The 72089-nt window shown below is 37.6% G+C and overlaps 1 protein-coding gene across 2 annotated transcripts; it reads left to right on the forward strand.

The window, feature by feature from the left end:
- The first annotated feature begins 1867 nt into the window (after positions 1 to 1867).
- fam107b.L (family with sequence similarity 107 member B L homeolog) lies at positions 1868 to 29362 on the forward strand. Of its 2 annotated transcripts, none has more exons than XM_018252716.2 (4): positions 1868 to 2054; positions 23571 to 23754; positions 26188 to 26338; positions 27595 to 29362. In XM_018252716.2, the coding sequence occupies exons 2-4, from the start codon at positions 23627 to 23629 to the stop codon at positions 27709 to 27711; spliced, it is 396 nt and encodes a 131-aa protein (XP_018108205.1). In that variant the 5' UTR covers positions 1868 to 2054; positions 23571 to 23626; the 3' UTR covers positions 27712 to 29362. The 2 variants fall into 2 exon arrangements, with proteins under 2 accessions (XP_018108205.1, XP_018108203.2); XM_018252714.2 differs by lacking the exon at positions 1868 to 2054 and adding an exon at positions 22231 to 22303.
- The last annotated feature ends 42727 nt before the right edge of the window (positions 29363 to 72089 follow it).

A 72089-nucleotide genomic window follows, 5' to 3' on the forward strand; every position in this document is an offset into this window, starting at 1 on the left:
CCGGGGTTTCAGGTAAGTCAATACAATCACTTGGGAGTGCTTAACATTTGACACCCTGAAGTGCAAACAGACTTTGCTTCTCCTTTAAAGCAGCTACCTCCTGTTGCCCACCTCCTACCAACGTGGTACATTCCATGCCGATGTATATAAAGCTGTGTGGGCAATTTCACTTTTTTAAAACCTCACACTGGATAAATTGCCACTATGCAATTACTCTTGTGGTTTATCTCAAAGAGGCACATCCAATTGGCAACCCCCATTTCTATTTACAGCCTCCACCTCTGCATGGGTGCCAAATAGTTTGTCCTGTTCCCGGCAAAGTTATTAGCAAGGTCAGTTACTTATGCCAATGAAATGGAAAGCAGGGCTTACTGGGTAATGGCTGCTCTGTAGGATTCTCTAGTAGAGGGGTTCCCAGCTTTACTAGCTATAGCATATACTGTCCCGTTTTGAGTGTTTTTTGACAGCTCAACTCGCAGTCCTTGATTGTTACTGAAATGTCCTGACTTCTGTTTGAGCTCCTGCACTGAACAGCCAGAAAGATAAAAAGATTCTTTGTCACCAGCAGCACTTTTGATACTTTTGTAACAAGTTCAGATAAGCGAATAAACAATTGTAACAATTTAACATAAGCAGGTCTCTTGGGAGAACTTAGATCCCAGTTAAAGGGCCACAGAAATGTGTTAAAATTTTCATGACCTGCCCAATTTTTTAACCTGGTAATTAGGGGGTATGCCCACGAAAATGGGCATGGTCAAAACATTTGGCGCGTTTCGGGCGGCAAATCTTTTTGTCCCTCTTTATATTTCCAAAATGTTGGGAGGAATGCTATAGCTATTCACATTTTAAGAGCATTTAGTTTGCCTGTAGACACAATTTAGCTCACTGTGTGCTCTGACAAGGATATTGCTATAGTTGCAGTATTATGTGACCTCGGATTTGCACCTATGTCAACTACAACTAAACTAATTAAACATCTAAGGCTAGTTCCACACTGGGGCTGAAATTGGCCTGCTGAAAAACTCTGACTGAAAATCAGTTCCTACGCTGTCAGTAGCCTTTTCTTCAGTTCTTCTGCATCAGAACCACAAACACACTTGGCTGATATTGGTCAAAGTCTTGTGTTCCTTCACCAAAATCAGCCGAATGTGTGTTGGAGCTGACACAATGGTACTGGATTGTGACTATTGTCAGGGATAAGTAGGGATTGATTTTCAGCTTGTGTATTTCAGTAGGCTGCTTTTATCCTCTGTATGGCACTATACTATATGGCTTATACCCAACGGGGGGTGAAACTTGGCCAGTTGAAAAACACAGGCCGGAGACGAGAGTCAGTACCGTGTGGCATCAGCCTTATAGCCTACCCTGCAACCTAATTGGGACATAACTGGTGATGTCCAATAAGCCTCCCCAGTTAAAGAACTGGTACCCAATATCTCTTTTATTTAAAAATAAATAATACAGTCTTTTTGCTTTTATCTATAACATTATTTTCTGAAGCCAGTAAAACAGTTTAATGAGGTAGTGACAAAGGTTTGTCTTTTTGTGGAAGTAGATGAGAAAGTGCTGGGCTGCAGTGCTTCCTGCTCTGACATATAAGAGCACATCCTGTTGATTTCATTGATCTCTAATTTATAACATCTGCACTGTTGCAGCAGCACAGGTCACAGACAAATTCAGCCGCCTCTATGGCCGTTGGCATAGATGGAATTGGTTGCAGACAGGAGAAAAAGGCTTGGAGCAGCAGAAAGCTACCTCACACTACAGGGTAGAGAGCAGGGGAAGCTGTCCTTGCCTAAATGAGATTTTCAGAGGCGGAGCTTGCTCGGAGAGCTGTGTGACTGTGTTTGGGGGGAAACTCCTCTGACTCTCTCCCCACCCATCAAGGCTGCTCATTTGAAGCAGGAGCTTATTGTGAAGGAAGAGAAGGCTGGGATGTGTGTGGCAAGCGGATGGTGCATGCTTCAATGTGCGAGCTGAAATCTGACATAGTAACCAGAGGGGAGTGAGCTTGTCCTGTCCCAGGGATAAGGGTGTTAGCTGCCTGGGAGGAGGTAAGTGCTCCCTTTATCTGGAGTACAGCAGCTCTATCACATTATTGTCTATGCTGGTACAATAGCAGATGGGGTATTTACAGGGGCAATGTGTTTGTAACACAGTCACCGACCCCCCTGTCTAGTGTATGACCTTTGGAGGTGACATGAAACGGACATGCTGGGAGGGATATATATGTATGAAATGGGATGTTTATGAAAAGGAAGAACGTGAAGTTCCTATCATGTCCTACTTATTCCTAAGTTATTTTCTGGCAGTATATATATATATATATATATATATATATATATATATATATATATATATATATATATATATATATATATATATATATATATATATATATATATATATATATATATATATATATATATATATTAGAACAGAGGAAAAGCCTAGCGGTGGCACTAATGGTATAGAAAGCATTTCTTCACCTGACTAGATGCTTCCTGCTTGTGAGCACACTGTGAGGCAATGAACTCTGTAAGCGGTCAGCTGCCTGTGGCCCCATTTCATTTTGTGTATGTGCCACCCTGTGATGGGTATCACAGGGATGGGCTGTGGTTGTTAAACTCTCATATTTTACTGATCAGTTGATGAGGGAGCAATTCATATTAAAGCAGCTACCTCCTGTTGCTCACCTCCAACCAACGTGGTACGGTCCATGCCTATATAAAGCTGTGGGGGCAATTTCACTTTTTCTTTTAAACCTCACACTGGATAAATTGCCACTAATTGCCATACATTGCTTTTGTGGTTTATCTCACAGAGGCATGTTCAACTGGCACCCCCCCCCCCCTCCATTTACAGCCTCCACCTCTGCATGGGTGCCAAATAGTTTGTCCTGTCCACTTCAAAGTTATCCTGTTGCAGTGAGGAAAAGCAAGGTCAGATACTTATGCCAATGAAAAGGATTTTAGGGCTTGCTGGGTAATGGCTGCACTGTAGGATTCTCTAGTAGAGGGATTCCCAGCTTGACTAGCTATAGTAATTCACATTTTAAGAGCTTTGCATGTATACACAAAGTAGCTCGCTATGTGCTCTGACAGGGATAGCACTACGGATGTAGTATTATGTGACCTCTGAATTGTTCAGCTACATGCTGCTACTTTACCTTCAGCACCCAAAGGTGAATGCACTGCTGGCCAGTCACCGTACCGTTTGAATAAATGTTGACCAAACACTGAACAGGAAGCCATTTTTTCCCCTTTCTCTTGTCTCATGTATTGCAAGAGTGCTGGAATAGCCAAAAGCATGTGCTGTAGTATAACGTTCTTATTTGGTCATATGCTTCACATAAGACACTGATCTTTTTATGTTTTTATTTTAAGTTGGAAAGTCTTATACACACTAGTTCAGGGTTCAACAAAGGCTTTATTTTTCAGAACGTCCCTAGATACCAGTTCTACATCCTTTGCTACAACAACTACCTGTTATTCATAAGAGTTCCCCGCCCAGCGTGACTCTTCAAGTGTCTCTTTGTCACTTCTGCCTCTATGTCATCTCGGTGTAGTTGGAATGCTGACATGACCATTCATATTTGTTTCCCTTCACTGAAGCTTAGCTTGTGTATTTTTCCCTAATCCAGATTTTTGAGTTCTCCAAGCATGATAATATATGCATACTGGCCATAAATACTGCTTTTAACAAGAGCATGAAAAGAGGCAAGTCACAGACAAAGACTAATATTCAGAATAGAAACACATACATGTAGAATAGTATGAATGAACTATGTTACGACACACTCCTATATGAACCCTTCACAAACGGTTGCCTTATTACCGTGACCGCAAACTTTTAATTTTCTGCACTTGATGTCCATAGCAAATCAATCCTTATGGTATTTTTTAATGTTTAATTTTTTTTTAAGCAGCCTTAAGGGATGGTGCTCCAAAGTAAGGAATACATTTAGATTGTAAACTCTTTTGAACAGTGCCCTCTTCACCTTTGTATCAGTTATTGGTAGTTTTTTATGTTCAATGTACATACTCATTTATTGTTCATTGCTGAGGAATATGTTTACTCTTTATAAGTGTGTTAATAATAAATATCTCTGGGAGAACCCAGATCTTAAGCATTAGCTGTAATATATTTTACACTAGAAAATTGGTTTATGTATAGGCTGGAAGTCTATGATAACTGGGCCAACAAGCTACCAGAATCCAATAAAAAGTTTTAGATAAACATGATGCATTATTACCTACACTTTATTTTTATTTAAATGTTACTTAAAATCACATAAATGTGCTATACATATATATCAGGGAGCAGTAATTTATTCTTAAATAACTTTATTATACTCAGCTGTCTGTAAATTTTATTGTACCCAGGGGCAGAAAAAGATTCAGGAAGGCCACTGTACAAGACATTAAGGCTATGGGCAACACAGGCTGTTGTCTGACTGCCTATTTTTGCAGGCTGAGATTAGCAGAACTAATGCCAAATGCCATAATACGCAGGCTGACAGCAGCTGGAGCTTCTAACACAACCATTCCAGAGTGAGTTAGTAACTGGTCCATATATGGGTCACACCACACCCTGCCCCTGAGCAATATCTGGCTGGAGACTGTGCAAATCTCATGCATTTGTTGATGCTTCTAGATTTTTATTGGTCTACAAAGGCCCATGCTATGATCCAGTTGCCTGACCCCATGGCCAATGATTAAATTAGCCCAGTTTGGCCAACCCTCTTGGTGGATAAATCAGGCAATATCAATTCTATTAATGAGTGATGAGCTTAATAGCACTCCTTTTTCCTGTGGCCCTCAATGAGACCATGTTGTTAGCCTTGTGCATAAGCTTCTTTTACAGCATGAAAAGCTATATATCATTTACTGTTTATCATTTCAAATTGATAACAGGGAATCATGATGTGAATGCTATATAATAACAGTGGAATATTTTGGCATGACATAAGTAATTACCCTATAAGAGATATCGTTATACCTCACCAGGGGTACTTTTTACAGCATCAGATATAAACAGTGCTTGCCTCATAGAGCCAAATGCATTACATCATACATGAAAAAAAATATTTATTAAAAAAGCAAAAATTCTTATTTTGCAGAGTAATTCTTAATTTGGTATTTAACACATTGCAATTTTTTTTTATTGTGCATAACATAGTATTATTGCCTGCTTAAAAATGGCTTATTTTTGTATTTCAAAAATAATGACTTTTTGACTAAAGTTTTATTACATACAGTGCATACCGGTGCCAGCTATTTGAAGTGTGTCTACCACTGCTGCGTGGGGTCACTGGATACTTTGTTGGTATGCAAAAGCTATTGTAAATTTGCTTATAGGCAAAATTATTTGCACAAAGCAATGTATTTTTCATATTTTTCAGTTAACTGGGATTATGGAATAAAAGGTGTAAAGTTTGCTTTAGGGCTAATTACCCATAGAAATCGGTCAGGTCATGTCCGGTTTTACTGGTCCCCTGTTTAAATATAAACATGTTATTGGTTGCCACAGATTATATCACCTGGTAGAAACCGGGCCATTTGCAAACAAGGGAATTTTATTTATTACATTCCAACTATACAACTATTCTGGTTTGCTCAGTACACACTGTTAATTCACACAAACAACCCCCTTTTTATGAGGAGACCTCTTTAAATCAGAGGAATCAAATGGGGAAATCCTTCAGTAAGAGCGGACAGTAAGCAGATGATTAGGATCTGGCTTCCCTCCATCAAAAGCCCAGTTATGTGTAGAAATGGATCAGCTGGCACAAATCCATCCTCATAGCTGCAGTCACTGTACTGCCTGGTGCTTTATAATCTAATGATATATGCAGGGATTCACTTGGATTGCAATTCATCCATAAGACTAAGGTTTTATGAAAGTCACCAAATCATATAATACGCTCTTTAATGGATTTTTTTTAAGGCACTGCTGCCCTTGAAATCAATGGGATCTGTAATTTTTCATACAATTTTTCTTATATTCATTTTTGGGAACTCTGCATAGTTCTATCCAAGGCACAATAATGTTCCAGTCACAGGATACGTGTTGCTTCCAGAATGCCAGCACTGCAGTGGAAACTCCGCATAAGCACAAAACCTTTTCTCTCCAGTTTTTCTCTTTCTGAACCTTAGACCATGGAATCAAAATAAATTGTAGTTTAAATAAATCTTTAAGGCCCTGTGAAAGTTAACATCTTGCAGTTTCGATCAATGATAATATTATAGCAACTTAATTTTAGCAGAGACTTATGCTTTGTAAACTATGTTTAGCAATTTTTATCATTAATTGTCTTCTTTTTAAAAAGGCAAATATTTTACACACTTTCCACCAGGTAGGTGTAATTTGTACTCCTGGATGAGCTACTAAACTTCAACTCCCAGCATACTTCTAATGGGGAGTTCTAGGATGTATTTTATTAAAATCTGTAGGATTATATGTTGTAGGTTGTCCATTACACTTGTTAGTTTGTGATTTTCCTAAAACTGTTCCTTCAAATGTTTACAAATTATTATTGGCATCCATTCGCATTTGTCACACCGCAAATAATAAACCTATTTTTTAACACAACGCTCATTAACCAGTCGGGGGGCAGTAGTAATTTAGATCTTTTTGCCCAAGATTTATTCTGCAAAGCTACTTGTGCCTGGCTGTGGGCCTGACCACAGGAAGTGTTGATGGATAGTGTTACAAACACAGTTCCAAACATAGTCAGAGGTAGATGAACCAACAGCATTATGTGGTAGACTGGTATGTAATATAAAAGAATTGCAGTTAATATATCCACATCAGCCAATATATAATATATATTGTCTTTCTTTGCAGTATCAATCTTAAAAACAGGGACAATGCTCCTACAATTTCCAAAAAAAAGTTCATTATTATGCACTTTTATTTATGATTAGTGCTGGGCAGATTTTGATGCTAAATATTTCCATCCAAGTGATAATTAATTCAGTGACTTGCATTTCATTTATTCAATTTAATTCACATTACCCCCCCAATTCTGGTATTCTAAAATAATTGAAAGATGTGACTGAATTGCTTTGTCGGAAAATTTCTGTCTCGTGTTCTGTATTACGAAGTCCGTTATAATGGTGTTTTTGGAACTACTTTATGTTTGTGCATTAGCAATGCACTCTGTTACCGAAAAAGTCTATTTGTTATTAAATGGTGTGATACTGATATTGCCTAGTCATTATTTTTAATTGTGTGTCTCTGAATCATTCTCTCAGTTTAGTGCTCTAAAGGTAAATCTGCCAAAAGAAATAACCCCAATAAGATTTTGTAGATTTGTGCCTCTTTCATAGTAATCTGGTGAATGTATTTGTACTGCCCCTTCATGCTTATTTAGCAAAAGATGGGAAGCTTTTTGGAACAAGTTCCTAATTTTTGTGAGTTTATCCACACCCCTTTACCCATCACTCTTTAGGTATATTTACCCCCCGCCCCCAGTTTGTCATTTGCTCTATTCCTTCACATTGCTGTCTAATTAACCACCTCAATTAATGACTAGAGAAAAGTTACTATGTTTATGATGGATGTGTTTATTTTGAGGCAATAATCATCATCTTAGCCATTACAATTGTGAGTTCTATGTTAATTAGTCTTAGGATAAATACTTGATTTATTTTTAAATTGTTAGCTTTGCCTTTGCAACAATGTCCTCGGAGAAGACTTGCATCTGTTTCTGCTTCTCAGCCGGGCTATTGGTAGTGCTTGGTTCTTAGAGGTTATAAGACATATTTAGTTTCATGTGTAGTGGCACTTATAGTAGTTTCTATTCTAAATTCTGTTAAAAAAAAAAAAAGTCTGTTCTATGAAAATTTCCCCAACACAGGATAATCAAACTTTTTGGTTCTTTTCAGAGTGAGTCTTTGCACTTTACATAGCAATGTAGTACATTCTAGGTCTTCCAGTATTCCCTGCTGCCATCCTACCTTTGTAGCATCTGATCTTTCAGTATGACTATATCCACCCACCACTGAATTAATAATCATGGTGTGCAATAAAATAGTGTCCAGATTATCATAGACAAACACTTGAATGTAAGTGGCATTTATTAAACAGTTTCCGTATGTGGAAGTATCCATAAATAACTTTTAAAATATGAACAAGCAAATGAATATAGCATTTTTTTATTCTTGTTTCTCCAATTCTCTTTTACAGCTGCCTACTAATAAAAAAACAGTAGCAAAAAATTACTTAGATATAACATAGTACATATATGAACAAACTCTTACAAATGAATGAAATCTGACTTTGCTCTGCAGCTTATCCTGTTAAGAAGATGATAACAGTTTTTCTCTGCCGGGTGAGATTTGATCTTCAGATATGTTGTATCACTATATCTTCTTCAGAAGTTACTATAAATGGGAAGTGGTATCGCAAATCACCAAATGATCTGTGTAAATGGCAGACTACTTTGTTTCAATCTGCTTGGTTATCACTACCAATACCTTCTGTATTCAACGGTTGTGAAAAAAGACCCTATCCGTTTCTATTGATGCTAAATGACTTTATCGAGTATAAAAACTCAAGTTCTATAAATGTTTTGATCCTAAAAAATGGGGTTTATTTTGCATCTAGTGTTGAAAGGAAGCCAATAACTAGTGCTCCTAACGTAATTTGAGAAATATTTGCCTGCTGATTTTCCCTTATTATTGGATAGTTCACACAGTGTGCTTTTCTGAGCTTTAAACAAAAGGAATCCTGAGTAAAGACAACAGTTTTTCTGTAATTACTGTGTTTATTTAAGGAACAAAGTTAGCCAAAGGGCAAATAACTTCAGGTCGCTATATTTATTGTAAGCTGTTTTTTTTTTTAATATAAAGGGTTTACCGCTCTGACTTCAGGAAGGTGCCATAACAGACAGTGGGTGGTGGTTTTGTGTGTTGTTGCACAAAATTGCCCAAAAGTCCCAGAAGTGTGTTTTTAAGTAGGCAAGCTTCCCATTGATATCCATAGGGATGGACAAGTGACAAGCAGCAGGGATGTTTCTGAGGCAGGAGCTGCCTCAAACGACTCCTGCAATGCCTTTCCTGCACAGGGGTCGGGGGGGGGTGGTGCATTGCTAGTGCAGAGAACAAAATTTTTAAACCAGAAAGGTACCAGGGGTGGCTTTTTTGCCACCCCTGGTAACCTAGTTGGCGCTAAAGCATAAATGTTGGTGCAGGGCACACTGGTAACTCATGTATTAATCAGACCGAAGTTAGTGGATAAAAAATTAATACTTAATTTACATAACTCGTCACTTTTATTATGTATTTGTTTAAATTCTAAGCAATGTTTCAATTGTTTTTCTTATTTTTATAGTTTTATAGTTATTTGCCTTTTTCTTCTGACTCTTTGCAGTTTTCAAATGGGCGTCGCTGACCCCTTCTTAAAAGCAAATGCTTTGTAAGGCTACAAATGTATTGTTATTGTTACTTTTTATTACTCATCTTTATATTCATGCCTTCCCCTATTCGTATTCCAGCCTCTACTACCTATACCAAAATGTCAAAGCCCATAAGATGTCATGGCATAACCAGGGCCCTACCAAAAGGCAAACACTGAAGCCTTGGTCAAAAAGTATAATCTTCATAAGACACTTTTTTTAAGCACCCTGTCTTGAATGTAACCAATAGGATAACAAACCCCAACCAGCAAGGCAGGCAATCTGAACGGCAAATTACAAAGCATTCAAGTAGCATAAACCCTATGCCGCGAGGGCGGCAGTCTATCTATGTGAGTTGGTGTCTGCGAACTTTTCATTAATAGGATGTGGTGCATATCAAAATGTGTACCCTGCAGAGTGTTCAGGGCACCATCTTTTTGTGGTTGCTCTAGAATTACCATGCAGTATTCATGTTTAGAATCGGGGGCATAAGGGAGTAGGGGGCATAAGGGAGTTATGGACCATTTTACAACAAACGATTTCTTGTACGGGGCATTGGTTATGGTCCAGGATAACTACAGATTCCTTCTGTGCTCTGTAGAATTGGGTATTGAAGAAACTGTGATCTACAGTTATCTGGAATAGATAACATTCTGGGATCCAAAATTCCTATTGAGGGACTATTACCTTCCCATTTGGGGATATTAACTTTTTATGTCCAGGTATAAAATGGAGTTGGCCAGGGAAAAGGGAAAATTGTATCATATTTAACTTGATTTTCCTTTCCTGGAGAACTCCATTTCATAGTTTCCTATCCCCTTTTCTGCAGTTTCTAGAAGCTTATCACTAGACAGCAGGGTGGGGGTGGGGGTGGGCTTTTAAAGCTTTGGGGAGGGTCCTTCTGATGGGAGCACTGGGGCGAGGCTATCCCAGTAAGTATTACATGGAGTTGTCCAGGAAAGGAAAGTATAATACAATGTAAGGAAGTATGATAAAATGGTCCCTTTTCCTTCATGTATCTTCTCTTGATCTTCCTAAACTTTCCTTTCTATGAACAGTATGGCTTTGTTGCAAGTATTGCTGTCCCTAGTTTTTTCCACTACTATCCTGTTTTTGGCAGGCCGTACCACCAGTAACTTCAAACCTGATTACCTGTCTGAGGGAGTTGCTTAGGAAAATCAGGGCCTGAGACTCCGAAAACTAATAAATAACGAAACTGCAAGCAGCAAGGATGTCTCTTTATGAATTATACATTTCTGTGTGTATGTGAAATAAATACAGTCGGAGGATCTGTGCATCCATGTGAAGGTTTGCTCACATTTAGGGGCACATTTACTAAGCTCGAGTGAAGGATTCGAATGAAAAAAACTTTGAATTTCAAAGTATCGAATAATTCGATTCGAAGGATTTTATTGTTCGATCGAACGATTTATACTTCGATCGATCGAAGGATTTAAATTTGAGAGTCGAATTCGAGGGTTTGTTAACCCTCGATATTCGACCCTTGATAAATGTGCCCCTGTATGTTGATATTCCAATACGGCTTTTTTTTTTTTTTGCTTTCCTTTTTTTGCAATTTCTATCTCTTCCTCTGTTACTTGTTGTATCAGTGTTAATTTATTATTAAGAAACAGCCCCAAGTTTGTGATCATGTGATAAATATCCTACTATATGACATGGAGCAGAAGGGAATGTCAGCTGACTGGCTGGGTTTTCCTAGTGAGAATAAACTAATGGCAGGAGGGTAGCAGACATGCTTATCTGTTTTATGGGCATGTGAGTAATTGGCTGCTTGCCTGGGACATCAGTAGAGATGCCCCTAGCCTGACCTCAACACAATTACTATGCTGTTTTCACTTGGGCAAATGATAGTGTGATGTGCTGTATCAGGTAGCAAAAGCCTTCTGTGAGACACCGGAGTGATACTTGTTACAATGCAGTATTTGTTAGGAAGTATGATTTTAGATATCTAAAGGTCAAAACACTGTTAATTTTAATAACTTGCAATATATATTTTTTATAGAGTTGCTACCCAACAGGTTTGCTTTCCACTGGAATAAATGGAGAGTACTGCAGCTGCTGGGCAAATCCATGGACTGGCCTATTTCTCTAGATTCAAAAGCACTGGGACACTGACCTTACTATCAGTGTAATGTTTGTAACTGCACACAATTGTTTACAATCTTGTGTCCCATGTGGCTCTTCTTTTCAATTCTGTATAACGGAAGAGTAAATATACATAAACGGGTGGGAAAATAGTTTCTGTGTATAGTATACCATCCAAACATCTGTGTGTGTCAGTATGTGGGAATGGTGGAAAGGAACACATCTGCTTTGACCTGTGACTTATTACTGTTGGGGAACATTATTGACAAAAAATTGTCTCATGGTTCTCATTGGAACAAACTATTTTTAGAATTAAAATGTTTTTTTTTGTGTGATGAGTGGTTATTTTCTGCCTTAAGAATTGATAATCTTTATTTTTTTAAATTCATACGTTGACTCCCATTTTCCAGATGAACAGAGATGCATAATAGTAAGTTCAGTCTCTTCCTGTAGTAGGGGTGGAGTGGGGTGACAAAGGAAGCAAATGGCTTAATTTTTAGAACTCTTATTCTAATCTTCCTAGATTATCTGTACTGAAACCACACTGGTATGTTTGTGGTATGGAAACATATCTGTTTTGTCCATGAATTTGCACATGGGTGCCACTGTTGTTCTCTGGTTGAAAAATGGTGACAATCAATACCATACCATTAAGAGTGAGATACTAGCAATTCTTTCCAAGCTCAGATATTCCTTTGAAATAAATAATAGTAATACTTCATACAGTATTAAATTGCAGTGCTTCTTTAATTTGAGAATAATCTCTTTTTATTAAGGTTAAGTTGCAGTGATATTTGACAATACTGGCCATGTGTTTAGGGAAGCATAGCTAAGATGTATTGCCATTTTCATGGTAGCATGTGCCCATCCTAGATGGGTATCGGCAATACAGGAAATGTGTAATTGTGTTGTTTCCTGACTAACCATGCCCAGTATTTGGTTGATTAATAGAAAATTACCAGTAATTTATTAAACTGGTACAGTACAAAGAAGGGGAGTTCCTTTTAGGGATGCACCGAATCCACTATTTTGGATTCGGCCGAACCCCCGAATCCTTCGCGAAAGATTTCGGCCGAATACTGAACTGTACCCTAATTTGCATATGCAAATTAGGGGTAGGAAGGGGAAAACATTTTTTACTTCCTTGTTTTGTAACAAAAAGTCATGCGATTTCCCTCCCTGTCCCTAATTTGCATATGCAAATTTGGATTCGGTTCGGCCAGGCAGAAGGATTCGGCCGAATCCAAATCCTGCTGAAAAAGGCCGAATCCCGAACCGAATCCTGGATTCGGTGCATCCCTAGTTCCTTTATCCTGCCTGGTGTTCCCTGCCTAATGTTTTTATATTCATGAACCCCTGCAATGAGCAGAAGAGTAAATTATTGCAGCCTGTTGTGCTCAAACTGTCCAGCTAGGATTTTTTTAATGATTCACATCTGAGCTGCTGCCTGTTGACTTGTGACCTTCAGACAACTTCTAGATTAATTGGAAACAGTGAAATGCTAAACCCAAAAACATCCAGTATTTAATTCCCATAGCAAATGATGGTATCCTGACAAAAACGAAGATCCAACTGTTACATTGGGCTGTCTATAGGAAAAAATCCAACATAAATGGTAACTTGCAAAACTGTGACTTTCTTCTGCACGTAGAGCTAGTTATTTGCCTTGATTTTATGTCCTTTTGAACTATAGTAATTGTAACATGTATTGTGGAAAATGCTTCATTACTGCATCTGTTTTTTTTTCTCGAATAGATTTCCAATGTAATGTTCCCTCTTGTGTATGTTCTATTAATTAGAGGATACGTTTGATCTAATAGATAACCGTGCATTTCATTGTTCTTTGAAGAAGTAATAAAAGCCACAATGCTGCAAAATATGCTGGCGCTATATAAATATATGTTAATAATGTTAATAATAATTCTACTTTAAATCAGTTCTTAATTAATAATGTATGCATTCAGGCTGCAAATTATGCATGTGAATAGATGGTTCATGTTTACTCTTTGGGTTTTCTGAACAAATATATATATATTTTTTTTCAGGTCAGTTTGAGTTTGACAGAGTTATACAACTTAGTGACATTCATCAGGTTATACATATGCAGTTTCACAACATGTTTACAGTACAGGTATCCAATAAAAGAGCTTCTGTGAACCCCTTCATCATGCCTCCAATTATCTTTATTATTTTTTATCCAATTAAACTAAATTACTGTTGCGGGGCAAACTTCAGTAGCCAGGGGTTCCAGATCTTATGGAACTTGTTCTGGCAGCCCTTCCACCTTGCTAATAGGTATTCTGTATTGGCAAGGTTAGCCATTTCCGCGACCCATTGGTCAACTCCAGGGGATGTTGTCTTTTTCCAATTTAGGGTGATCGATCTGGAATAGAGCTTTGCTTAGGAACACTGCCATGTGGGAATCTACTCCCAACCCTATCTGTACATTCAGAAGGCATAGTATAGGGTCATTTAGACTTTCACACCCTGACATTTCAACTAGTATCTCCAGGGCCTTTACCCAGTAGTCTTGCATTGCGGCGCAACTCCAGAGGGTGTGCATTAAGTCACTATTTGCCTGGTTACATCTGAGGCATTGAGGTGGTATATTTGGGTACATTTTGTTTAACCTGCTTCTCGTGTAATAGGCCCTATGTAGCAAGTATAACTGCAGCAATTGGTGTTTAGGAATAAATGAAACTTTTCTGGGGGCCTTAAGGCAGCTTCCCACTGAGTATCTGTAACAAATATTTGTTTTTACAGTTGATTTTGTGATAATGTTTCAGGTAATTGTAAAAATTGTAAAAAATGCAATTAAAAAAATCTAGTATTTTAGATTTTAGTTTTAAAATCCACTACAATCAATATTATTGAGCCGGTTCCTCTTTACCCCCTTTATCTGTCATATATAATCTGTATGTTAGATGTTTACATCCATATGTTGCCACTTTATTAATACAAATTTTTATTAATTGCAATTTATTGTTATTGACATTACTATTGACATTATTATGAATACTAATGACAATAACTGTTATACTTCTTGTTGTTGTTTATCTTTTTACTAGTATTATTGTTGTTAATGTTGTAATTGTTAATATTATTATTCATATTGTTGTTCTGTCCAAAGAAAGGCAACAATTTGTGTATCTGTTATCCAGGAAGTTCTGAATTATGGAAAGGCCGTCTCCCCTAGACTCTATTTTGTACAAATAATCCAATTTGTTAAACATGATTTCCTTTTTCTCTGTAATAATAAAACAGTACCTTGTACTTGATCCCAACTGAGTATAATTAATCTTTATTGGAGGCAAAACCAGCCAATTGGGTTTATTTATTGTTTACATGATTTTCCAGTAGACTTAAGGTATGAAGATTTAAATTATGGAAAAACCCTGATGAAGATTTGCAAGGCATTGAAATTCTATCTACAAAAAATATCAGCAGCCCACCCCCACTTGATCATTTATCTGAACCCTTGTTCTTCCACATTAGAAATGTGAAGGACTTTTACAGTCAGCTTACCCCCATTTGCATGACAGTGATCCATTGTCTCTTTTATAATATTATCACTTAGCAGCTGATATATTATGAATCAAAGAGAAGGTCCTGGTTTATTGATGTAAAAAATGAGTGAGTTATCTATCATGTGAATAATGCTGAATAATCCAATGACTATTTCTTGAGCTAAACACTGCAAACTTGTGAGGTAGGTATTAGATTAAGGGGTTAGTCATCAAAGGTCAAGTTTTAGAGGTTTGTGAGGTTTTTTTTTATACCTTGTTGAATGAACTCCCAACTTAAATGCATTCAAAACTCAAAATCAGAGAATTCGGGAGGAAAACCCCAAAAACTCATCAAAATGAATTGAGTTTTTGGCGAAAAAGAACTCGAACATTATGAAGGTTAGGGGACCTCTCCCATTGATTTGAGCTATTTCCATGTTTGGGGTATAATACATATTGAAAATATTTTTACCTGACTAAAAAATACCCTTGACAACTCAAATTGTTTGGGTAAAAATAACCCCTAAGTGTATAAAACGCCTCCCTCCTTCACCCTTTGCTGTAACTGTTTTGTCCATTATGCAGGGGAATTATCTGTGCGCTAATATTCTGTCTTGCAAGGACCAAACACAGAATAGCTTCAGTTTTACAGCTTGCCCTAATAGCTCAAGAAGAAAACACAGATTTTTTTTTCCAACATACAGCTATGAACGTGCAACTTTATTGAAAGCATAGTACAAATTTCAAGGATTTGTAACACTGTATAGTATTGTAATATAAAAACTACATGGTACAGTATTTAATCTCTACATATTTATATGTATTCATGTATTTAGGCTTGTCTTCCCTGTGTGTAAGAGATACAGAAGGAAGGAAGTCCCTGCCCCGTGTCTATTTATTACTCATGTTGATCAAGGTTGTATACTTCCCCTTTAATAAATCAGCCCCTTCATGTGAAGAAGTGGTTTAAAAAGCTAGCAATAGATCATTTCCACCTTAATGACATGGATTTGATGTTTCTGCTAATTCCTAGATAAAAGCAGCTGCATTCCCAAAAGCCTCTATAACCACGCTAGTGTTGTATATCTTTAGTCACTAGTAAGTAAAGCTCTCACTTCCAATCACTTCTGTGCAAAAAAGGAATTTAGCTTTCCTTAAAACTTTAGCATAATGCAAAGTTATCCAGAATGGGTCCAGGCAGCCGGTATGGTTCTGCCTCTTATTCTCTCCCAAATATCACCCCTGCTTTTTCTCATTGCCATTTTCTCCACTGACATTTTATACAGCAGTAGAGACAAGCCAATCCACTTCCTTTGTCCCATGAATCATACCTCCCAACTGTCCCGTTTTGAGCGGGACAGTCCCTCTTTTTACAGCTAAACCCACAGTCACGACTTTGTACTGGAAAGTCTTTTTCTCTGCACTGAACAGCTAAAAAAGAAACACTGCTTCTAACTTAATTGGCTCTTGGCAGAGAGTCCAGAATACATACTTAAGATACATTTGTAACCGTTTTGTCTCTTGGGAGAAGTTAGACTCACAGCTTAAAGGGCAATTCACCTGCATTAGTAAAACTGTAATAAAACATAAAAACTACAGAAATGTGTTCAAACTTTCATATCCTGGCAAATTTTGTAAAATGGGCATGGTAATTAGGGGGTGTGGCCGCAAAAAGGGGTGTTGCCAAAAATTTTGATGCGTTATGTGCTGCAAATGTTTTTGTCCCTCTTTCCGTTTCTAGAACGTTGGGAGGTATGTGAGTGAACTGGCCTGTGATCCACTTGACAGTGTGCACAAATTGGATTTTGCTACTAAAATGCATTTTTTAGCATATTCACTCTGAAGCCTGCCCTGTGTGTGCACTGACAGGCATACAGAAGCAGAAGGCAGTGGGTCAGCTTGTAGCCACTGGTAAATGTGTCAGCCGAAAAATAAACCCATGTTCATTAGCCCAATGGATCTAAGAGCCGCTGCTGGCCAAGCCAATATATATTCCCACCCTCTAATCTAATGCTCAGTATCAGAAAGAGAAAGTCCTGTTTTATTAGATCAGAATTCACTAAAAGTTGGAAACTTGTAGGTCCAAATGCAGCCAGGTAGGAACATCAGCTTTATGACAGGATTACAGTGGTACAGTTGGATCTTGGTTTTCTCAAGGCATTTTTAACTGCTCTGCATTCCCATTGAATTGCAGATAGATTTTAAGTTAGGTTTAGCTACACAAAAATGCTCCAAATACAGTGCTCTGCAACTGTTCTATGTATGTTTCCTATTGCTATACTACATTTTAGGTGCCACGTTATAACCTCCAACAACATATATGGTTAAAAAGTGAAAAACAGTGGAAACACTGAACCTAAAATGTCGTTGAGTATTGTTGCATCTCTGAATCAACCTTCATAACTGTGGAAATGTACCTGAATGTCGGCACACACCTAGAAATACGTCTTTGTAGGAGTACACCTGTAGTTACGTGTTCAAGCACAGCACACCTTTACTAATACATTACAATACATTAATACATTACAATACATTAATACATTACAATACATTACAATACATTAATACATACATACGATGCAGTCAAAAGCACACTTATAAATATGTTGCACATTTATCATACATATCAGAAATTAAATGTACGCAAGCAATAGAGACAATAGGCACCACCATAAGAGAGTTTTGTATTTAAAATGCTTCCTTCGATGGTTCCTTAAAATGCTTCCTTCTGCAATATACTTTTTTATTCTCCAGCTACTGGAGAGATCTGATATTGCTGTACAAGAAGCTTATCTAATCAGATGCTTCCTGCATAGGGTGCCCTCCCTGTGCTGTTAGTCAATAATGTACTTTGTGTTGTGATGCCATGTAAAAGGAAATGTTTCTATAACTTGCAGTTGGTCTACTTTTATTCTTATGAATAATTTAATGTTTCCAGCCTCTTCAATCTGGCAGTAAACCTGTATGGTTGAATCTAGCAAGGGAGTGGTATGAATGATAGACTGGAAAATAAATATGAACAACTGAAGAGAAAACACAAAAAATAACTGTTTACCCTTGTTTTTTTACTTTCCTAGTGTGTAATCGTTGGGATCACTGACTTTGTTAAAATTACTTTTTACACTTTTAGGCTGGAGAGACGCAGAACAGAAATGCTATTATTTCAGAAATTTCAAAAAGACCAATTGCAGTTGATTAATTCAGCTTAAAATGTGTAATATAGATCCTGCATTCAACAAAAAGGTGTAATATATATCACTTATTCTTAGATTTGTTTTTTTTGACAACTAAGGACATTTATAATATGTTTTTATGCTGTTAGGGCTGTAAATTACTTTGGAATTATGCATCTCAGATTGTTCATTAGACAGCCTTTTATCATAAATTAGATATAGTAATTATTTAGTGAAAATAATTTTTTGTTGGGAAAGTGTTCTGTGATTTACACTACTGAGGTGTGTTTGAGACAAAGGCCCTGCAACGTCATTCAGTCTTGTGTGTAAAATTGTCTTGGGTGTGAGCTTTTCCGTTATGGTTTCAGACAATTCTGAGGTGAGAGATATTTTGTTCATTGGCAGGAAGTTTCTTTTCAAGGTTTGTGATCAACCATTTGTAAAGTAGAATGATGTAGTAGCAGTAGCATAGAAGCTTATCAGGAAAGGAGCCATCATTTAAGATATCCTGTGTTCATAAACAATTTCTTTTCTTGGTATGTAAATACACAACAGCCTGTGTCGTGTAAGTAACCATGAATGAAGGACATTTATACCTTACAGGTTGTGTGTCATATTTGCAGTGAGCTGTGTATATGGCAGAAGATTAAAGGAGAAACAAAATATAAATCACATTAAACATTAAATCAATGTTTGGGTATTTACGTGATAACATGGTGCGTTGCTCTTGTTACAGAAACCATCACCAGCCTGGGGTACTTCTGATAGAGCACCATGCTATGATCTTCTTCCTGATCTTCTTTGGCTTGGGGCAATTGAAAAAAAGGAGCAGTGAAAAAAGACAATTGCTTTGTGGTGCATTCTTATCAGTACCCTGGGCTGGTGCAGTTTTCTGCTGGGGTATCAGTTACAAGGTTAAAATAACTGGGGGTTGTGGGGGGTGGCAGACATTCCCCAGTGATTTAATCTTTCCTTCTACTCCTTTAAAGCTCCCCATAGACGCGACGACTCTTCTTGCCGAACGACCGATTTTAGGGAAGCCCAACCAATCCTTCGAAATTATCGTGCGGTTAGTGGGATTCGAACGATCGTACATCTTATGATTTTTCGGCAGATATCTGTTGGGAAATTGATCGGCCAGGTCAAAAAATCTTTGTCGGTCCCAGTGCAATCTCTCTATGTTTGCAGGGCCAAGCAGGCAGCTCCCCTTTGTTTTCCTGGCAAATTGGTCTTTTTAGTTGATGGTAAATTCGTACGATCGTACGATCGTTCTGAGAAGATTGTGGTCCCACGATCAGGATCTGATCTTTTAAAAATCTCAACATCTATGGCCAGCTTAAAGCATAACACCCACAAAATACTGTAGATTCAACCTTATTTTGAAAGTTTAGCCTATTTAAGCTTTATTTAAAAACTTAGTGGAATGTGCAATTTTGGAAGAGAATTTTTATTGTTTTTAACCACAACCTAGTGGTTTTACCCAGAACTCCAACATATTGTGGGTGTTTGCTAAGTTTAACTTGCACATAGCAAATTCTCATTGATTACAAATTGTAGCATGCACTATTGCCCCAGGTTTTGTGTTGGGACGTCATTGCTTCTGGCACGTGTCGTTAATAACGTATTTGTGTCCAATTCACTTGCTGCTAATGAATTGTGGCTACTGATGCAGCCCATTATGGGAACTATGGAATTGCTGACCTGTCCTAATTGACTGTAATTCCTGTGTTCCCTTGCATGAATGTGTGCACTTGACCTAGTTCACTAGAGGAGAATGAGGCGTGCATTGGTGCTTGCTGCTAAATTAAAAGACCATATCTTGGCCCTAGTTCCTGTTATGACCAACTTTGCATCTATTTGTGTGCTTTGCACTTGTGAGTGTAACTTGTGGGAAATGTTCCTGATCTCATTCATAACTGGTATGAAAATGTGCTATTAGCAATTTCCTTCAGTTAGGACTATCTGTTAGGCAACATTTTGTAAAGTGTTACTTTTCTGTTTCTATGACATTTGACACTTTTTTTTGTCAGGACTGTGCCAGCTCAGTGTTTCCATCACCTTCCTTATTGCACACTCTCCTAAATATAACCTCCTTCCTTAGCCTAACTGCCACTTTTTCGATTTGTTTCTGTTTATAAACCTTACCATAATGCATAATAATACCCCACATTTGTTGGCAGCAGCTACAGGTGGGCATTCCATTTCCTGATGACTTTAATTTCTGGTCATCACCACAGCACAGTTAATACAATCTCTCCAAAACTGTAGCTTAATAAGATGGCAATGGACAGTTACTGTTCTAAAAGTAAATGGCTATTCTATACTGAAACCCGCCTCTGCAATGTGGTCAGCATCTCAACAAGAGTCAGTACAGTATCTTCAAAAATGAAGCTAAAATGCAAGGTAATTATCACTTGCTATTCTATAAATAAATAACCATTCTATATACAGACACTCCTGTTGGGTGTGAATGGTTACTACCCATTCTTTGTATGTTTTGCTGAGCATCTCTGTGAAGTACAGTATATGACTAAGCCCTATACAGATATTAAGTGGGTCGAACAGAAATCTTACCAGCCAAAGACAGCATCATATGTGTCAGGAGTTTCAAGGGCCAGAGGGTTTGTATGGGCCTTGCCATGTTAACTTGTTATCAGATCGCTTTGATTAGATCCACTGAGTGGCCAATCAGGCAGTGGGACTAGCTTTTTGGGAGTGCATTAGTAAGATGGTATGCTTTCTGGTCAGCATTAGTTTTCTGAGAAATTTATTATCAACCCATGAATTATGTACTTTGCCTAGCATGCCTTGTCTGTTCCTAATAACTTCATTTTGTCTTATTAAAAGAGCAGACTTTCCTTTTTAACTTAATTTCCATGTTCCCTTTCCTCTGTTTTCATCTGGTATTCCATTGATAGCTTGTATTGTTTTTTTTTAATTAGAAGCATCTGGTTATAGTCTCTCCATATCAATTGTTTAAAATGTGGATACAAAAACTGTTTTATTTGTATGAAAGTAAGTATTTAAGTGGTATATAATATTCTGCCATACATTATATAATTTACCTATTTCCATGCTTCTGGATAGGACACCAATAGAGTGAGTAAATTAGTGCCAACTGCCATATTATTTCTGCTAAAGTAAATACAAATACTGTGCATAACAGCAATGTAGTTAAATATGTTTCAGGTGGCCTTTGTCAAAGTAACTTTTACAACTAAATTAAGTAAATGCTGCTATAAACAGTATACCTAGAGTAATACCATGATTTAATATGGAGAGAAGCATTTATATGATGGTTCTTGCCACAGAACTGTACATAAGCCACATATAGAATTTACATGGGGAACTGGCTGGCTGTTCTGGGTTGTTCGGATACATTTAATTGCCATAAATCTTATGTATTGGTCTACACTATTCAGTTTCTGATAATATTACATACTTTTTATGGAATCTGCTCTTTGTGGTTGCTCATTTTGCCAAACTAGGGAACAGTATTAGCTTTGTAGGTTTTGTAATTATTTTGCCACAAAGGGGCGCTGTTTATTTACTAATGTTTTTTACTAATGTTGAAGTATACACTGCTCCACTTATAAACTACAATTTAAATGTAAATATAAACTACAATTAAATGTATCTGTTTCAACTTACATGTTGATTCAACTTAAGAACAAACCTACAGACCCTATATCGTACGTAACCTGTGGACTACCAGTATATAAGTACACATATATCTCCCTAAGTATCGTTACCCCTAGTTGCTGTGTCTAATTGTCTTTCCTTTTTCTTACCCTAAATGCCCCATCAATGAAGCATCTTCCAGTTCTAGATTATAATCTGCGTCGCCACTCCTGTCCATTAATTTGACTGGATGATGAGTCCTTTTTAATCACAGGCTGCACAGTTAAGAAATGTTCTTCCGTTCAACGTCACCTGAAGTCATATTTATCAGAGACTCAAAGGCCGTTCCATAAAAGGAAATATCCAATAGAAAAGTGGTTAATGAATAACCCACACTAACTATAAAATAGCACATTGCCAGTTCGTTTAGTTTCATTGCCTGTCCTATTCAGTTAAAAGGATGTCTGTTCTGTTTTGTTATACACAAGAAATGGGTATGTACTGCGGCATTTTTACAAACGTAGCATACAGTACCTTATACATTTGTGTTGTCTCCCAGTCTTATTCTTTGTGTGTGTTAGTGAAAGCCCTGGTTTATATTTGCACATTTTAGTGGACCGTATTTTCCATTTTCACTTTGACGGTTACCTGCCCCCGAATTCAACATACAGAAGCATCATTATGATGTGTGGGTCTGTGGTTTGGAAATGTTCTCACTCACCAACAGATCTTTGAAGGACTGTTTAACAATAAAGATATTCTTTAATGACAGCATCTGCATTTTTGTCCAATAACTTACTGAACTAGTGGCTTAATTTAAATAGTTAACGAGGATTAGTATTCTATTTTAATAGATATGTATACAATGGGTCTGTCCAACTGGTGTGTTTTTGGCCCGCACTCTTTCTTGCAATCTCCTGCTGTGTTTGTCTGAGACAAAGACAGTAACAAAAGTAGGAGAACAAAGTATTATTTGTCTTTGGGAAAGTGAATGTTTAAAAGAGGAAGGGAGCCATAGTTTCAATACTGTTCAACTGTGGTCACAGATGGGAGTCTTATGTGTTCTAGCAGTCCTGTCTGTTATTACTGTCCTTAATCCCGTTTTCTCTAGATCAGGATGTAATGATAACTGATGAAGTTATTAAGTAGAAATTGTGTAAATTAGAAAACATTGTGTTTTTAATTAGCAAATTATTATTTTATCCCTGTTTGTACACCAGCCTATCTATTAAAATAGTGTAGGTATAATGGACTGGAGAGATCATTTCATTTTTATTCAGTTTTCCCATGAACCAATTTTTACAAAAAGTTCTGTTTTTTCTTCTATAACCCATGTTAGCAGTTTGGATTATATTAAAGGGGAAGTACACTCCCTTGTTTAACATGCGGTCAATGAATAAGGCTTGTAATAAACCATGGCTTATCTGAATGGCTCACAAACATTTTCTGCTACTTGAAATGCCTTGGCTTTCTTAACAATGAGAGTTAAAGATATATTGCCGTGTAGTTGAAGCAATGGAGTTGAACCTTTTAAAAGGTATTTGTATAAATGGGTCCTTTTATTTTTTTTTATTTTAATTTGCTCAAATGTTCATATTAGTTAATGTTTGGACAGAGATTTTGAAATGTTATATATTATATAAGGTTTAGAAGTCCATGCTGCACAGTGGTGGCTAAAAATTGCTATTTATGCTTTGTTGTAGTTTGTGATTTCAAAACTAGTTTTTAAACAACTTGTCTTTATGTTATTCTTGTTTACAGATACTTCTGTGTTTAATTCAGACGTTGATGACCCATATCTGATTTTGAAGAACATCATGGCTGAACCTGACTACATTGATGGAGATAACTCAGAACTAATTAGACCTCACAAACTTGTCAATCCAGTGAAGACATCACGAAATCACCAAGATCTTCACCGGGAGCTACTTATGAACCAGAAAAGGTAAAATATCTGTATGTACTTAAAGGCACAACGCTTGCCCAAGTGCAGTAACCCATAGCAGTCAATAAGATGTTTACTTTTAAAAAAAAAAAAAAAAAAGGAAATTCATTTCTTGAATGATCCATTTGGACACCGTGGAAGCAGGTTAAAAAAGGGAATATGACATTGATATTTCTTTATTTTTCAGTCCTTTTAAAGGGGTTGTTCACCTTTGAGTTAACTTTTAGTATAATGTAGAGAGTGATATTCTGAGACAATTTGCAATTGGTTCATTTTTTATTATTTGTGTTTTTTGAGTTATTCCGATTTTTTTCAGCGGCTCTCTAGTTTGTCATTTCAGCAATCTGGTTGCTAGGGTCCAAATTACCCTAGCAACCACACATTGATTCGAATAAGAGACTGCAACAAGAATAGGAAAGGGCCTGAATAGAAAGATGAGTAATACAAAGTAGCAATAACAATAAATTTGTAGCCTTACAGAGCATTTGTTTTTAGATGGGGGTCAGTGACCCCCATTCGAAAGCTGGAAAGAGTCAGAAACAAAAGGCAAATAATTAAAAAACTATAAAAACTAAATAATGAAGACCAATTGAAAAGTTGCTTAGAATTGGCCATGTTCATTCTATAACATACTAAAAGTTAACTTAAAGGTGAACCACTCCTTTAAGCTGCATGCTTAGTTCTGGTTAACCTAAGATATAAGGGTTATACACAGGTTATACATATACCTAGGTCCGGAGTGCCCATGCTTTACTAATGCATCTACTAAAGGTCTACTTTTAGTGATGTTGTCCCATTATGAAATACATCTATAAAAGCATTGTTAGCATTCTGTTCCATGGAAAATATTACTTAAAGGGATCGGAAAACATGTTTTTTTCAAAACGCATCAGTTAATAGTGCTACTCCAGCAGAATTCTGCACTGAAATCCATTTCTCAAAAGAGCAAACAGATTTTTTTATATTCAATTTTGAAATCTGACATGGGGCTAGACATTTTGTCAATTTCCCAGCTGCCCTTGGTCATATGACTTGTGCCTGCACTTTAGGAGAGAAATGCTTTCTGGCAGGCTGCTGTTTTTCCTTCTCAATGCAACTGAATGTGTCTCAGTGGGACATGGGTTTTTACTATTGAGTACTGATCTAATAGATTCTTAGATCTACCAGGCAGCTGTATCTTGTGTTAGGGAGCTGCTATCGGGTTACCTTCCCATTGTTCTTTTGTTTGGCTGGGGGGGGGGAAAGGGAGGGGGTGATATCACTCTAACTTGCGGTACAGCAGTAAAGAGTGATTGAAGTTTATCAGAGCATAAGTGACATGACTTGGGGCAGCTGGGAAATTGACAAAATGTCTAGCCCCATGTCAGATTTCAAAATTGAATATGAAAAAATCTGTTTGCTCTTTTGAGAAATGGATTTCAGTGCAGAATTCTGCTGGAGCAGTACTATTAACTGAATCATTTTGAATTTTTTTTTCCCATAACAGTATCCCTTTAAATCTTATAGTTATTTATAAGGTAATTTATATTGCTATATTTAACAAAAAACTATTTCTTATGTAACCTTAAAGGGGAGGTTCACCTTTATGTTAACTTTTAGTATGATATAGAATGGCTAATTCTAAGCAGCTTTTCAATTGACTTTCATTTTTTATTTTGTATCGTTTCTAAATGATTTTCTTTCTTCTTCTGACTCGTTCCAGCTTTCAAATGGGGGTCACTGACCCCATTTTAAAAACAAATGTGCTGTAAGGCTAGAAATGTATTGTTATTGCTACTTTTTATTACTCCTCTTTCGATTCAGGTCTCTCCTACTCATATTCCAGTCTCTTATTCAAATCATTGCATGATTACTAGGGTAATTTAGACCCTAGCAACAGAAATTGCAAACTGGAGAGATGCTGAATAAAACGCGAAATAACTCAAAAAACATAAATAATAAAAAATGGAAACCAATTGCAAATTGTCTCAGAATATCACTGTCTACATCATACTAAAGGTTAATTTAAAGGTGAACAACCACTTTAATGCAATTCATATCAGAATAACAAGCATGAAATAATAGGGTGATTTAGTCAAGCTATTTTTTTGACAGTGTCTTGAGATCTACTGATCACCAGCTAAAGGTCTATTGGTAGATACTGATCTACCTTTTGGGTACCCCTGACCTAGGTTATAATATCCACAGAAGAAGCATTCTTGGCGGTTATCGGAGCTTGCCTTGACTAAGACATTCTATCTACATGGACTGTAACAAAACCACTTATTTTTCAACTATCATAGTTTTATATTTTTCTTTTATGGAGATGCTTCTGAAAGCACTATGACAGTCAAATACTGCCTTGCTTTTTTTTCTCTTTGTTCTGGTTAAACTTTATTTTTGAATAAATACATGTGAAAAGTAAGGAGTAATTACAGATTTTGTCATTCACAGAGGACTTTCCCCACAAAACAAACCAGAATTACAGAAAGTGATGGAGAAAAGGAAGAGGGACCAAATAATTAAAGAGCAAAAGGTAGAAGCAGAACAGAAAAAGACAGAGTTTGAAAAAGAGCTTCAGAAACGGCACCAGATGTTAGAGGAGGTAAGCAAGGGAAGACCACAGCCTGCTAATCATTCTCCAAATGCTGTTGGATACAAGCCATCTTACAAAAATCTGGTAGTTTATTTTAAGCTCATAACTTTATCACAAAAAGAGAACGGTGGTATATATATTGTAACCACAGAGGGAAAAAATCACCTCTCCTGGAATGATGTTTGTAAGGAATGAAAGGAATTTTTATTAGCTTAAATTGATAAGGTAACTGTGACCGTATTGTGCAGCGTAGTAAGGGAGAGCACTGCACTATAATTGTACAGCTGGGTAATAGTATTTAGCTCTGGGCTTACATTTTAGAGGTCTTTTCAAAGCAGACATTATAGCTGGATGCTGGGAATAAAACCAATCCCTGAATAATTCAGGTGCATCCATAAAGTAAGCCCAGGAGAGGTCTCTTATTCTCGGAGGACATTTTACCTTGTCTGGAGATTTGCATTGCCTCAGAACCAGTAACTGTTACAAATCTGAATGGCAACATCAAGTATATTTACAACTTTCTGGGTCTCCTTATTGGGCCAACAAACGGATGGATTTATTTCTGTAGGGTGCCAGGAATTCCATCCTCCTGTGTATGTTAACATCTTAGTAAATGTGTACAGTATATTAAGTTTTATTTATTCCAGTGTTTTTGACATGGCAGTTTTATTATTCTCTTATAAAAATGTATAGCCTAGCTTCTAAACATAAATATTAGGCTACCCGATGCTTGCCTGGGATTCACAAAGGCTGTTTTATTTTCAGAACTGTGCGATTTTATTTTGTTTATACGGAAGTGCCAAAGTGTTAACTGTTAATAAAAAAAAAATATTTGGCTGGGTAAAAAACAGCACAAAGTTTTCACTAGATGTCATAACCCATATACTGGTTTCTTGGGTGATATCTGTTTTGTAGACCTGGTGCAGAATGTGTAACTTCTATTATATTAGTCTCTAGTCTATATATGCTTATTGGAAACTCATGTTGTAATGTTTTAAAGCAAGGATATCCCAATTCTGTCCTTCAACTCTTTGTAAATGATTCCCACAATCCTCAGGCATTCCTGAATGAGTGCTTTCAGGAAATGATAGAAGGCTGCTTTTTATTTCTATACAGACTGGTGTGGTTAGGCAGATATATGTGTATCGCTACTATGTGTGCATTCTGTGATTATAATGTGAAATTATGGTGTCTCATGCCAGATTCTATTTGCTGACACAATTTATTGTTCCTATTTGCTAAAGTAATCTTATATTGCATTACAGATGGAAATGGAGAGTCAAAAGATTACAGAGGAGCAGGAAAATAAACCAGAGTTTCTCAAGGTCAAAGGCAATCTCAGGAAAATGAATCAGGAAATATCAGAAGCCAACAATTCTTAAATGTACGGCTTCCAAGGATGTCGGGGAATTGATATTAAATATATATTTTTGCTTGTATGTTATTGGGGACCTACCTTGCAGGAAAACTCCACAGAGATATTTCATCCTTGACATTTTCAGAGACTTAATGACTGCAAAACACCATGAAAGAGGATAGAAAACACTTGGATGGAACAGGATTGATACTGAGCGGTCAGCTATCAAAGTGTCCTTTCATAAATGCTGGACATCGCGGAAATCATAGGTGTTGCTTTAGCTTTATCTGAGCTATATGCAAACAATGATTTCTATATACTATTGCAGGGTCCTATAACATGATCTAGAGATCGTCACTGTGCAGTAAAATATCTTTTTTTTATTTTAGGCTACAAGAAGGTGTGGTGGCAGATAAATTTAACATTATAACTGGTTAACATCTATCAGATTTTTAGATTGCACTGGTTTTATACAGAATGTATAGGACTGTTTACAGTTCTTTTTCCCCCCTTGTTGGAATATGCCTGAACTTGCAAACCGAGCTACTGTATAGAGTGTTTATGGACTTAATACTGCATTGCCACCTTTCTTTGGCAGTTGCATAAAATGACCTTCTTAAAATGGTGTGAAGGTCTGTAATGTGTAAAATATTTGTTTAGTTTCTCTTTGGACATTCTCTAGTGGACTGACTATTGTAATGGAAGCCTTTTAATTTTTTTCCTCCAGACAGGACTGTACAGCAATGGAGGGAAACTGCTATACATTTGTCATAAATCCTAACAACTACCATTGGCTACAATTCTGCTGAAATGACTAGATTAGGCACTTTGGTGGTTACTGATCTTCAGCTTCCATGAGTCTCAGCTGAATGAAATGGCAGCTGCAGTTCAGCAAAGCACCAAGGTGATTGTTGTGTATTCAGTCTCTTTAGCCACATACCCCCCCCCCCCCCTTAGGAGTGATTGCTCTTTCTTCTTTTTTGCTATAATCAACTAAAGTCTGTTACAGTCTTAAACATAATGCCAATTTGTGTTTTCACTATAATAACAGGCTGTGCCTGGAACAGCCTTATTTGTCATAAAAAGCATTTACTTGTTTTAAACAAGCTTAAAACAGTGTGCTTATTTGTTAGCGAGAGAACTATTGGTTCAGCGTTATGGTGTGTGGTTTCACCTGATCCTAAATTTCCTTTAGTCTGAATAGCCAAAATTCAAAAAGGTGTGAGCAGGCTTAAGTTAAATAGTATTCTATTATTGGGCATATTGTTAGACAGGGTGTCCGTCTAGTCGGAACGTCTATATAAGTGGCAGATCTGTAAGCAATAATAGTTATAACATTATTGGTTAATCGGAATGATGTGGGGAAGACTCCTACACAAAAGTGCTCTCCAGTTCATGTAATTTGTCTAATGTGCCATATTTTTAGAGAGTAGATTAACATCTTGCTTGGTAGATTCCATGTTTTACCTTTATTATTAACTGCTTTATGTGGGAAATCCAAAATTCAGTACTTTGCTCTGCAATACAGCATGATAGAAACCATTCAGCAGTTCATTTTTCTATTTCCATTTTGGGATATTAAATGGTGCCCATTGCTGCAGTGTAATATTTGCAAATGATTAACGTTCACCGAACTGTTTGCTTGCAAGGCGTAATTGTTATCATAATGGGAAAAGGCAGAATACAGAAACCCAGAATTCTTACTTCAATACTGTAAGAATCTCTCCTTCAGAGGCTATGAATTGTAAAACTGCCTCTATTACTTGTCCTGGTTGCATTATCCTCCCACAATACAACTACAAGGATCTGTGACAGGAAGAATATGTTACCTTGTGTGCTGTTATAATGGATAACAGAATATCTATATTGGGGGCATATTTCAATACCCCTATCAAAAAAGTTTGAGTTTACCCATAAGAGCCTACTTTAATACATTTAAGAACTATAACTTAAAGAATCTTTCAGCTGACTGGGATACTGACAATTGTAGTTATAAAAATATGAATATGCATTACATAATAGTTATAGTTGTTGCTGTTGTGTTTATTACTCCTAGCCAGGTCTCCTGCATGTGTCTAAGTATTAACCAGATCTCAGAGGCTGACATTAGCTGGTATACTAGGTGCACTAAGCAGGAGTTAATCCCTAAGGTTGGACTGCCCTGCAGCCAACAGTTGTCTAAACAGCTAAAGAAATGGGGTACAGTATTTGGTCATATAATATGAGAATTTACTGAGGCTGTTTAGTTAGGGCTCTGAGCCCAAATATTAGTCCCTTCTGTGTATGAGTGATCAACCATAGTGTATTAAAGGAGAACTTAGTTGGCCTCTACATATTTCTTTTTCTGCTTACAAATGCAAAATCTTGAGCATGAAATAGAAATAAATACAACATGAATTTTTGATTAGCTATATATGACTCCATACCAGATTTAGTAGGACATATCCAAATGTTGGTAACATTGCAGACATAGGGCTAGTGAAAGAATCTGGTAATCTTTACTATGTACAGTAGATTCCAATATCCCATTGTCCACTTTGATAAAATAATTAATGGCTGGAGTAAGTTCCCATACTGCTGCAAAACCTTCAGATGAGGCACATATAATTCCGCTTCCATGAGAATACTGGTGATCTTGTTTGGTATTGTGAAGAATTCTGTCTCCAACGGTAACATTCCATAATAGGCCTTTGTTTATTGGAATTCTCTTCATGGAAATATTATATTATCACAAGTTGTAGAAAGATAATTACATTCAGTTTTCTTTAAAGATAAGTTTCTGAAAAGTATTTTAATACATTCAAATGCTGCAATTTATCCTGGTTCGTTAATGCCTTGCATTGTACAACTGTGACTTTGCATAAAGCATTACAAGCATGAACATACTGTAACTTTGTAAGGGACACAACATTTACAAAACATTAGAAGAATAATTTCATCCATGCGGTGTAGTCAGTAGTTAAAAAAAAAAAGCTTTTCTGTCTTGTACCAGTGAAAGGGTTAATGTTTCCTGCATCTGGAGATCAGAAAGGCACAGTACTCCTGCAGCCTTCATGGCATACCTTGTGTTCCATTCCCAGGTTCAGTGTTTGTTGGAGGACTCCTTATTGTAGTGCTAGACAGTTTCAAGAGGTCATTGGACACTTGATTTTTTTCTCTCTTTTTACTTCCCTTTAATCATGACTCTAATATTCGGTATAATTTTTCCTGAGCAATAATAAGTAATGCTATGGTATATTCCTAGTTAATGTATCTTCCTTAAATCATAGCAAAGGGTTCAGTAGGATACCAATGCCATACATTCCCATCTCCTCTACTCCAAATCCACACTGCACAGCAGAAAAAAGAGAAATCTACAGGCAAGTTTGATCTGGACTAAACCTAAACTAAACTTTAATTCCAACATTAGCAGCACAACCCTAAGTTAGAAATCTATCAATATCAATTTAGGGTCAGGGCACACAGGCAGATTCAGGGAGATTAGTCGCCTGGCGACAAATCTCTTCTTCGGGCGACTGATCTTCCCGAATTGCCTCCCCTGCCTTCCCGCCAGCTAAAATGCAAATCGACAGCAGGATGGCACTGTTTTCCGAAGTCACCTGAAAGTTTCCTTGTGAGGCAACGGGGAGATAAGTCGCCCCGAAGAAGAGATTTGTCGTCGGCTGACTAATCTCCCCGAATTTGCCTGTGTGCCCTGACCCATAAGAGATGGAGATTTTTTTTCCCTCCACATACCATTGCATGAATAATTATTTGTTTCCCAGGTACAAAAATACACTAATAAGCCAATGGATTCCTTGTTTAATGCGATTATGCTTTTGCCAACCTACAGGTATATGACTTGTTCTAGTTGTTGCAAAGAATAGTCAATAAATACAAAAAGATCATCTTCATGGTCACCTCGGCAAGCAGACACAGGTACTGTAGCATTAGGGCACATGGAACACAGGCACTTTAAGGGTAATGGCACAAACTATTACTGTTGGTGCTTTAAATGACACTTTTTTTTAGCAGCCTTAAACCGCAGGACCAAAGTGCTTGAAGCAGCCCCGCCAAAGACTTAAAAGTAAAAAGCACTTGTCACGCAGTAGTAACCTGGAGATGCATCACTACACTTCCAAGCTACAATTGCTAGACAAGTGATTTACATTTAAGTTAATAAGGCATTGATTTGGGCACTTTGGCTCAACATTTTTTGCCTTTAACATTTAAAGCAAAATACCCCAGTGTTCCATTGTCCAAAGGGGTCTACAGAGGCAAACTGATCTAAGAAGGCTGCTTTTCAAGATACCATGTTCATTTTATCTAGTGGAATAGTGCATTGTATGTTTATAAAAAAAATTGGCTATTTGTTAATTTAAAAATATTAAAATGATCAAAAGTCAAATGCTCTTGGTACATCCCAACTTTTGTCAGCCTGGCCAGGGGGGGGGTGAGAACAGTTAATTACTAGTTGCCTTAGTAAAGTTTATGTTGATACAATGGGGCTCATTTATAGACACTGGGCAGTAACCCATAGCAACCAGTGTTTTCTTTTTTTTCAGCCAGCTGCAATGAAAACAATAATCTGATTGGTTGCCAGGTGCAAATTTGCCCAGTGTTTATAAATAACCCCCAATGACTTGAAACCTGTCACATCCTCCCAGCCTGTAGATACCATGCCCTATCATTAACTTTATGAAATGCATCACTATCACTTAGTGCCTGTTTTCTGTAGATTCATATTCTTTGCCTGTCAGGAGATACTAATATATATACTTTCATAGAAAAGCGAATTGTACTTTGCCATAAGTGACTTGTAACAGATATGCAAGGTGTCATGGTGTGTGTTCAGAGTGCATTGTTCTACTGAATAATATTGCCTTTACCTGTATGTAATGCGCTTGCAGGTGCCTTTTTATATAAATATATATGCAAGAATCCAAACATTCTGTATTATACTGCCTCCTTGGTATATCTTACTGACTATCATCTGCTGCTTTGACCAAAGTTTCATACTTTACTATTGTGCTCATGGAATATCTTTCATTTGTCTCAGGGGAACTGGCCATTACAAAGTGGGCTCTTTTTTTTTCTAATAGAAAACTTTATTTACAAAATGTTAACACTCTTTTTTGGTAAAATATTCCAAGCATGTACGACTCCCTGTATTGCAGGTCAATTCTGAAGTATTTTTTTTAATGGGGCACCATTAAACTTAAGGCAAAAGGGATATTTTTGCTTTAATATTTGTATACCATTTACTATAATGGCTAGTTGCATTCCTAATTTATTTTCTTTATCAGTTTATCAAAAGGGAGAATTTTCAATCGTACATCAAATCTATTTTGTATTTACTTTTGATTGATTATTGTGAAATGGCATGGCAATTGCTTAATGGACTGTTTAATAAATCAACCTTCTGGGCTGTACAGTTTTCATGTCTGGAGACTTGTTTTTGGTATATATGGAAACTATAAATGTTTGTTTAAACCTTACAAAGGCGAACCAGTGAGTCATATACAGAGTTAAACAGCAATACAGAAATTTGTGAAGGTATTATTGAGATTAAAGATTTTTTTTTTTATTTGTGATGTGATATCAGTGGTTCAGTTCTTATATATTAAATAAAAACTCATGCCAGATGCAGCATGTCAGAGAAGAGGAACTGTGAAATAAATATTAGGAGAGGCATGTGGGGAGAGATACAGCATACAACTTGTTGCCTAGGAGTGCTTATTTGTCTGATACTATATAACAGACAATTCCAAAGCCACCCAGCACTGACTACTGAGTGAGCACTTGCGATAAAACAAAATCAATGCTTTTAATTGCACTAAGAGATCAACAAATTCAATACATAACTAGTATGAGAGTGTAAATAAATGTGAAGGAGAAAGTAAAGCAAGAATGACAAAACTTACAAAAAGTCTTTTTTTCCCTTTAGATAGACAATGTATAAAGTTCCAACGGAAGTGACATATACATAACTGGTAGGTTAGTAGATCCCCTCAGTCTGCAGCTCTCTACAACCTTGGGCATGTTCTGTAATACTTTTAATATGCAAATATCTTAAACGCCGGTGGATATGATTTTTGTGTTTCTGATACCAATAAAGGTATCACCTTTATACCACTTATGCTATTTTTTTATTTCAAAAAGGGTTGCCCTGTAACATGATACCAGTCTGAGATGCTACGTAAGTGTTTACATTAGGAAGGTGCGGATCAGTAAAACATTAGGCTGCGCCTAACCCTAACCTGCAAAACCTAAATCTGCACCCAACTTTAACTCACAAAATGTTGCCATTGTGGGATCCACTGCCAACCTGTACCCACATCTTCCCACTCCATATACTACTTCTGTGTGCGTCCCTGGTTCCAAGACCGTGAATCTTCAACAGAAGAATTGGAGTGTTCTCACCTGGTCTGACCTGCACCCATACAAAATCGCATTGGTCGTGCAAATTTCAACTCAAATTCAGTCAGCCCAAATTAAACTACATAATAACCCTATACTGACCATATAATGACCATTTTTAGAGCTAGTTGTTATCTGCCAACGCCAGCCTATGTGCAAACTTTTTCTTAAGAAATGGGCCTAGGATGAGTAGAGTAAGTGGACTGAATTTTATCTGTTGAAAAATTAAAGAGCTGGAACACTTTTGCATAACTGGCTAGAGAGACAGAGGCACTATGTTATAATTGGTTAGATCTCCATTGCACTTGTGAACTCTGCAGTGTTCTTATGTATGATATCTGTTTTACTCAAATGCCTCCTGTGTCATCTGTATTATGGCTTATTAAATATTATTTTAAGTATTTCCCTAGAAAGGAGCAGAAAAGGCTCTTGATCGCTTTTCATATCTCCCCCCCAAACAAGTTTAAAACACACTGTACTATAACTGTAAATTTATTAAACTAGGAAACTATTACATAAATACTGAAGGCTGTAAAGGTCATGTGCATTCTGAGCTTTTAGTTAAATAGAAAACTCAATGCTTAGTTAGACATGGTTACAATTGCTACCAACACAGCCTAGAGATTTTCTGGATTTAAAAATAAAGCTGGCCATACATGTAAATATGTAAATCTAAATCTTCTACCACAAATTGTAGAAGCAAATGCAAAGGTAAAAGCAAAAGGATTGTTATTATAGGTACACACAAAGCCATATTTCCACTCCGTTAAAGGAAAACTAAAGAAGTAGGCTAGATGTGTTGTGTATTATGTTTTGGGCTACTGTACCAGCCTTATCCTAGGGATGCAGATTTGTTTTATGTTTTTTTGGTTTTCTTTTTTTAAAGCACCATGTTTTTCACTGAGAGAGTACTATAAAAGTACATGCATGTACCTAACATCCTAAAATGAGTCAGGGTTTTCTCAGAAAGAATAAATTCCACGGATCTTAACGTGTCTGTATCCCTTTTAATATCACAGAGCTTTTCACACTTGAGGAATCCTCATTTTTATAAATTTTTACTTTTGCTTCTTCCCTGTGCTCTGTCCTATGACAAGACTTAGATCAAAGCAAATGCTTGAAAGTATTTTTGCTCTGAAGACTAAAAAATGGTATTGATGACTAAAAGCAAAATCTTTTTCATCTATTATGCCAATTTCTGATTTATAAAGAGCTAAGGGCCCCATCCAGAATTTTCGTTCACATCACTAGTGTCTGTGAGTATTCTTAGAGTATTCTTAGCAAATGGATGGTAAAAGCTGGTGCAGCTGATGCATAATCCAATCATGGCAGTCAGATGTTTCTGGCTACAAAGGCTCCTACACCATACTGGACTGCTATACAGGCAAAACTGAGGAGTGCCTTCCTGCCACTGCTTATGCATGCAGGCCCGGACTGGCAATCTGTGGGTTCTGGCAAATGCCAGAGGGGCTGCTATAAGGTCCCATTGAAAGTAAGTATTTAGTGGGCTGGTGGGGCTGTTTGGGCCTCTATGTGGGCCTCTGTGTACCTGAAATTCCAGGGCCTATTTTAATTCTCAGTCCGGACCTGAATGCATGCCATGGGCAAAACATTTGTTTGAAATTGTTGAAGGCAATTAAGGGTGCTTTAACAACAGTGGCATGTACTTTAGTGGTCAAAACCCTATATGTGCCATTAGAATTTTCTTGGCAAATATCCTGTTTGCACAGTAATAGGCGGATTCTGCAACTGTCAATGCACATTTATGGCCAATTTGGCCCATATGTGCCTTTTCTAAATGCTGGTGTAGTGTGCCATAAACTGAAGTGCTAAACTCGTCGAAACCCATCAACCCATTTCTTTCGCCTACTATCATTCTAGAGATAACAACCTGACGGATGATATCAGGCACCTTTGGTTTTTATGAGACCAGCTGCAAGAAAATCAAACAAATACCTTATTGTTTACAGAGAACAAGGAAGCACACAATCAGGTGGATTCCAGTGTTTATCAGTGCTGCTTGGAATGCTCCCATACTGCAATTAGCTAGAAGTGCAAGAAGCACATTAGATGAATTTTTGTTTCATGTAGGGACTTTGCAGAAAAGTAATTGGTCAGTGCTGTAAAGTGCACATATATCTTGGACTGCACACCTTCTGAGCTTCATACCCCCACTCCCATTCTGTGGTCATACTCAGTCTGGCGCCCTTTCCACCATCACTGTTAGGCTAGGGCCAGACTGGGCAGCCCCCCCAACTGCTAGCCGAATCTGCTCGAGTCCGGAAGCCTTGTGTTGGCTCTCTCGCGAACAGACTCTGTGGATTTTGGCAACGCAACACGTTGTGTTTCGAGCCGAAGTCCACTGAGTCTGTTCCACCAGGCCCACACAAGGCTTCCGGACGCGAGCAGACAAAAAGATTCAGCTAGCGGTCCGGGCTGTAATCACCCTGTGGATTACAGCAGGCTGATTTCTGCCCCATCTGGCCCTTGCCTTAACCAGGGCCACCATCAGAGGGGACCGGGGCCGGTAGACTTAAAGTTTAAAGGGGGTCCCCTTGTGTGAATGCAGGACGCTGTAAAACTGCCGAAGAGCCGAAGCGACCAAAAGGAGTGGAAGTCCCCGCAAGGTGCTGAAACTGCCAAAGAAAGGCGAAGAAGCAGCCATCTGAGGAAGAAGATTGCACACTAACTTATATATAGGTTGTTCACCTTTAAGTTTACTTTTACTATGATATAGAGTGGCCAATTCTAAGCAACTTTTCAAAAAGTTTTCATTATTTATTTTTTAAAGTTTCTTAATCATTTGCCGTCTTCTTCTGACTCTTTCCAGCTTTCGAATGGGGGTCACTGACTCCATCTAAACAAATGCTCTGTAAGGCTAGACATTCATTGTTATTGCTACTTTTTAATACTTATTTTACTGTTCAGGCCCTCTCTTATTCCAGTCTCATATTTCATCAATCCATCAATTCATGGTTGCTAAGACAATTTGGACCCTAGCAAACAGATTGCTGGAATTAAAAACTGGAAAGCTGCTGAATAAAAAGCTAAATAACTCAAAAACGACAAATAATGAAAATGAAAACCAATTGCAAATTGTCTCAGAATATCACTCTCTACATCATACTTAAAATTAACTCGAAGGTGAGCAAGTAAGTTCCACTGAACACAAATGTTTTTTTTTTGTAAATTAAAAAAAATGGGGGTTTAAGCTTGTAGAGGAACCCTGACCACCAATTGGTTTTTTAAACTTTTTTACAAGCTAAAATTTGTCGTACGGGGTCCTGTGCTATCTGATAGTGGCCCTGCTGTTAGCAATGTGGAAGTAGCGTAGCCTGTCCATTGTTGTGTATTATTTATTGATTTAACAACACAACAAACTTCCAACTGCATTTATAGTGCATCCCTTTATACCTGAGCCTAAGGTAGGTACTTTTTCTTCTGGGCCCTGTATGCAGCCAAGCCGAATCAAATAAGACAAAAGCTGGCACACAAATGGGTTGATATGTTTATGTTTTATGTGTCAAATACAAATGGATAGCTCTTTCTTATCTCTAATCTATCTCTTTCTATACTTTCTACACTTTCAAGATCAGCCTAGAACTTGTCCAAAACCAAATACCAAATTGGTGCATCTTTCACTCTCATTTCTGTAAATGAATGAGCCACAGTGTGCACGTCAGGTGGTAAAAAATGGCAGTCTATCTCAGCAATGGGGCATCTGAAGTCACTCAGCCCAGTCCATATCATTGGCCCACCATCAGTCTTGTTATCTGTAGTAAAAGTAGTGTAGGAAAGCCACAGTATCTAAAATAACAGCAAACAGAAAGCATTCTTTAGAGGAAAAAACTGTTATAAACCAATGGCTTTTACAAAGTAAATGCTGAGGACTCTGATGACATATAGGAACTCCTGCATTTTACAAGGAACTGTTGAATTGCTGCAATTTGTTGCCATCTAGAGGATAAAATAACATTCTACTGCTAATCTAAAATAGACATCTTACAATGCTTTCTTCTGCTCTTTTAGTTTAATGGTACTACCATAAAACACTTTGTGAGTTACAGTAAATGATCAGTATCCACATTATTTATCATGTAACTCTGTTCAGTGCCTATGAACTCTAGTGCCAGTAGTAAAAATTGTAGTAACCTGTAGGGGCAGATTTACATATGGTCGAATATCGAGGGTTAATTAACCCTCGATATTCGACTGCCGAAGGTAAATCCTTCGACTTCGAATCTCGAAGTCGAAGGATTTACCGCAATTCGTTTGATTGAACGATCGAACAAAAAAGATTCGAAAGGATTTTAAACCATCAATCGAATGATTTTTCTTCGACTTAAAAAGCTTGCAAAGCCTATGGGGACCTTCCCCTTAGGCTAACATTGAGGTTCGGTAGGTTTTAGATGGCAAAGTAGGGGGTCGAAGTTTTTTTTAAAGAGACAGTACTTAGACTATCGAATGGTCGAATAGTCAAATGATCTTTAGTTCGAATCGTTCGATTCAAAGTCGTAGTCGAAGGTCGAAGTAGCCAATTCGATGGTCGAAGTAGCCAAAAAAAAACATTCGAAATTCGAAGTTTTTTTTATTCTATTCCTTCGCTCAAACTGTGTAAATGTGCCACGTAGTGTTAGCTAAGAGCTGATATCCCATGCCAATGTGCCTGTACACAATTGGTACATTTCTTGGCAGGTAAGCTTTCAATGTTTATAGCAAAGGCATGCTGTAACCCCATAATTACATAGTATTAGTAATCATTTTTAATAATACCATTTGATTTAAAAACATTGTGGTTCTTTGTCAAGTAAAAGATACATATAAATACAACTATGTGTATGTATAGCACAGTGCTTGTTTTAAATACTTTGCCCAGCATTTTCCTTTCTTTTACTTAAATACATTAGGAGTAATTAAAGGGGTTGTTCACCTTTTAGTATGATATATAGAGAATAGTATGCTAAGACAATTTGCAATTGGCCTGCATTTTTTATTATTCAAAAGATTCAAATTACCTTAGCAACCAGGGTGGTTAGAATGAGAGACTGGTATATGAGGGCTATAAGTAATAAAAGGTAACAATAAATTTGCAGGTTTACAGAGCAACAGTTTATTGGTTGCTGGCGTCAGTGACCCTCATTTGAAAGTTGAAAAGAGTAAGAAGAAGGCAAATAATTAAAAAACTGAAAACAAAATAATGAAAACCAAATGAAAGGCTGCTTAGAATTATATAACATACTAAAATTTGACTTAAATGTATACCACCCCTTTAATTTATCACAGCTGCGGTACTGCACATTTCCCTACAGTGAGCTACACTAAAAATCCTGTTATCTGCACTTCTGTATAGTTCTGTATAGTGGTGCCGATGCATTTCTCTTGCCTCTTGTTCCAAATTGAGCACAGTTGTGCCTATCAATGAAGGCCAATTTGGGAACCCCAGGGATAGTGCCACCTTGAACCCTAGGTGAAGTGCAGTTGCGCCAAAATTGTGGCTATGTTTGCCAGACGTACAACAGGCTTAGCTGAGGCATCTGGGGGACACAGCCATTAACTTCCCATATTAATGCTATTCCATATGCATCCTGTGTCATATGGCACATCTACAACACTAAGGGGCCGATTCATCAAGAGTCGAATATCGAGGGTTAATTAACCCTCGATATTCGACTAGGAACTAAAATCCTTCAACTTCGAATATTGAAGTCGAAGGATTTAGCGCAAATGCTGCGATCGAACGATCGAAGGATTATTCCTTTGATCGAACGATTAAATCCTTCGATCGAACGATTAAATCCTTCGAATCGAACGATTCGAAGGATTTTAATCCAACGATCGAAGGAATATCCTTCGATCAAAAAAACTTAGGCAAGCCTATGGGGACCTTCCCCATAGGCTAACATTGACTTCGGTAGCTTTTAGCTGCCGAAGTAGGGGGTCGAAGTTTTTTTTAAAGAGGCAGTACTTTGACTATCGAATGGTCGAATAGTCGAACGATTTTTAGTTCGAATCGTTCGATTCGTAGTCGTAGTCGAAGGTCGAAGTAGCCCATTCGATGGTCGAAGTAGCCCAAAAAACACTTCGAAATTCGAAGTTTTTTTACTTTGAATCCTTCACTCGAGCATGATGAATCGGCCCCTTACAGGCAGTATGGGAACTTTAAAGACTATCAATACTTGCAGAATAATTTTCTTTATGGACAATAGTGTTATCGGTATTCATATGTATCTAACATCAGATCACAGGTACAAAGTTACTTTGAAAGCAAACAAAAACAGTAGTTTTATTACTAACACAATCTCTGCATCTAGTGCTCTGATCTCAGTAATGGTTCTAGACAGCAAATTATATAATACATTAATATATTTCATTTTTACGCTCGATTTGCTTTTGCTTAGGCATGTAATTGTATTTGTTAGGAAGGACTCGTATGTCACTTCAAACACAATAATGCATTTCCCTTTTATAATGTAATCGACAGGGTAACATTTCTTTCATGTGGATCCATTTTATTTAGCTATTTATGCTAAGCTCTAGCAGAAAATTGGTCCCATAGGGACAGGCTCTCAAATAGTGCTTCCAAAAAAAGAAACAGTAAGAAATGCACTCAAAACAACTCTTGCCTATTTATCGTTTATTTAAACAAGCCTATTGCCTCCTTCGTTGTGTGACATTTGGCTGTATTCATGAATTGCAAACTTAGTGGAAGCATGTTTATTTGCTTTATAAGCACAACAAATGTTCTACAACTGACAAGAAAGAAATATAATTACAAATATGCTTAATTATCCTTAGAGGTTTAGCCCTGTGCTCCTTTCTAAATATAACCAACGGTCCCTTAGTGGTATCAAAGGAACCAAACAGCAGATAAAAAGGGCTGTTCACCTTTGAGTTAACTTTAAGTATGATGTAGAGAGTGATATTCTAAGACAATTTGCAATTGGTTTTTATTTTTTATTATTTGTGGTTTTGAGTTATTTAGCTTTTTTATTCAGCAGCTCTCCAGATTGAAATTTCAGCAATCCTGTCCATATTACCCTAGAAACCATGATTTGAATGAGAGACTAGACTTTGAATAGGAGAGGGAATGAATAAAAAGATGAGTTATAAAAATTAGCAATTACAATACATTTGTAGCCTCACACAACATTTGTTTTTAAGATGGGGTCAGTGAACCCCATTTGAAAGCTGGAAAGAGTCAAAAGAAGAAGGCTAATAATTAAAAAAAACTATAAAAAAAAAATGAAGACCAAATGAAAAGTTGCTCAGAATTGGCCATTCTATAAGATACTAAAATTAATTAATTTAAAGGTGAACCACCCATAATGTGGTGTATAAAAACATATGTGCTTTTTAGATCTGATTTTACTCACTAAAGTCTCTATTCATGTCATTAAAATAAAAAATCATGTATACATTTGACAAACCATATGCTTAGAGAGGTTTGGTTCACATGCTTGTAATATATTTACATTTAACAACTCATGATGGCTGATATATTCATCAAAAGCCTAGGGCATGTGCATGAATTCACAGTAAGCTTTGAACAGGCTACTACAAGTTAGTAAAGATAAAGATCTGATTGGTTATCTTATATACTGTGGCACTGTATCTGGGGGAACGGTGGAGGGAAGGTACAAATCTCCCAGAATGCACTATGAGACTCAGAATGTAAAGAGAATTACAGATGTTTTGAACAATTGACAGTGCTAGTTAACTTCAGGTGTAGAGAGTGATGTCATTACCTGGGGGGCAAGATCTCTGCTAAGAAACCAGGAAGTGTGTGATGGAAAAGATCTTTGTATATTCCTGTGCCAAGTCAGTTGGTGACCAAGGTATGGACTGAACCTAGGGTTGCCACCTTTTCTGACCTTCCTTTATTTTTATGGGTTTTCCCTATAAATAACACTGTTATCAATGTAAAATACCGGCCAGGTGGCAACCCTAACTGAACCCCAAAAGGGCGCTAAAACTTTGCTGAAAAAAGGGCGCAACCTCTGGGCCAATTGAGTAGGCTGTTCTGTCTAATGAATAACTGTACGTTGCTTATACTTCTGTTACTGTTCTCTGGAAAACTTTTTGAATAAAATACACAGGTTTCTGTTAAAGTTAAATGGGCTACATCATTAACTATATGTGTATAACTATACCTAAATAACTTTGAATTGTTCCCTATGTGAATCACCATGGGAAGAGAGAGAGCTCAAGGGTGACAAAGTGCCTCATTTGCTCTTAAGGGTTATGGCACATTAACCCTTATGGCACAGGCATGGTAAATTGGTGCTACAAACAGGCAAAACAAAATACTACATGTCATTGAGATATATATATTTATATATTCTGTATATATAGGCCCATAAATATTTTGACAGAGACAACTTTTTTTCTAATTTTGGTTCTGTACATTACCACAGTGAATTTTAAATGAAACAACTCAGATGCAGACTTTAAGCTTTAATTCAGTGGGTTGAACAAAAAGAGAAAAGTGATAAAAATGTGAGGAACTAAAGCCTTTTTTTTAACACAATCACTTAATTTCAGGGGCTCAAAGGTAATTAGACCAGGGGCTCAAACGCAATTTCAGGGACAGGTGTGGGCAATTCCTTCGCTATGTTATTATCAATGAATCAGATAAAAGTCCTGGAGTTGATTTGAGGGGGGGGGTGTTTGTGTGTGGAAGATTTTGCTGTGAATAAACAACATGCGGACAAAGGAGCTCTCCATGCAGGTGAAACAAAAAATCCTTAAGCTGCAAAAACAGAAATAAAAATCAGAGAAATTGCTACAATATTAGGAGTGGCAAAATCTACAGTTTGGTACATCCTGAGAAAGAAAGCACTGGTGAACTCAGTAACGCAAAAAGACCTGGACGTCCACATAAGACAACAGTGGTGGATGATCGCAGAATCATTTCCATGGTGAAGAGAAACCCCTTCACAACATCCAAACAAGTGAACAACACTCTCCAGGATGTAGGGTATCAATATCCAAGTCTACCATAAAGAGAGGACTGCATGAAAGTAAATACAGAGGGTGCACTGCAAGGTGCAAGCCACTCATAAGCATCAAGAAAAGAAAGGCTAGATTAGACTTTGTTAAAAAAAAAAAAAAAAAAAACATTTAAAAAACCCAGCACAGTTCTGGACAAACTTTTTTTGGACAGAAGAAACCAAGATCAACCTCTACCAAAATGATGGCAAGAAAAAGATATGGAGAAGGCATGATCCAACGCATACCACATCTCTATAAAACATGGCGGAAGCAGTGTGATGGCTTTGTCGTGCATGGCTGTCAGTGGCACAGGGACACTAGTGATTATCCATGATGTGAGACAGGACAGTAGCAGCCGAATGAATTCTGAGGTGTTTAGAGACATATGGTCTGCTCAAATCCAGCTAAATGCAGTCAAATTGATTTGGAGGCGTTTCATAATTATTATTATTATTAACATGTATTTATATAGCGCCAACATATTGCGTAGCACTGTAAAGTAAATGTGATTATACAACTACATCACATGAATTACATACATAGAATATATGGAGTAACAAACATCACAATCAATACAGGTACAAAAAGGTGAGGAAGGCCCTATGCATAGGCATACAGTCTAAAGGGAAGGGAGTAATACACAAGGTGTGGGAGTGGGCAAGATCGAATTAAGTGGGTGAGAAATGTGGTATTGCGTTTGGTAGTTAAGCAGAGTGAGGGTAGGCTTCTCGAAAGAAGTGCGTTTTCAGAGATTTCTTGAAAGTAGAAAGGTTGGGAGAAAGTCGGACAGACCGTGGGAGAGCGTTCCAGAGGAGGGGTGCAGCCCTTGCAAAGTCTTGAATGCGAGCATGTGAGGAGGTAATGAGAGAAGAGTTGAGTAGCAGGTCAGTAGAGGAGCGTAGTAAGCGAGTGGGTGAGTATATAGAGATGAGTTTAGAGATGTAGGGTGGGGCAGAGTTATGAAGTGCTTTGAAAGTCAGTGTCATTAATTTGAATTTGATTCTGAAAGGTAACGGAAGCCAGTGCAGGGATTGACAGAATGGCGAGGCAGAGGAGGAGCGGTTGCTGAGGTGTATGAGCCTCGCAGCAGTGTTCATTATGGACTGGAGAGGTGACAGTCTCTGGAGGGGGAGGCCGATTAAAAGAGAGTTACAGTAGTCTAGACGCGATATGATGAGAGAGTGAATAAGAATTTTGGCAGCGTCTTGGGTGATAAATGATCGTATTTTGGATATGTTCCTTAGGTGGAAGTGACAAGATTTAATAAGTGACTGGATATGAGGAGTGAATGACAGGGCAGAATCTAGGATAACCCCAAGGCACCGGGCCTGGGGAGAGGGGGTGATAGTGGAATTGTTAACTATGATGGATACTTCGGGGATGCTACTGGTGTTAGTTGGAGGAAAGAGAACCATTTCAGTTTTAGAGAGGTTTAATTTAAGGTAGCGTTGTGACATCCAGGTAGAGATAGCGGACAGGCAGGAGGAGACGCGAGTTAGGAGTTCTGGGTTGAGATCAGGAGATGAGAGATAGATCTGAGTATCGTCAGCATAGAGGTGGTAGTGGAAACCATAAGAATTTATTAATTTGCCAAGGGAGGAAGTATAGAGGGAGAATAGTAATGGTCCCAGGACAGAGCCTTGGGGAACTCCAACAGAAAGAGGTAGGGGAGAAGATGCTACTCCATTGTAGGAGACACTGAAGGAACGATTGGTGATGTAAGAAGAGAACCAAGACAGGGCTGTGTCACGAAGGCCAAGTGACTGGAGGGACTGGAGGAGGAGAGGGTGATCTACAGTGTCAAATGCGGCTGAGAGGTCAAGCAGTATTAGTAGTGAGAAGTGATTGTTGGCTTTAGCGGTTAAAAGGTCATTAGTCAGTCGAGTCAGGGCAGTTTCCGTGGAGTGTTGTGGCTTAAAACCAGATTGTAGGGGGTCCAGCAGGTTATTGTCAGAGAGGAATGAGGTAAGTCGGTTGTAGACTAGGCGCTCAAGTAGTTTAGAGATGAAAGGTAGCAGAGAGATAGGTCGGAGGTTGTCAAGATTGGAGGGATCAAGAGAGGGTTTTTTCAGGATGGGGGTGACAAGAGCATGTTTTAGTTGAGAAGGAAACAGTCCAGTTGAGAGGGAAAGATTAAATAGGTGAGTTAAGGCTTTGATTAGACACGGATTGGTATTGCGGAGAAGTTTTGAGGGAATTGGATCAAGCGGGCAGGTGGTAAGGTGAGAAGAGGCCAGAAGCTTTGAGACTTCCTCATCAGTGACAGGGGTGAAGGAGCACAGGAGGGACTGGGGAGTGTGGAGGGAGGGTGGTGGAAGTCTAGGGGGGTTGAGTAGTGTAATGTCCCTTCTGATAGTGTCAATTTTGTTTTTGAAGTGCTCAGCAATATCTTGAGCAGAGACAGATGTGCATGGAGGGGGTGGAGAAGGGGAAAGGAGAGTGTTAAAGGTGGAGAAAAGTTGTGCTGGTTTTTTAGAAAGGGAGTTAATGAGTGAAGTAAAGTATGTTTGTTTGGCTTGGAAGAGGCTGGTGTTAAAGGAGCGCAGGGCAGATTTGTAGCTCCAAAAGTCTGATTCTGAACGGGATTTGCGCCAGCGACGCTCAAGTGCACGTGAGTGTCTTTGGAGCGCTTTTGTATGAGCAGTATGCCAAGGTTGAAGTGGTTTGGGTCTAGAACGTTTAGTTTTTAAAGGAGCAAGCTCATTTAGGGCAGTGGTGAGAGTACTATAGTAGACAGAGGTAGCCACATTAGGACATGAGATGGCTGAGATATTAGAGTGAAGAGAGTCAAAGGAAGAAGAGAGATGTGACACGTCTATAGCTTGCAAGTCACGGTAGGTACGTGTTTGGGGAATAGCAGGGGGTGAGGAGGGAGTTAGTGAGAGTTGAAATGTGAGCATATTGTGATCAGAGAGGGGAAATGGTGAGTTAGTAAAATTGGTGGTTGAACAGAGTCTGGTAAATATGAGATCCAGAGCATTACCATTGGAGTGAGAGGGGGAGTCTGAGCACAAAGATAAGCCTAGGGAGGAGGGTAATGACCCAAAACATACATCCAAAGCAACCCAGGAGGTTATGAAAGCAAAGAAGTGGAATATTCTTGAATAGCCAAGACAGTCACCTAATCTGAACCCAATTGAGCATGCGTTTCACTTGCTGAAGACTAAACGTCGGACAGAAAATCCTTTAAACAAACAGCAACTGAAAGCCAAAGCAGTAAAGGCCTGGCAGAGCATTAAAAAGGAGGGAACCCAGAATCTGGTGATGTCCATGAGTTCAAGACTTCAGGCTATCATTGGCAGCAAAGGGTTTTCAACCAAGTATTAGAAACAAACATTTTATTTTCTGTTTTTTTATTTGTCCAATTACTTTTGAGCCCCTGAAATTAAGTGATTGTGTTAAAAAAGGCTTTAGTTCCTCACATGTTTATGCAATCTTTTTGTTCAACCCACTGAATTAAAGATGAAAGTGTGTAGTTCAACTACATCTGAGTTGTTTTATTTAAAATTCATTGTGGTAATGTACAGAACCAAAATTAGAAAAAAGTTGTCTCTGTCCAAATATTTATGGGCCTAACTGTGTGTGTGTGTGTGTATATATATATATATATTTAAATTGATATATATCATATGTTTAGCCATAGAGACTCCCACAGAGAAGATTTTGGCCTGTGTAGCACACATTTCACATGGGTGACAATTCTCCCCGACATGATTTCATCTTAAACTGTCTGTTTCTCCCTTCAATAAAATACAAGACATTTTTTTTTACAGCCCAAGGTTGTGCAAAAAGTGCAGGGAATCTGTTGTGTAGAGGCAGCATCTCGGTCTCTGAGGAAGCATTCTATCACAAAACGCGTCAGACCTCAGACGCTATGTATGATTAGTACGAAGTTTAAATAAAGTGTATGATTTTACCTTTGACCTGGAGAGGAGCGATTTCTTTGTAAACCCAGGAGTGCACTGCCTCTACACAACAGATTTGCTTTCAGCGTTCTTCCTAGTGACGAACTCTGGCGGCGGCACCCGGGTCACAACGTTTGAGGGGTAAGATACCAGTCTTCTTTACCTTATTTCAATGTGGAGGAATGTTATGGAAGTCCAGTAGTAAAGTTTAAGAGCAGGGTCCGGGGCAATGGGTACCCGGGCCACCCAGTATTTATGGTGAGCGAGACACGGCTCATAATAAAAATTACGCCTGGTATCAGAACCCGCAAAACATTTCCTTTGTGAAAGAGGTTTAAGCCGGTAATAGTGCCGGAGCTCTTCTTTCGATATCTGTGGATATATATATGGTCAAAAAGTGCAGGGTGCATCCAAAGAGTCCTAGCAAAAGGCATGGGCTCCAAAAACCCAACAGCCCCAGGCCAATATGCACTAATGGCAAACCGGGATCAATGGGCTTACTTCACCCAAAGGTTAGGGTGAGCCCCAATCCCCTAGCCAAAAGGCCAAGAAGCGAAAATACTAGACAATTTCTCCACCAGCACATGGAGCAGAGCAGTGGTAGCAGCATAAATATAGGGAGGTGCTCTCAGTTCAGGCTATGCTTTAGGAGAGGTGTTAGGGATCTGTTATCTTGTTACCTGCACAGTGTTCTGTTGATAGGTTGCTGCGGAAAAAGAGGGGCTTGACATAATTCCAACTTGCAATACAGCAGTAAAGAGAGAGACAGAAACTTATCAGAGCATAAGTCACACGGCTGAGGGCAGTTGGGAAAGTAAAGAAAATTGCTTACCTTGTGTCAAATTTCCAAATTAAATATTTAAAAAGATCTGTTGGCTCATTTAAAAAAACAGCTTTCAGTACAGGTTAGGGTTAGGGTTTCTGCTGGAGGAATCCTTTTAACTAATCTTTTGATTAAAAAAAAACGTTTTTCCTTGAAAAAAATCCTTTAAAAGAAGGAATGTGGCTTTCCATTAGGATTTCCCCAGTTACGTGTTCTATTATGGGTCCCTTTTTCCATCCATGGCCAAAAAGACGACTTGCTGTGCATCTAGAATGATTCTTGTGATCATGGTCTAAGGTGGCCATCCACGGCCAAATTAAAGCTGCCGATATCGGTCCTTTAGACCAATTCGGCATCTTATTTGCCCGTGTATGGGGCTTCCGACTGTTCTTCCCGATTGATATCTGGCCACAATATCGATCGGGAAGGTTTCATTTTTCAGGTGATCGACCCGTCGGAGCCCATTGCTCCTTGTTGTAATCTGATCATCAGCCTTAGGGCGGAATGTTCAGATTAACCCTGCTGTTGGTGGGAATATCGGGGAAAGATCCACTCGTTCGGCGATGTTGCCAAACGAGCAGATTTTATAGTGTATGCTAGGCGAGCTCTAGTCTGTAATTATTATCAATCTAATGAGCTACAGCCTATGGTGGGATTATGTTTGATATTTTGTAAGTGACCTATTTTTTCAGTGTGAAATTATTTAGATATGTGAGGATCATATAAATGCCATCTGAATATTCACATTGTTATTTCTACTGGTTTCGGAACTTGCAAGAATGAAATGAAAATCAGGACTACCCATAGTAACTGTTTTCTTTGTGTTCTTGTATAAGTTGAAGAGTTCAGGTATAGAAGTAAACAACTTGCAATTAGGAATAAAAGACTCAGCTACAAGTATATAATGAACAAGATATGCATAGCATTAGCTGTCTACATGTGTGTTATAAAGCAGTGCTGCAGAAAATGTATTTAATTTGCCTCTGGTACATTTATAATGGACCCATAGGGTATCATCCACAAGGCTTTAACTATAAAGGAGCAGTTTTTTACATCTTTATGCAAAGGACAAATTCACCCTGCAACATGTTCTTTAAAAGTTATGATTATTGTTGTAATTATTAACATGTATTTAGAAAGTGCCAACATACTCCAAAACATGAATAGTAATAGTAAAAGGGTAATGCAGAAAATCCAAAGTATATTGTTGCTGGCATACTCTTTTTCTCTACGAGGCATGCCTTTCAAGGAACATTAAGCAGTAGCAAATAAAACAGAAATATTTACATGTGCACCAGTGGGAAGAGAAGCAAACTAAGAAATCCAATTAAGAGTTCTTGGCTTCACGGTGAACTGGGGGGCAGTTCTACTAAGGGAAATTGGCTTTGGTGTTTGTTTTTCTGCTGATAATCTGCTATGTGCACACATTTCAGACTAAAATCTAAAACATACCCACATACATTAAAATAATCATTCATAAAGATAAATGTTATGTCACCTTTCCACAATACCCTCAACTGTTTTTCTCTCCACATTATACCAAGTAAATAGAGGTATAAGTAAAAAACAGAAAATTCAATAATACAATTCCCCTTTACCACTTCCATTGGAACTTCCATTGGAAGTTATATAAAAAAGACCAGCACTCACTACACAACAGTGAAACTATTTATGGGTGAAGGAATGGCGCCAAAAATAAAACCTGACGTCATCAGTGAGTGTCATACGACATCTAAACTTCAGCACTGCTAACAGAAAGCTCTCTGTCATAATAGTCCAAAGTGATTGTACACATGTAATATACATCAATATACTCAGAACCCATAGGTATTCATATGCTCGTGATAGATTCTTAGTGCTATAGTGCATATTTATTTAGGGCTTGTGTGGAATAAAAGCATTAGCCATTTCTCCCTTCGGCTTGACTCCCAAGCAAAGTTGCGACAAAATCTAAAAACACTTACCCCCCGATGGATTGCGGATGGAATTGATTTTTATTTTTTGTCTTTGTCTCCAGATAAATATACACCCCTGATGGAATTGAGACTGGAATAAGAAAATCCTTTCCCTGTTTTTCTGTCTGTGACATCATCCAGCCCAGTTACAGGCTGGAGAGGCATCCGATTGGCTGGGCGCCCAGTGCATCCTTGGGAGAGAGGGAGTGCATGACTTTGGAGCCAAATGCACTGGATTTCCCACAGAGCTTAGAAAGTGAAATCCCTGCTGAAGCAGCTAGAGAGAATCAGATTTGTGGAGAGTGACACGGCTGCTTAAAAGGAGTCCCAGGAAGAAGGAGAAGGAAACGCTGTGTTTTGCTCTGGTGGAGAAAGTATTTGAGCATTAGGGAGAGACAGTTTCTATCTCCTGCCTGGGTATACTATGGCTACTGTGTGTTTCCTCAGGGTGAGGACAGGTCTTGCTTGTATACCTGCCACGTGGATGCGGCTACTACTTTCAAAGGGAAAGCTACCTTGGTGCAGGTAGCACTACCTGGGGACATAAGAGCTCTTGGGGAAGGGACATTAAACTGACCAGAGTGATTTTATTTTTCCTAGTGGAAATCCCCTGAGGTGTGCTCCTCAGTGTTCCCTAGGTGGAAGCACTAGCTGTAAATCCCAGTTCCCAGTACTTTTCATACGCAAAAGGGACTGAGGGCCCCTGGATTGCCAAGGGTTAATTGCTATTTAAAGAGACAGTAACCAAATTAGGGTTATACAGTCATATGAAAAACTTTGGGAAACCCTCTCAGCCTGCATAATAATTTACTCCACTTTCAACAAAAAAAGATAACAGTGGTATATCTTTCATTTCCCAGGAACATCTGAGTACTGGGGTGTTTTCTGAACAAAGATTTTTAGTGAAGCAGTATTCAGTTTATGAAATTGAATCAAATGTGAAAAACTGGCTGTGCAAAAATTTGCAATTTTGCCAATTTGAATGCATGTAACTGCTCAATACTGGTAACACCAAATTGGTTGTATTAGCTTGTTAAGCCTTGAACTTCATAGGCAGGTGTGTCCAATCAGGAGAAACAGTATTTAAGGTGGAAAATTGTTGTGCTTCTGTTTGACTCTCCTCTGACAGCATGGGATCCTCAAAGCAACTCTCAAAAGATCTAAAAACAAAAATTGTTCAGTATAATGGTTTAGGGGAAGGCTACAAAAAGCTATCTCAGAGGTTTAAACTGTCAGTTTCAACTGTAAGAAATGGAATCAGGAAATGGAAGGACACAGGCAAAGTTGCTGAAAAACCCAGGTCTGGCAGGCCAAGAAAAATACAGGAGCGCCATATGCGGAAGATTGTGAGAATGGTTACTGACAATCCAAAGATCGTCTCCAAAGACCTACAAGAACATCTTGCTGCAGATGGTGTATCTGTACATCGTTCTACAATTCAGCACAATTTGCACAAAGAACATCTGTATGGCAGGGTGATGAGAAAGAAGCCCTTTCTGGACTCATGCCACAAATAGAGTTGTTTGTTGTATGCAAAAGCTCATTTAGTAAAGTCAAGGGTCAGATGAATTCAACCCAGTATCAACAAATTCTTCAGAATAATGTTCAAGCATCAGTCACAAAGTTGAAGTTACACAGGGGTTGGATATTCCAACAAGACAATGAACCTAAACACACTTTGAAATCTACAAAGGCATTTATGTAGAGGAAGAAGTACAATATTCTGGAATGGCCGTCACAGTCACCCGACTTGAATATCATGAAAAATCTATGGGATGATTTAAAGCATGCTGTCCATGCTCGGCAGCCATCAAATTTAACTGAACTGGAGAGATTTTGTATGGACGAATGGTCAAAAATACCGCCATCCAGAATCCAGCTCTATAGTTAGTATAGGTATGGGTATATAGAATTTAATTAAAAGTAGAGAGGGGTGTGTGTATGGATGCTGGGTTTTCATTTGGAGGGGTTGAACTTGATGGACTTTGTCTTTTTTCAACCCAATTTTACTATGTAACTATGTAACATCACAGACACCAGCAGGAGGAAGCTTGTTGCCAATAAGCGGACCCGAGATGCCAGGAGCTGGGCGCGTAAGCTGGAAATCCAAGAAGGGATACTGAGCGGTTGTAAGCTATGTGGAGAAGACACCGGAGAATACTACCAGTGTACACCCCCACGACTGCTTCAATACTTTAATACTACACACGCACAGGAGGAGCGCACCTCGGCTGATACCGCACGAAGCTCTGGTTTGACAGTGTGAGACGGGTAGCCATGAGAACGGAGGTGGAACCGTTGCATACTAGCGAGCTAGTTTGTTTGTCTGCAATGGTTGAAAGGCACATCACAGAGGGGGACTGGCCACCCAATACTGGCGCGGGGAGCAGTAAGATGTAAGGGGTCCGAAGGCTCAGCCAGGAGTAGCGGACCAAGGAGGAAGCACAGTCCAATAGTTCGAGGTACAGGCAAGGGTATACAAAGAGAGTGGTCGAAGTCCAGGCAATAAGGTCGGTTCAGGCAGCAAAGGTTCAGAATACGAAGTCAGGCAAAGGTCAATACACAGGATCAGGAATGATAAACACAGGAAGCGCACCCAGGAACTCACGAGGAAGAACCTATAGTAGGGCACAGTCTGCAGTGCTTCAGCATCTTTTATAGGCCTCCTTTGGCGCCTTTCACGCAGGCGTCTTCACGCAGGCGTTTTGACGCTGGCGTCTATTCTGACGCTGGCGTCTATTCTGACGCTTAGGCGCCGGCGACCGATCCGATATTCTGATGCTGGCGTGATGTCACAGAACTGCGACCAGAAGGAAACACATGGAGAACGCCGCCATCTTGGGACGCCAGGTAAGAACTCCTTACATAAGAAGGGACAGAAGGGCATGAGGAGCCGCAACATCTCTATTCTCAGGGTAAGCGCTGATGGTGCTTGCAATCCCTGAGTAGGGGTAACGCTTTGATGCATTACCCTTACGGTTTGAAGAAATTTTGTTTACATTCACTATAATACCTTATACCACTGGATCACTCAGGCACTTTAATGTATCCGGTAGGATGAATCACGGTTTATGAATATGGCACATGTTATGTGATCACAAGCAACAATTAGCTAATTTTTTGCATTTTACACTAGGGGTGTGTTTAGAGATGCCGGTCACCAACTGATGATGTCATACAAGTGTGCTTGGCGCCATTTTCTGTTTAAAAATAGTAGTCTTGTGTTATGTTACTCACTTCCTGATGACGGCCTAAGTAGTAGCGCCGAAACGTTGAAATAAATCATTTTTTTTCACTTAGAAAGTCCTTGGTGTGCGGTCTTTTTTTGACTGAATGTATATATATATATATATATATATATATATATATATATATATATATATATATATATATATACAGTCATATAAAAAAGTTTGGGAACCCCTCTTAATTCTTTGGAGTATTGTTTAGCAAGGCCATACTGAGTATACATTTTAAATTAGTTTTTTTTGTAATGACAAGTAGTATATATTAATATTAGTGAACTATTGCTAAAAGGGTGCTTCTGATTCCCCTGAAACCAGTATAAATAGAGGAACTTCAAGATTTTACAGTGCATAAAGGAGTTTTTGTAATGCATGGCCAACAATTCAAAAACTTTTATTATGTCTAAAGAATATGCTGTATTGCACTGTTTTTGTTTGTATGGTAACTGTTTCCTCTTATATGCGTTACAATATGCTGCCAATTATTTCTTGCACAGCGAGTACCAAGGAAAAAGTCTTTTTTTAACTTTCCAAATTTGAGCATATCAATATCTTGTCAACAAGTGACAAAGGACCTTTAGAAATGTTGTTTGACCTTAAAACATACTAAATGGCTTCACTCTAGGCAATTCTTCTATCATGGAACAATAATGAAAACATGATGATTAAATGTCAGTCATGCCATTTATACAAGTCCAAAACTTAAAGGAAAGTAAAGTGAATTATTTTGTACTCCTTAGAGCTTACCATGTTCTGCCAGTGGGAAGCCTTTCAGTATCTAGAGGCCTGTTATCTCTGTGAACAAATTGGCATGAGTCACTTCAACCGAGGCTATAATGAAAGCAATTTTTGCCTGTGATGTTTGTGAAATGCAAGGACCCAAGATCTGCCACACAATTTCATTGCTTTCCAATCTTATCTTTAAAGCTTCAAGTCATGTTCATAATCCTTGCTCTCAGCAACATTTGAATTGCATCTGTGATGGCCTTATTTTGTTGTAAATATAATTATTGCTTAAATGTTCTAAACTATTTTGTAACTTTTTAAACTATAAAGTAGGAATACATCACTAAAATCATTCTAAAAACTGTTACAAGAATCTACCACAGTAGTGATTATTACTGCCTTTTATTTTCATAATTTTGACATATTTTTGCAGTGTTTTAACTTGGCAATGGGAATATATATGTTGCAGTTAATATATGTGTTGAATGTTTAGTCATTTGTGCCACTGCCAAATGCAAGTAATACATTGTCTTACGTCTGAAGCAATTATTTTGCAACTAAAAAAACAAGACAACCTTCAAATTGGTGATTAAAAATGTCTAATATGCAATTAATGTTAAAAAACATTATTACTGTAGTAATAATGTAGTAATAGTAAGTGTGATTTTTTAAAAACATTTTTTGTAAAGTTTTATTTTATTACATACCACCTGTGGTGTTTATACAAATGGCCTGTAGATATCACTGTTCCCAAGACTTATACGGTGCATACTTTCTATACAGCGTGTGGTGTTAGAGTTGCTTATTGTTGTGTAATGGCTGCATGAGTCTGCTAATAAAACACTGTTATACTCAACTCATCCTCGGCACCAAAACATAACACCACCCTAAGTTCTCTGATACATTTACACTAGGATCAGCTTTATCAGGTGCAAATTAACTTACCTTAGCACCCCTCTGCCCCACTTTAAAGGCCATTGTCATTCCACCTAATTAAAAAACAGGCAGGCACAAGGAAAGGGATAAATATGTACACTTTCAGCTTCAAGAGAAGATTTTCTTTATCAGCTCAATGTACATTCATACTTCTTCAGGTAGTTTTGTACTCATTTTGACTACTGCAAACATAGACTTTTAAGTTCTTCTACTATCTGTAATAAATATTAATATTAACATGAAGTCAATGTATTTTAATGGCTTTATTTATATGGGCAATATAAGATAGTAATTAGAAAAGTTATTAGAAGTAAAGGCTAAAGAAGCTCTGTAGCTGCATTGAATTGGCTTTTCTATACAGATACTGTATATACAGTCATACTGTATTCGCCCACCATGGATAGAAATCCACTTTAGGCCCTTTGCTGTAAATTCAGCATAAGACGTGTCTTCACACATTAGGCCTAGAGTGCATGGGATCCATTACATATAATACATATGCTGCAAGGCAATGCAATACGCATGAAATTACAGATTTGACTCTTTCTTCACTTGCAAAACGTTGTTCAAACCCACCTGGGTGTTATTTTTTGATAGTTTAAGCAGTTTACACATTATAATGATTATTATGGCTATGTTTTATTACAATGTGCCAACATTTTGGGCATTTATGTACAAAACACTGGGAAAGTACTAAGGGAAAAACAAAACCAACTGGTTAGAGGGCTGTGCTGATTGAAGTTTACAATATTGTTCTTTTTGTCAGTTGTATAACTGCATGGTAATGGCAGTCACATAACATTAAGTCTGATGAGGCTGGAATTACACAGCTATACAAAGAGTGTTGCAGTAGGGTGAATGTGTTCCAAAATATAAGGAAGAGTAGGGATAAGGAGAGAAAATATGCAGTAATTTGAAGGTTAAAATTAATTAAATTGATTGTAGAAGCTGTAGGAAACCAGTAGAGTGGGGCAGCAAAGAAGGCAGCTGTTGAGATGGATGAGCCTGGAGGAAGCATACATTAACTATTATAGTGGAGACAGATGGTAGAGCAGGAGGCTACATAGTAAGACAGCAACAGTCTACATCTAATGTGACAACATAATTAAGAAAGGGCTTGGTGGCATCTGCAGTTAGGTAGAGTCATATTTTGCTGTGTTGGAAAGGTGTTAGAGAGAGGGTACAGAGATGAAGCTGTGTCAAAAATAACATGTTAGCTGCTAGCCTGTGAGGTTAAATTGACATAAAGTTGGTTTACCTTTTTACTTAATTTTGTAAAATATGAAATTTTATTTGTGACATTTAGGGGCCCATTTACTTAGCTCGAGTGAAGGAATAGAAAAAAAAAAAACTTTGAATTTCGAATGGTCGAATATGGCTACTTCGAAGTACTGTCTCTTTAAAAAATACTTCGACCCCCTAGTTCGCCACCTAAAACCTACCGAGGCCAATGTTAGCCTATGGGGAAGGTCCCCATAGGCTTCCTAACAATTTTCTGATGAAAGGAAAATCCTTCGATCGATGGATTAAAATCCTTCGAATCGTTCGATTCATAGGATTTAATCGTTCGATTGAACGATTATTCCTTCGATCATTCAATCATAGGAATAGCGCTAAATCCTTCGATTTCGATATTCGAAGTCGAAGGATTTACATTCGGCAGTCGAATATCAAGGGTTAATTAACCCTCGATATTCGACCCTATGTAAATCTGCCCCTTAATAAATATATATTTAGATGCACCATGCACTAATAAAATATTTTGATATACACCTGAAGTGTCAATGCCGTGAGTGCTTTCACTGGACTGCTATATATATATATATATATATATATATATATATATATATATATATATATATATATATATATATATATATATATATATATATATATATATATATATATATATATATATTGTTACAGGGTGTTTGGAAAACACCACTGTCTTGCAGGAAAGTACATGGAAAAGAGTACATTTTTAAACTGCAAGATAGGTGTTGCAGAGAGATACTCGGCTCAGGTAGGGTTAAAATTCCCTCTCAGCCAGGTAATTAAGTGGCAGCTGAGAGAGGATCTACCTGGCAATGTAAAAAGGCTGTGTGAGCACAGCTCAGGGCTCTCTAGGGAAGTGAGGGGCTGTGAGAGACAGAGCTGGGCAGAAGGAGCTTTTCTGCCAGCAAGAGAGTTCCAGAGCTTGGAGCCTAAATCCCTTGTGGGGAAAGAAAGAGGAAAGGACTGGCAGAGGCTAGTGAGTCTGAGTCCCAGGAAGGTAAGCCAGCAGGGCTGAGTGTGAAGCCCAAATACTTCAAAGTGCAAGAGGGTGAGAGTTTCCCTCGATGGTGAGCGACCAGAGGGGGGAAAACCCTGAATGTTTTGCAGTGTATTTACTGAACTGTACCCTGCATGTTCTACAGTGAAGTTGAACTGTAACCTGAACATTTTTCTTACATTTCTGGGCTATTCTGTTAAAAAAAGCTGCAAACATTATTGCATGATCTATAAACAATACAAATTGTGGGTGCTGTTCATTTACTATATACATGAAAGAAGGTCTTCCGCCAAAACTAGTGAGGAGTGTAACAACAAAGTTTTGCCAGAACCTCTTCTAGACAATGCGCTAACAAAATATCTGGAGTCTCATTATCCGTTTTCACTGATGGAAATAAGAAAGCCTTATTAAATTCTAACACTGTAAATTTTTTGCATGATGTCCCTTTGACCAGATATTATTGAAAGGTACTGTAACCCAAACACACACATATTTCAGCTTTTTAGCTCCTTTCTCACATCCATTGTTACATAGTTACATAGTTAAATAGGGTTGAATAAAGACCAAAGTCCATCAAGTTCAACTGCTCCAAATGAAACCCAGCATCCATACACACACTGACAATGACCCCTGCATACTCTCACATAAATTATATATACCCATACCTATACTAACTATAGAGCTTAGTATCACAATATCCTTTGATATTATGTCTGTCCACGAAATCATCCAAGTCACTCTTAAAGGCATTAACAGAATCAGCCATCAAATCACCTGCATTCCACAACCTGCTTCACAGGTTGCTTCAAATGAAAGTTCTTTCTAGTCTGAAGGGGTGGCCTCTTGTGTGGTGATCCTCTTTATGGGTAAAAAGGTCACCTGCTATTTTTCTATAATGTCCTTGTAAAGTGTAATCATGTCCCCTCGCAAGCATCTTTGTTTTCCAGAGAAAACAACCCGAACCTTGACAGTCTATGACTAATTTAACTCACAATACACAATAACATCCCAGTGTTTATGTTGCAATAGCAAAGAACCGAAGAGTCACACTGCTGTGTCCAACATGTTTTTTTGGACCTCTGTACATGTGCATATGAATAGGTATAGCTTCTTATTTGTCTTATATTTTCAAAGAGTCTCTGTGACCTTCTTTTTTGGAAGCTATTAGTGAGGCGTTAGAGAATTTATTAATAGTGCCCCCCTTACACTTTTCACCAGGGAAGAACAGAACCCTAAATCATAGCATGCTGGCTTATTAAATATGATGTCAGTGAAGATATTTTGACGTAGTATAGTCCTAGTCCTAAATTACAATAATAATCAAAAAAGATGTGCTATATCGTGTAAAAGCTTCTATAATTAATATTTGGTAAAATACAAATTGTACTCACATATGTGTGCGCGGTCCAGCGCATCCATTCCTGCTGGCATTCCGTCCAAAATAAAGGTTCCCAGGGCAGGCCACGTGGAAAGTCGGCAATGGCGCCTCGCCAGCGGCAAAACGTGCAGCGTCAACGCACAGCGTCAGCGCATGACGAGTGACGTCACTACGCACGTTTTGGCGCCAAAAATCAGTTTAAAAGGATGTTTGAGACCCACTGCCTTTGCCTGTTCTACTTCATTGTGTTCCTGGGTGCTACTATTGTGTTTTGGATTCTTGATATCGACCTCTGCCTGTTCCTGTTTACGATTACTTGCTGCCTGAACTGATCTTCGGCCCGTCTGACTACACTTTCTCTTGACTCCATCTTGTACTGCGAACTGTGTTTGGAAACCTGCAAGCTTCCTCCTTGGTCTGTTACTTCAAACTGAGCCTTCGGGCCTGACAGATGGTAATTGCCTGTTGTTGTTTGTATGGCACCCGATGTTTGGCTCCCCAGGATGACGTCACAGCCAACGCGTTTCATCATCCTGGGGAGCCAAACATCGCGTGCCATACAAACAACGCCAGGCAATTACCATCTATCCGGCAGAGCGAGAAACCCACGGACGGCCTGTCTATATGCTTATTTTAAGCACACATGTGAGTGCAATTTGTATTTTACCAAATATTTATTAAAGAAGCTTTTACACGATATAGCACATCTTTTTTAGAAGCCAAATGATGTCTTGCAAGTGAGGAGCAACTGTATTTTTATGCTAGCTACGCATTTATACTTCTTAAAAAAGCCAACGATTAAAGGGCCAGTAAATCCTGCGGTGAAAGGAATAGAACACATTCCCTAATTAATGCACAAAGCGGTGTAACTGTAATACAAGAAATACTACACTATACATTTTCCTAATCTTTTTTGTTTATCCCTGAGCTTATAGCGCTGGTTTTTTCTACAACCTAAATACTACATTGGGATTCATCTGGAGGAGAACAGATTATTAAAACCGGCAACGGGAGTGAACTGCAGAGTCTCCGGATCTTTTTTTGTAACCTTTAACAAGTCCAAGTTCAGACACAAGTATGGACAGGCAACAATCAAAAACAAGTGCTTGATACTGGCCAAAGATCATGGCAGGCAAAAAAGAATATGGACCAGAAGTCCATATAACAGGCCTGGTAAAAAACCATAAGAGGGGAACAAGATCAGTGCAGAAACAAGACTTACAGGATACAGGACCACAGATTCAAGGAACAGTATTAGGAACTGGATCAAGGACACAAACTGGAGGTTTGGTCATCTCAAAAATGGAATGATCCAGCACAGATCGTTAAAGGAGACAGGTTTAAATTGACCCTTAATTGTGGCAATTGCCCGCTGTTGGATTGAGGTTGTTGGCCAGCGAATACTGACTGGAGGAACAGTCTCTGGTTCTCAACCAGGGACTTCATGACAGTATTGTATGCAGCTTTACCAACTTTGACATCCCAAAGAAAACTAGATTGTGCATTTTGAAGCATTTACACATCATTTTAATTATATTAAGTAATTCTATAACCTTTTCCTTAATACAATCTCTATGCTGTAATGTTGATTACTTCCTAATTTTCAAATGACAATATAGCATTTTATATTCTGATATTTATGGTTTTTAAATAGGAAAAAAACAGAATGTTTTTCTATTAAAGCATTTTCATTAATAATACATTTATCAACTGTTGATTAAATAGATGTTTGTTACATAAGGCAATATATCAAAAGGCACAAGTGATAAATATGTTTTGGAATAGAAACATGTATAACCTTATCATGAAAAGAGCAAGCAATTAATGTGACATTAGCTTCATATAAATGAGGGTTCAGCTGAAATATCACATAGGAAATTTAGTAGTATGTAAGTGAACAGCTGCTAGGGTAAACATTTACACTTATTTATAGCCAAAATAGATTATGCATGGGTCTATGCAAATTCACACAACTACTGTGTGTGCCTACCTAATATGAGGTGACACAACAGATGTTACTTTACAGATACAAGTATACAGTCCCAGGGTAATGAGATTCAGTATAGATAAGTAGCTGATAGAATGCCATGAGGGTTTATAAGACAAGCATCTACAAACAAAAATAATTTGTGGTGGAGATTTATTAATTCTATTAACATTTTGTATAATAAGACTATCAAAGTTAATATATACTACCTGAATGTTTAGGTAAATATCTAAGGTGGAGTTACAGCTCTATTACAGATCAGGGGGATGGGAGCTAGAAGTGAGGGTAAGTCTGGTATATTTGAGTATCATCAATATATAAAAGATACTAAAAAAAACAAAAAAGCTGATCAGTTTTGGAAGTTGTTCAATATTCTGTGATAATTTGCATTTTTTTGTTGATGTTTTTTTTAGCTAGGCTATAAATGTGTTGGGGGGGAAAGTTGATGTGTGGGTTTTATCATATTGTGGGCTGATTTAATCCTCAAATATTTTAACTGAATGGTAATGATGACATTGAGGGTTTTACTTGTGATACACCCCAGAAAGATTCCCAGCACCTTGCTATTTTCACTATTTCTTATAGTTCCCTGTCAATAGAGTGTTTGCATTTAAAGGAGAACTAAACTCTAACAATGAATATATCTAAAAATGTCATATTTTATATATGAACTTATTGCACCAGCCTAAAGTTTCAGCTTCTCAATAGCAAAAATGATCCAGGACTTCAAACTTGCCACAGGGGGTAAAGTTACCATCTTGGAAAATGTCTGCGGCACTCATATGCTCAGTGTGCTCTGAGCAGCTGTTGTATAATTGCAAATTATACAACTTGTAGCTGATGCTACAAGGCTGATTATTAAATTCTGATGTTAGTTGCACTGGTTTCTGTGCTGCCATTTACCAATAATCTGTATTCATTACTATATTGTGACAGTATAGGTACAGTATATTGTGTGTTGGTCCTTAAGCTCAGTAACTGACAGCAGCCTGAGCATCAATCAGAGAATCAGCAGAAAAGAAGATGTGAGCTACTGGGATATTTTTGGAGGCCCAGATATTTACTGCTAAAGAGTTGTGGTTGCCTTGATCTGGTGCTGAAGCCCAAAACATGATGTGTAAAATTTTTAGCCTACCTCTTTAGTTAGGCTTTAGTTCTCCTTTAAGAAAGGAAAAATGCATGGCATGGTGGCTCTGTGGGCAGCATCTCTACCCAGCAGCAAAGGAGACTTGAGTTTGATTCCAGCCTGGGAACTTCTGGGCTTTCCCGTTTTCTGGCACTCTACAGAAAAAAAACAGGCAAGTTAATTGGTTCCTGATAACATTGACCATAATATGTGTATTAATTTGATGACCTTAGAGTGTAAACGTGGCCATAGACACCCCGATAATATTTTCCAAAATCATTTTCGTACAATATTTGGTGCATGTATGGTGGAAGTCAACAGATATTGGCAGAAGACTTGGATATCGGTCAGCTTGGAAAATTTTTAGCGGACGCCTTTGAAGGCACCCGAACATCGCCCACTGTTAGAGCTAAATCAGATACATGTAGAATTCTATGCTTCTAATCTAATCTTCCTTTTTCCTTCTTTTCTATAATCAACTAAAGTCTGTTACAGTCGGATTTGGATTGGGTGCCTTTGAAGGCACCCGAACAACGGGCATTGTTAGTACTGAATCGTCAGATACAGGTAGAATTCTATTGTTTCTACCTGTATATCTGACGATTAAACTCTACAAGTGTGTATTGAAACGAACAATCTTTCATGGAAAGCTATTCCAGGTAAGATTATTATTGGCCACCTTAAGCTTCAGTGGGGCAGGGACTAATGTGAATAATGTAGGCACTGCAGAAATGTGTTGCCACTATATAAATAAGTTTAACACAGTTCTGCTCTATGGGCTGCTAGAGCTCTGCGCTGCTGCAAGTGGTGGATAAAGGATTCAGACAATTTATTCCAGAGAGGAAAACACTTAGGTAAATATGAATCCATTGCTTTTTTATTTACTGAGCAGTAGCATGAATAGTGATAGAAAGATCCTTAGATGTTTAAATCTTTATACTGTTTAAATCTTACTGTTGATAAATGTATTGCTATATCTTTTGATGTCCCATAGACCGATGATCTTAAAGCAGTGCATCTCCAGCTGTTGAGGAACTACAGCTTCCAGTGTGCCATTTTAGCTCCTGGATGTGAAGACCTGCCAACTCTGTTGGACATAAGAGCTTAAACACATGCTGACTCTATTTGATCAGAATTGGCAGGACTGCATTTATTTAGCAGAACATTATTCTATGTCAACTACCCCTTGAAATAACAATGATACACCACTCAGCTCTTCTCAAGACCGACTTTATTTTTTTTTATAGTTTTTTTTTTTTTTTTAAATATTTATGAAAATGCAATATGGAGAGCTGCTGCCTGCTGAATTAAAAGGTTAAATAACTCAAAAACCACAAGTAATAAAAAATGAAAACCAATGGCAAATTGTCTCAGAATATTAATCACTTCATCATACTAAAAGTACATTTTAAGGTGAACAACCCCTTTAAAGAGCTGCACAAAATCATTTTTATTCAAGCTTCCTACAAAAAAACAGATTAGTGCTATTGGATACATGTATATTGCGGAGACAAAGGGACAGGCAGAATAGTTTTTTTAGCTTTACCCCTTTCTCTAGGAATATATATTATTATTGAGAGAAGAACTCCAATTTGCCTTATTATTATTTCTGTTCTCACTTAAACTGTTCATACAGATATTTGATGACTGCCACTCTTGACTGATTTAAAATTCTGGTCCAAAAGCATTTCTTTCCCAACTGATACCTGATTGGAGCTTGTTCAGATATTGAATGTTCAACCTCATCAGCCTAGGTGATGTGCCAGATCAAAAGGAATTATGTGATTACCATCTAGAAACTAATAACATAATAACATTGTTTGTTTCTGGTTACGCTCCCCCAAAATATCAAGTCCCAAGTCAATCATAAATGTAAAAAAATATAATTACTGTATGTTATAAACAACAATCTTATTTCTAAAACACATTCAAACTATAATAAATGAGTTTGTTAATTCACTGGCAGAAAAACTAGGATATTACCCTACTTCTTCTGTCCATGTACTGATAAAAAGAAAAGCTAAGAATAGCTAGAAGAGGATTTATTTAAAAAAAAAATCTCTGGCAGTTAACTTCAAAGCCATTTTGATTCTGGCTGGTTTTGTTTAGAATATTTTAGAGATATGAAATACGAATGCCATATTTAACTTTCTGCCCTGCAGCAAGAAATGACCTTCAAATAAAATGTTGTGGGAAGTTAAAGTAGTCAAGTTCAAAGCAAAACAAAACAATAATAATATAATCTGCAAGCCAAACCCATATTCATGTCATAAGCATTATTCTTGTTGTTTTGTGGAAACAAAATGGATAGTTAATTGCAAATTTGCAACTGAATTTGTTGTTTCTAAGACATCCACTGGTACAGTTTTATGGACACACACACATATAGTGTGTATATTCATTTGTGCGTATATTTGAAAATTGAGAGAGAACTGGTGCAGTTTTAATACTATCAGCCTGCCTCAGGAGAGTTGCTACAGGATTATATGCTCCAACTTTTATAAATATGATCTCTGTGGCTGCTCTGTAGTGATAGTCAGCTTCATTTTTATGGGAAATTGGGAGAATTCCTAACATGTTTATACTGTGCACTATAATCCTAGCTTTAGCAATGCTGGAGGCTAAACTCCTTTCTATCTTATACACAACTATGTTCCCATGTTCAGGTTAAAGGTACACTAAATCTTTTTTCTCAATTTTGCCATTTTCATTTGTCTAATGGAAAAAGATTTATACATAAGGACAGACTGGTTCCTAGGATATAAGCAGACTATAAATTCAAGCTAGTAACACATATCTATGTACTGCCACCTGACCTGATCCCCAAACAATGGGACTTCAGGGCAGTTTGGCTGCTTGTATAGTTGGCAATATTGGGTGAAAACTGAATCACAGCAAACATATGTTGAAGATTGTAAATGTATTCATCAGATGGATCAAAGATGTAAATATTATTTCAATTTGACATGTTTTGCCTTGAGCAGATCCTACTGTAACAAAGTATAAAAGAGTCACTATTTATTTGCTGAATGGCACAGTGACTTATATCAGCCAAAGGTAAGAAATGTAGTACTCAAAATGGAAGCATTTGATTTTGAGATAACTATATAGCACATAATATTAGAAAATCAGTTTTTTCATACAAAGTGTATATAGTGAATAAAGTACCCCCTCTTGTAAAATATAAGGATATTATAAGTTACCGAGGAGTTTCATGACCCTATAAAAACACGAGGCCGAAGGCCGAGTGTTTTTATACAGGTCATGGAACTCCGAGGTAACTTATAATATCCTCATATTTTACAACTGGGGGTACTTTATTTATTATAATACACAAATTTTAGTGAGTCATGTGACAGAAATTACATCACTACTCACCGTTTATAACTGATGACATCACTACTCACCGTTTATAAGGATATAACTTACAAGATATTCATGGCTTTTGTGTATTATATGATCATACTCAAATCTGTATACTTTTATATTAAAAAGTTCACATAATATTTAGCCTAGCCGCCCTTGGCTCCTAGGATTAATTTCAGTCAAGGCACTAAATACAATGAGTTTGTATGTTCTCCCCATGCTTGTGTGGTTTTCCTCAGAGTACTTCAAATGCCTACAAGATGGTTAACCGGTTCCTAAAATAAAACTGAACATAGTGCATGGAAATGCCATATGAACCTTTTGGGAAAAGTAAAAAGGTGCAATGTTCTACCAGTCTAATAACCTAAAGCAACCAATAAACAGGAAGCATGTACTGGTCACCTATTAAAAGGAAACATCTTATTGGTTGCTGTGAGTTATTGTACTTAGGCAAACTTAATGTTTTTTAAATACATTTAGGGACTAGATTGTAATCTTAACTGGGCAGGGACTTGGGTTGTCATCTGTCTGGTTTTCACCTGGACAGCCCAGTTTCAGAATTGCTGTCTGGGTGAAAACTGCCTGTCCGCATTTCCAAAATAGGAAATCCACCAATCATTAATCACCACCTTGTAACCACGCCCCCTGATATCACTGACCTGCCCCCAAATGTCAACTTCCCATGGCATCACCCACCTCGCTCAGACTTCGTAGCTTCAGTTACTGATGTAAATTATGTAAAATAAATATAAAATAACAAAACTGTTCTATTTGAAATATTTTTAAGGGGTGTGCAATATTTAGAGGTAAAGTTTCCTTTTAGTTGAAAAAAGACAGTAGTAACACAAACATAAATTTACCTTTGCTTCATTTTCCCTGTAGAAAAACAATAAAATATATTTAATAAAATGACTGTTTCCTGAATCCTGTAAAATGGCTGTCATTTGTAGTGTAAATAAGGTTGGTGGCCTTCAGTGAGAACAAAATTATTGCTTGTTTGAGGAATAAAGAGAATCAAAGAATGGAACATACATCACTTTATATAACACTTTTCTCATAAATATTGTATGATTGCTTTTCCAAACGTAATCCATGTATTATTCTTAAACCTATGATTAAATAAGCAGGGGTTGCTTTGAAAATCCCCTTTTGCAACCTTTTTTTTTTTTTATAGATTACACCCCCTTCTACCTAATTTACTTGCAAGTGCATATTGCCATTCAGATGTATGACAGGGGACTTTTTTAAATGTTCCCTGGCAACAGAAAATAACCCATGCTTTTACTATCCAAATTCATTATTCTGTGTACCTATTAGCCTACGGTCAATTTCATTAGATTATTGTTTAGACAAATTGGCTAGTGCAGACATACATTAAAGAAATAGGAACATTCATTGGTCTTAATGCAGAAGAAAACATCATAATGTATAAGGCCTAATACATTTTACAATTTTTCTTATATATTAAGAAAAACAATTTTTCTTAATATATGTCCAGATTCTTATGGTAGCATCAGAGCATGATCTGTTGTAAATTGTGCACCTGCCATGAGGAAGTCCCTACGTGGACCGAAAAGTCAAGTCGGCTATTCATGCACAAAATGAATACACTTTGATTTTGATATACAAATATCCCAGTGTTGTTGGTCTTTTTTGAAGTATCTATCTATCTATCTATCTCTAGAGAGAGAGAGAGAGAGAGAGACATATAATTTCATAATTTCAGTGACAAAGTGATGGAGCTTGTGAATTCAAAAAAAAAATGTGTAAAGGACAATCAGATAGTAAGAATTTCACTAGTGGAAACAGTGACACAAGCCCTATATTAGTGTAAGACTTACCGGCAGGATACTGGCCGTCAGGGGCCACAAAGGGTAGCATGTGCATCTAGGCACATGTCTGTACCAGGTTGTGGGTCAATGTGCGTTCCAGCACAGACGCCAGCATGCACAACGTCATTATGTACAGTGTCATTACGTTTGGCACCAAACCCTCCCTTTAAATAGACGATCAACGATTTCCTCAGTGCTTGGTTATAATCCTAACTGTGAACTTCTTGTGATTTTTGATCTACTGTTTACGACCTCTTTTTTATAACTCTACTTGAACTCCGCCTGAACCGACCTCGGCCTGTCTGACCACTCTGCTTGAGCTCCGCCTAAAACGATCTCCGCCTGTCTACTCATTCTGCTCATTCTGCTTGAACGCTGCCTGTTCCAGACCTCGGCTTGTTTTGATTACGCTCTTCTGCTTCCCCTCAGAGTACTCGGCTCTGTTCCACTTCCGGGTGCTACTGTGCTTGTGGTGTGGCCCATGAGACGCTCCTCACATCTTGAGCACTTCCTACCGGTAATCATTCTTAATGGTGGAATTCTACATCAACCAAAGGTAAGCAATCTTCCCTGACTCTTGACTCTTCCAATTGTATGCTTTCATAATTATGTCTATATTTGTTATGTTACTAAATATACTTCACTGTTAATAAATATTTAATAACTTGGCTACTATTACACCTTGTGTGTTGTGCTTTTTGGCATATTCAAAAGTTGACCTTGATGGGGTGCAAATACAGGAAATGTTTTAATTCGGCCAGTAAATTCACATTAACACTGGATTGAGAGTAACTGTATCTGACTGTAAAATAACCCCTAAAACTCTTGCCTAACTCAGTTATTAATCTGAAATGAACTATATAAAATCATTGGAAATACATTTTCTCATTCTCCATCTGCTGTTTGTTCCATTCTTGTCTTATCAACGAAGATTTATGCATCACAAGTTTTATCTAATTTTTTAAAGACTGTACCTCATTTATATTCCATTTTGTTCAGTGTAGCCTAGTTCTCTGGATGGATAAATGCAGTCATATATAGCATTAATTATCTCCCAACTATAAAACTGGATATGTTGAACAATATCTATGCAAATCAGTAGCGATGCCGTTAATTTATCTTGAATAGCATCTAAGCTATGATGAACAATTTCATTATCGTCTCACAGCAGAAACACATGTAGTTCTAAGTGAAACGGCAACAAGATTTAGCTTTTTATTGGACAGACTAATTAATTTTCACTTAATGTAAGTATTTACTGCAAGATAAAATTCATGGGATGCGTCAGTATAAATATAATTACCCTGTTCATGTAATATCAACAACCACTAAAGTTCAGCATTCCTCTTCTGCCTTCTGAAATGATCACCTGCATCACTCTATTTTAGCAATGCAAAATTCAAACGCTAATTTAAACTTCATTATGTAAATCTGTAGTTTTCAGTATTGTTGCTAGAGAAACATTAGCAATCATAGAAATGGAAACAGAAATTTTAGTTTTATATTTAAAATTTTTGCACCCAGCAGCTTTTTAGCAACAGTCAAGTAACCACTCAAATACCAATGGGACTTGCCGATAGCCCAAGGCACAATCATAGTGAAGCATCCCTATGGCATGGGACAGAAGCCTGAAGCCCTGCTAGAGGTCTAAATAAGGCAAGTAAGTTCACAACTAGGGGTACCCAGAAGAGGCACCTGCTAGGGGGGGCTCTGGGCAGGTACCGTTGGAGGAATCTTCTGCTTACCCCAGTCCAGGCTCTATTGTTCCTCCTGCGGCTCCCCATCTTAACAGCATGTGCACATGGGGGGGCTTGGCCCACTTCTGAAGGTAAGGGATGCTCAAAAACATGCCACTCCCTGCCACTTCTCATTTTATTTATTGGATATCAAAAACCAATGAAGGCACCACTGCTAATGAATGAATAAAGACAATATGCCTGTGTTTAATAAGAGGCCACAAAGATGTTTCACATCAGATTACATCCTCTTAAAACTTGAATCTTAAAAATTCAGTCAGTTAAAAAAATGGAAAAACCTCAGCAAAAACACAGCAAAATTCCATTCTACTCATTATTTTCAATGAGTCTATTAGCTTTCAAAGAAATGTTAAGTAAACCCCACAAAAACACATATTGAAAAAATCACTTACATTTTGCCTAGGACAAATCTTACAAACTTCTATATGAACTAGCCAGCAATTGGATGCCTAGGACAAAGCCTATTAGCTTCTACCAGCATTTGGATGCCAACATTTTACATTTACATTTTGATTTAATTTGAATTTGTAATTTTAGCACAAAAAAGCTTAAATCGTGGTAAAAACATGAATTCAAGAGTTGACAAATCTGGTAATAATGCATGAACTCTGATAATGCATAAAAATTATACTAAATGTAATTTCTGTTTGGGAATTTTGCAGAAATGTGATTCCTAGATCACAAAATACCCCATAGTCTCCATCCCACAAATGCTTTCCCAATGAGGCCTGGCTGTGTGGGTTCAATTTACTAGATAAATAGGTCTAATAACCTATAGAAACTTATCAGTAGGTAGTATTTAATGGGTTACCTTTTTGAAAACAAACATTTTATTGGTTGCTATGGGTTACCGCTTCCTTTTTATTACATATGGAAGTTAATTTATAAATTCATAAGTATTTATCTTTCTCTGACATACAGACTGTAGCCTATTTTAAAGAGAGCAATCAGGCAGCTTCCTTCTTATCACTCTTGTGTTTATGAGGAATCTATCTGTAGCTTGCACAGAAGAATTTGTAGCAACAGTTATTGTTTCTAAGCACCTACTTTTTATTATGTATACAATACGCCACGTTCTAAATCCAGTTACAGTCTAATTTGCCACCCGTTCTGAGCCTATAATACCTTATATAAACTGATTTTATGCAACTGTCAAAAATGTTATTGATTTGTAGTCTCAGGAGTACCTGCAGTATTGTGCATTTCTAGTGCACTGAATAAGGCTAACAAGGTTAGACCCATGGCATATGATTTATACACAGCTGGATGTGAATGGACACTCCTTTAATGTTTCTCTTAAAGGCGCCTCCAGCTGTAATCAATAAACAGTGAAGATATTTTATGTCATGTTGAATGAATTGTGATCTACAATATAAATTTATCTAATCCTGTTTTCTTTTTGCACACAAAAGTAGTGTTATTTCTTTCCTTATCCTTTCCTTATCATTTAATAAAGTGTGGATGATTAGACACTGCCTTAAAAAATCTGGGGTCAATTATGCAATTGACTTATAGTATGCAAGCTACACAAGCAGGGTGTATATATATATATATATATATATATATATATATATATATATATATATATATATATATATATATATATATATATATATATATATATATATATATATATATATATATATATATATATATATATATATATATATATGTATGTCTGTTGGAAGCTGGCACAACTTGTTAATTGATGTGTACTGTGCCTGGGTGCTATCAGCAAAGGAGGTCCATAGATATCCAAAAAGTAGGCGAGCACTCTCAGGTCTTTTGAAGAATAAAGGTGAAATTTATTTAGCAAAAAAGCTGCTGACGTTTCAGCTAGCACACTAGCCTTTCTCTTTGAGAAAGGCTAGAGTGCTAGCTGAAATGTCAGCAGTACCAACATAACCTGTTCATGTCTAGGATGCAAGATCATAGATCACATTCCCAGACACCCAAGAGAAGGCGACAGAGAGAGACTTTTACGCCAGCAAGAACTGAAATGGATACAAAGACTCAGGATCATTAGCCCCTCTGGACTGAATGAACTCATTTCCTATACCCTGTTTTTTTAGTTTTGGTAGGTATGTTTATGGGCTTTGTCGCAATACCAACAGGGTTGGGTTGATATGGGGAAACCTGACATTTACTTATCTGGTAATATGCACTTTGCCTGGTTTATAAGACACCATTCATTACTTAGGAGTGGGGGGCAGGGAGCAAAGTACAAAAACAGGTGCACCATATTTTCAAATTCTGCACCCTGCCCCATGCAGAGGCTTGAGAAATTGCAAGGATGGTGCAATATGAATTGCATTTTGTACAAACTGCCCACAATTGATGGCCAGATTGCACTACAGGTGTATTCAGTTGAAGTTGAACAAAGATGTCATACAGGGAGAAATTTTTTTTATCTATATTTATATTCTTAATTACCGTAGGAGCATTGTAGTGTGTCAATAACCTATGATGTAATGTACAGATAAATGTAATGCAAAATAAAAAAAATCAGCAGGCAGAATAGAATATAAAAAAACTTGTGCAGTGTAAGGAAAGCCCAAGGTATAAACAAGTCAGGGAAGAAGTCATAAATGTGAATAATTGATTTAACTTCTAAATGTGAAGAAATATAAGGTTTTTGAGTACTTGATTAGTGGAAATAATGTGGAAACACAGAATAAATGTCCTTCTGTAAATATGGCACAAAGGTTTTCCACATCCAAAAGGTCAGCTCTAAATCAATATTGTTTATGAGGAAAAAGAATCAATATGATCAGTGAGCCTGAAAGTATAAATGCAATATGAACTTTTACAAACAATTCAGCAAAGTCGATTTTCTTGGAATTGCTGATACTAAATCATATTTAATAGATCAAAATCAATTGTGTCTGCGTCTTTTATACCAAAAACAATTGTAATTTTCCTTTGGCTAATTTAGCTAAACATTTATCGACATATTTATTTCCAGTGAAAAATGATTTAGTCCAGGATTTTAAATAAACTGTAATTTAGTATGAGGTGTATTCAACATGCAATGTAGTCTGCATGTTCTGGTATTTTCACCCTTGTTCATGCTTACAGTATACATAATGAAAGTGTTTACCTTTGAAAGAAGCAAACTGTACCATATCTAGTCGGGTGGGTTAAATAATTAAATAAGTTGGGGATCAATAAAGGATGTTTGAGCCTGTGTTCAATTTCTTTATGAAGCAGGTTAATTAGGCACGCAAATTAGTAGAGTAATAGATAATCGATATAATTCCATACCACAGACAGCTATTTTCTTCTATACTGACCCTGAAATCCTGTAAAGAAATGATGTCCAAAAGTACCATTAATCTGCAGCTGGAACCCAAAAGAGCACTCGTGTCAGGTTCTTTTGGATGTAATTGACATAAACAGCTTAAACAGTTTAAAAACTGAAAAAAAACTTCAGAAAGTTTGGGGGCAAATTATAGGTTACTGAATAATGGATAGGAATATTTTCTGTTTATCAGAGCTATAATTGGCAGAATGTTCTTCTGTTTTCTTGACACAGATTAATGTATTCAGTAGCACTGAGCATTTATCTGTTCATTTTGTTAATCCGATTGTATTTGACATGCATTGTTCTATTTTTTTTTGCTCTTCTCAACTGTTTTCAAGCCATGGGACAACAGTATTTTGCTTTTATTAATAAGGATAAATCTTTTTTGTAAGCAGATTGGA

This window comes from Xenopus laevis, chromosome 3L (genome assembly GCF_017654675.1).
Source record: "Xenopus laevis strain J_2021 chromosome 3L, Xenopus_laevis_v10.1, whole genome shotgun sequence".
Lineage (NCBI taxonomy): Eukaryota > Metazoa > Chordata > Amphibia > Anura > Pipidae > Xenopus > Xenopus laevis.

What these genes read in the sequence shown, in the direction of transcription:
- fam107b.L (XM_018252714.2), top strand. Translation starts at nt 22,270, where the DNA reads ATGTCTGTTCTGTTTTGTTATACACAAGAAATGG. An exon ending in CTACTTATGAACCAGAAAAG is followed by an intron (nt 23,755 to 26,187) that starts GTAAAATATCTG and finishes TGTCATTCACAG; the next exon opens with AGGACTTTCCCCACAAAACA. An exon ending in GGCACCAGATGTTAGAGGAG is followed by an intron (nt 26,339 to 27,594) that starts GTAAGCAAGGGA and finishes ATTGCATTACAG; the next exon opens with ATGGAAATGGAGAGTCAAAA.